At 29.5% G+C, this 71,587-nt stretch overlaps 9 protein-coding genes across 19 annotated transcripts; 4 read left to right on the top strand and 5 right to left on the bottom strand.

Annotated features, from left to right (window-relative positions):
- Positions 1-845: 845 nt before the first annotated feature.
- Positions 846-3,462, bottom strand: SPL3 (squamosa promoter binding protein-like 3). Of its 2 annotated transcripts, XM_068613948.2 has the most exons (3): positions 2,604-3,118; positions 2,481-2,515; positions 846-1,848 (listed from the first exon to the last, which is right to left on the bottom strand). In XM_068613948.2, the coding sequence occupies exons 1-3, from the start codon at positions 2,930-2,932 to the stop codon at positions 1,703-1,705; spliced, it is 510 nt and encodes a 169-aa protein (XP_068470049.1). In that variant the 5' UTR covers positions 2,933-3,118; the 3' UTR covers positions 846-1,702. The 2 variants fall into 2 exon arrangements, with proteins under 2 accessions (XP_068470049.1, XP_068470050.1); XM_068613949.2 differs by lacking the exon at positions 2,481-2,515 and having other exon boundaries at positions 2,604-3,462.
- Positions 3,463-21,992: 18,530 nt separating this feature from the next.
- On the top strand, positions 21,993-24,033 carry LOC137812059 (dof zinc finger protein DOF1.4). Its single transcript, XM_068613947.2, has 2 exons — positions 21,993-22,137; positions 22,299-24,033. The coding sequence occupies exons 1-2, from the start codon at positions 22,093-22,095 to the stop codon at positions 23,295-23,297; spliced, it is 1,044 nt and encodes a 347-aa protein (XP_068470048.1). The 5' UTR covers positions 21,993-22,092; the 3' UTR covers positions 23,298-24,033.
- A 6,906-nt stretch (positions 24,034-30,939) lies between these two features.
- On the bottom strand, positions 30,940-32,053 carry LOC137809770 (dof zinc finger protein DOF5.8). Its single transcript, XM_068610854.2, has one exon. It carries the CDS (start codon positions 31,904-31,906, stop codon positions 31,121-31,123), a length of 786 nt encoding a protein of 261 aa, XP_068466955.1. The 5' UTR covers positions 31,907-32,053; the 3' UTR covers positions 30,940-31,120.
- Positions 32,054-35,286: 3,233 nt separating this feature from the next.
- LOC137812058 (stress response protein) lies at positions 35,287-36,960 on the top strand. Its single transcript, XM_068613946.2, has 2 exons — positions 35,287-35,510; positions 36,244-36,960. The coding sequence occupies exon 2, from the start codon at positions 36,260-36,262 to the stop codon at positions 36,644-36,646; it is 387 nt and encodes a 128-aa protein (XP_068470047.1). The 5' UTR covers positions 35,287-35,510; positions 36,244-36,259; the 3' UTR covers positions 36,647-36,960.
- Positions 36,961-38,985: 2,025 nt separating this feature from the next.
- Positions 38,986-41,412, bottom strand: LOC137812057 (small ribosomal subunit protein eS6). The gene is made up of 6 exons (XM_068613945.2): positions 41,312-41,412; positions 41,161-41,225; positions 40,692-40,749; positions 40,503-40,611; positions 39,899-40,171; positions 38,986-39,452 (listed from the first exon to the last, which is right to left on the bottom strand). The coding sequence occupies exons 1-6, from the start codon at positions 41,315-41,317 to the stop codon at positions 39,214-39,216; spliced, it is 750 nt and encodes a 249-aa protein (XP_068470046.1). The 5' UTR covers positions 41,318-41,412; the 3' UTR covers positions 38,986-39,213.
- Positions 41,413-45,702: 4,290 nt separating this feature from the next.
- Positions 45,703-49,713, top strand: LEC2 (AP2/B3-like transcriptional factor family protein). The gene is made up of 6 exons (XM_068610597.2): positions 45,703-46,385; positions 46,687-46,761; positions 48,306-48,406; positions 48,496-48,542; positions 48,645-48,718; positions 49,080-49,713. The coding sequence occupies exons 1-6, from the start codon at positions 45,894-45,896 to the stop codon at positions 49,452-49,454; spliced, it is 1,164 nt and encodes a 387-aa protein (XP_068466698.2). The 5' UTR covers positions 45,703-45,893; the 3' UTR covers positions 49,455-49,713.
- Positions 49,714-56,118: 6,405 nt separating this feature from the next.
- EMB3113 (Ribosomal protein S5 family protein) lies at positions 56,119-58,080 on the top strand. Its single transcript, XM_068613941.2, has 2 exons — positions 56,119-56,891; positions 57,675-58,080. The coding sequence occupies exons 1-2, from the start codon at positions 56,236-56,238 to the stop codon at positions 57,922-57,924; spliced, it is 906 nt and encodes a 301-aa protein (XP_068470042.1). The 5' UTR covers positions 56,119-56,235; the 3' UTR covers positions 57,925-58,080.
- Positions 58,081-58,771: 691 nt separating this feature from the next.
- On the bottom strand, positions 58,772-60,409 carry LOC137812055 (uncharacterized). Its single transcript, XM_068613942.2, has 3 exons — positions 60,245-60,409; positions 59,986-60,143; positions 58,772-59,410 (listed from the first exon to the last, which is right to left on the bottom strand). The coding sequence occupies exons 1-3, from the start codon at positions 60,329-60,331 to the stop codon at positions 59,314-59,316; spliced, it is 342 nt and encodes a 113-aa protein (XP_068470043.1). The 5' UTR covers positions 60,332-60,409; the 3' UTR covers positions 58,772-59,313.
- A 1,672-nt stretch (positions 60,410-62,081) lies between these two features.
- LOC137812051 (Telomerase activating protein Est1) lies at positions 62,082-67,815 on the bottom strand. 10 transcript variants are annotated; one of them, XM_068613939.1, is made up of 7 exons: positions 67,455-67,686; positions 66,052-66,127; positions 65,819-65,962; positions 65,360-65,736; positions 65,143-65,265; positions 64,838-65,043; positions 62,082-64,237 (listed from the first exon to the last, which is right to left on the bottom strand). In XM_068613939.1, exons 4-7 carry the CDS (start codon positions 65,717-65,719, stop codon positions 62,239-62,241), a joined length of 2,688 nt encoding a protein of 895 aa, XP_068470040.1. In that variant the 5' UTR covers positions 65,720-65,736; positions 65,819-65,962; positions 66,052-66,127; positions 67,455-67,686; the 3' UTR covers positions 62,082-62,238. The 10 variants fall into 10 exon arrangements, with proteins under 10 accessions (XP_068470040.1, XP_068470039.1, XP_068470038.1 ...); XM_068613938.1 differs by having other exon boundaries at positions 66,052-66,176; positions 67,455-67,655; XM_068613937.1 differs by having other exon boundaries at positions 66,052-66,133; positions 67,455-67,655.
- Between the last annotated feature and the right edge of the window lie 3,772 nt (positions 67,816-71,587).

The following is a 71,587-nucleotide window of genomic DNA, read 5'->3' as shown; positions in this document are numbered from 1 at the left end:
ACAGATTCAAATTATTCGCTAGTCTCCAAATATAAACCAAGAACTTGGACAATTTTGAGACTAGAAAAAATGCAATTTATATGTATTAATACCCGTCATTTTAATAAAACAGACAAGTATGATTAATATATTGATTATCGTAAAACAGGATATGGAAATATATTGAATTCAAAATTTATAACTATTTAAGATATGAAATTTTAATTTATTTTTTAATCTCATTATGTTATATTATTTATCATTTTACAACTTTTACTCTAATAAAAAAGTCTTACAAGAAGTTAAAAGAATGGGAAAAAAAGTATTAATTGACATAAACCTAACAATGCCTTTTATCGTTTATGTTCTTCTTTCTTTTCTATGTTTGACAGTAGTGTTATTACTAGTGGAAAATGAGAATTATATGACGTGAATAGAAACCACTCTAAACAAGTCTATAAAAAATACGATGAGAATTTTAAAAATGAGATTAACCTATTAACTATTATTTTATTTGAAAAGAAATCATATATATATATATATATATATATATATATATATATATATATATATATATATATATATATATATATATATATATATATATATATATATATATATATATATATATATATCATCGTTTATAATTCAAAACTATAAATAATATTTGCGTTAATTATGATTCTAAAATGATTGTAGACCTTTAAAAACCAATCTCCAAAGATATTTTTAAAAAAATATTATACATATACAAAATATTCATCTGTACTTCAAGTACACTTAGAAAAAAAATAACAAAAAGAAAAAAAAAATGATAGATTGATGTAGTATATGAGTAATAAGAAAAGAAAAATAAATAAGAGGTGTACGATAAATTTGTTAAAGAAAAGGTATATTTTTTTCAGTGAAATATAGCAAGAATTTTCCTCCCCTCTCTAAAATTCCTCATTTCCCCAATTATTATTTGTAAACCAAACACATGGAACTCAACTAAAATCCCTTTTGTATCGGTCGGCACCGGACGACCGCAGTATACTCATGGTAAAATCATCACAAAACTCTGCGTCTTATACGACTCTTCGTCCTTCCATGACCTCTAGCCGGACGACCGAATGGAATCTAAATTATGTCGATTAAATCTAATTTAATCCAGAACGTGGTTACACGTGTAGAAAAGAGCAGTTATGACAACCATTGACGAAGTAAAAACACGTTCTCTAGACCACTCCCCTGGTTTTCAGGAAACCACCAGGCACGACCCAAAGACCACTAAGCATGTCTCTAACCATCAACTGATTGGCCCACATGGCCAAGGCCCAGGTCAACCTACTAAAGGGACTTCTGAAAAGGGGGAAAAGGTACGTTTTCCATACTATCAGAGAATTCACACTTGAGCACCATCGCTGACTTGAGCGTCGGAGTGCAATCGCAGACCGAAGCACGCGAAGAGAAAGAAGACTTGAAGAATAGGACAACCAAGAGTGAAGAAGACACCTTGTATCGACGTGGATCAACATTACTCAGTCCCCAATATCCATACAGGTACACCTTTATTCCATCTTTCTCAAGCCAAAATATAGTAAAATTTGAAGTGGAAATCATCCATAGTTGTAACTTATAACAACAATCGTAGCATACGAAAATATTGACAGAAGATAGAGAGCAACAGTGATTTGAGTTTCAAGATCTCCATGGGAAACTTTATTTCAATCACATGCTTGCCTCAAGGTTTATTAATGTTCATGGTTACATAGAAGAAATTATTCTCCACGACAATCAACTGCATTTTTGCGACGCCTCTCATTATGGCCAACCAATCGTGTTCTACAACTCCTTTTTGATTCATCAAATTCAGACAGCTCATGGAATCTGAAAAACAGAATTTTGAAGAAAACTTAGTTGACATGGAAAACTTTCTTGACGTTGAAATATTTTCTGCAATCTAGGGCCATATATGTTTTTCAGTTGATTTACTTTAATTACACCATGCAGAAAAGATCAAACACCCCCAAACATCTAGATCATGCATCAAGATTGTCAACCTTTTAGTCAAAACGGTGACTCCAATTCTAAAAATAGCTTATCAACTGTTATTCCCAGTGAAAAATGTTATAGTTGTAGGATTGACTCCTTTGAGCACAGTAATTCCGTCTTTGGTTTTTAACTTTCTCTAATGTTATAAAATTTTACACTCTATAATCAGGGTAATGTGGAGAATCTCTATGGCCAAGTTTTCCTATTTTTGGAGTTGCTAAATCTTTCTTGAAAACAAAGCAATAGAAAGGAACAGTTTATTACATCCAAATTTTCTAAATAATTGAAGGAAGACAAAAGAAGCAGAGGGTGAGGCTTGGCGAAAGACACAACACAAAGCCGAAGCACATGTTTGATTTCCCTTCCAATTCAAATTGAAGGTTTTCTCCCTTCCTCAGACTAACTAGGGCTGCTAAAAAAGCTGCTAAAAAAGAAATACATATAAACTAACAAAGTTCTAATCAAACCTTTTTCCCTCAGGCAGGTCACAGCAAAGATTAACCTTCAATAAAAGATATGCAGACAATAAATATAAGCATAATCAGATTCACAAAATTCGTTTTTCTTTAAAGAGATTAGGGTTTCACAACCTGCTACATTGTTGGCAAAACCTTTGTTGCAGCCCTGCCATGAGTACGGAATGAACCTTGGCATGGTACTCGCAAACCTTGTGCCTTCTGTGATACTGCTTAGCTTCACTTAGATCAGCATCACAGTTATCTACCTGACAAGAAGGTGGCATTGAGCCTCCAGCTTTGGACCCTTTCTTTCCATAGAGATCTGTCATTACTCTCTTATTCCTCCTTCCTTCTTCTCCAAAACCCGTCTCAACCTCTTCCTCTTCTTCTTCTTCTTCATCCTCCTCCTCCTCCTCGTTGTACCTCAAGACCCTCTTTCCCTCAGACCTGCTTGCGTCCATAAATTCCTCAGAGATCCAGAAGAAGGTTGTGAGAAAAAAAGACTCAGGAGTTACATATGGAAGACTTGACCATAAATATTTGATATAAATAGTAAAAACCAGAAGGGTAAATAGGATATGAGAGAAATTGGTAAGGACCACATAGGGTCTTGGTTTTGGTCTCCATTTTTCTGTTGACAACTAGGGGTAACAGTAAAAGGTCGGAAACAAAAAGTAGATAAGCCTTAGGTATGTAGTATGTACGATTGAAAAGAAAACCTAGCCAGGACTACAGACAAAACAAACCCTTGTTCTTCACTCTTCTTAATTTACCCTGGACTTTTCTTATACAATAATTTTGAAAAAGATATCGATAGCTAAGTAATTGGAGGAACACTGATTCTTTTGGTAAAAAAAAACACGTGCCTTGTGAAATAGACTAGTGGTTCTCAATTGTCCAAGCCCTCACATCACCCCTTTGAAGACTCATTAATTTCCTTCCATGGTGGCTATAGCTCTCGTACCACCACCATTAAAGTATCTAAGAAAGCAAAACAAGAACGAAAGACAGCAATAGATTTCCTTTTCCTTACTCTTATAAGTTTCATATTTTTCTAATCTGTTTCAAAGATCTAATTATTAGTTATATTGTTTCTTTCACGAGAAGCAAAAATTGAAGTGAACACCTTCCATTTTTTAACGGAAAACTTTTTGAGGTCTTTCCATCTTTGTAACTTTGTTTCTAGGCGGCTCTTGCTGTCATATTTAGAAAAAATTTCTCAATCTTTAACTGACCAGTCGAATGAAAAGAAAAAAAAAATGAACACATACTATAATAATTATCACACTCCCTTTTCCATTGTAGGGACCAATCATGTATCTTGCAGACAATAAATAAAGAAAACGAAGACGTCACTGTGCATAAAAATTGAAGTCTCCATGTATTATTGAGTCTTTTCCTGAATGTGGACAAAATATTTCTCATCTGGTTACCAAACATGGTTATTAATAAAGTGATTAGTAGGTAGCAGCAGAGAAGTCTTGCTTGATTTCTCTCTCTCTCTCTGTTACGTTAGTCCTTTTTGCTTTTTAGGTCAATGATGACAGTCCTTCACTCCTGGTTGAGAGGAAAATGTGGTGGAATGAGGAGTGGGCACAGATTCCATTCTCAACTATATATTGCAGTTGCATTATTGTAAGGAAATACTGTGATTGGTGAATTGATTTAAAGAGCTTTGATTTGGCCCTATATGCTTACTCCACGTGTTACGTACCAATGTCTAGAAGTAGAACTCAACTATTGGATGCTTTTGGATTGATTATAGTTTGTGTCCATATATTTTACAATAAAATCTAGTACAGGTGGTGGTGTTAGCCATGATCATTTTATTCAACCTGTGACATGTAAAAACAAATTTCTTAATTATAATTATCTTTCTGTACTTAACTAGTTCTCAGTCTGATATTTAATGTTGCCAGCTAGACCTAGCTCTCTATGTACAATTCCCCACTTGGTTGCCATCGTTATAGCTTCTTTCCTTCCTTCAACTGTGTTCATATGGGACAAACCAGTGTTCATATAGGACAAACCAGCGTCTTAATTTTGGTCCCTTTTTGCATCTTAACTAGTGCACTACTTGTGCAACATACTGATTTTGATAAATACAAAATATATTTGCTAAATATTTGGAATGATATATTTATTATAGTGACTAAATTAGAAACCATTTTAGAGACTAACAAAATTATTGGTTTCTAAATTAGTTTCTATTATTGATAAATAGTTTTTAAATTGGTATCTAATTAGCTATCAAGGTTTTTCTATCAAATTTAGAATTTAAATAGTTGGTAGTTAAAATCTTGGTAGCTAATTAGATATTAATTTAGAAACTATTTATCAATAATAGAAATTAATTTAGAAACCAATAATTTTTTTAGTCTCTGAAATGATCTCTAATTTAATCACTATAGCAACTAATTATTTTTAGTATCTAAAATTGGTTTCTATTTAGTGGTTTTCTTGTAGTGAATCAACTACCATCAATTATAATAAATATGCAAATACTTTTGAAATACTTCTTATGGAATATTACTTGTTGAAATACTTATTATCTAAGGTTATTTTGCTGAGTTTTTAAAATAAATTTTTGAAACTTTAGAAAATTTATTTCTAATGTAAAGTTACAACTTTGAAAATTTTAGAGAATTTAGTTATAAAATATATTAAAACTATATAATTTTTAATTATTTATTTATAAATAGATTTAATTGTATTTATTTTTTGAAGTTTGAAAAATCTAAAGTGTTTTATTGAGGTTCTACGATAAATCTTTGAAATTTAACAAAGATTAAAAAAATCTCATATATTTTGCTGAGGTTTTAGATTAAACAAACCTCCGTGATTTTGCTAAGGTTTTAGAATAAACCTTTAGAATTGAACGAAGGTTCTCTGTAATTTTGCTGAGGTTTTAAAATAAACATTTGAAATTTAACTGTTAAAAAAACCTCTATTATTTTGCAGAAGTTTTAAAATAAACCTTTGAAACCTACGTTATTTATTTGATGAAGATTTAAAATAACCTTTGGAACTTAATGAAGGTTAAAAAAATCTCTCTTAATTAAATCAATTCCTATAGTTATATTCACCTATGCTAAATAACCTCTTTTTTCTTTTTTTCTCTTTTTTTTCTTGTTGTAATGTTGTTGAATTAAATACTTAATAACAAAAACAACTCAATTAAACTTAAACATGGTTTTTTTTTTAAATGATAGTTGTATATAAAGACAATATTTCCAGTTATACAACTTTAATCATGTATAAGGAAAAGTTCATTAATTTGCATTTGATTTAATATGCAGTTAGAATAAATGAATATAATAAATAAATTAAAGAAAATAATCAACAAAATATTAGTCAAAGAACAATTTACCTAACATTAATTAATAAACCACGGTAGTATTTCTCTAGTTTTAAAGGTTTACAAAAAAAATTATAAAAAGAAAATATATTTGCTAAATATATCGGGAAGATATAAAGTGTTTTAGGTAATGAGATGGAATTGATTAGCAAAATAAAAATATAAAATAAGTCTATTTTATGCACTATCCAATTCAAAGAAAAGATATCGACAAAATGTCACAATTCACATTAATAAAGTTAGGTAGTATTTCTAATTTAAAAGATTTCAAAAAATTATTGCTAGATTTTTATTTTTCTTTTCAATCCATGTCTACCAAAAACATTCCTTATTAGCGTAAAAGAATATTAGTTAATGTTGACTAAAAGTGTTACAAGTTAACATTAGAAAAATAATTCGAACCAACTATTAACAAAAAATAACACGGGTATCAATGATAAAAACAAATAATCACTACACACATCAACAAAACAATAATCACACATTCGTCTATTCAAAAAATCTACATCACATCCAACAAAAAAAAATAGCATTATCAAGAAAATCCTTATTAATATTAAACACGGACTAACAACTATCTACAATAAAAACACAAAAAATAATTCTAAAAAATTAAATAAATAAAATTATTATTACAATCAATAAAAAACCTTAATCGACATTAATTGAAAAATAATCATCACAACAATGTCTCCACACTAATCAAGTTGATGACATCCAACCAAAATCAAATTAAAATAAACTAGATAAAAAAGATGCATGAATTTGAAAATATAAAATTTTTAAAAATGATGATATTTAATTTACAATTTCACCAATTTCACTTAATCTCATCATCACTCGTAACCAAAATAACAAAAGATGCAATGATACCAATCTATCATTATATATTTCCATTTACAGTCACTTCATCCAAATCCCAACTCCTATATTTAATCTAAAATAAATAGATAAATTAACTCCCATATCTATAATTAACATTCAAAATCTAGGCTCTATTTGGATTGAGGAAGGAATTTGTGAGGAGGAGAGAGAGTGGATTTGTGAGGATATGTGAGGTTGTTTGGATTGAGGAATGATAGAGTGGATCTGTGAGGATGGTTTATGGTAAGTTTACAAATTTATTCTTGTTATTAAAAAATATTTGAATAATGAATTATGATTTTTTTTTAGGTTTAAATTAATTAAATATTTTTAATATATAATATTCATAATTATTTATATTTTTTAATAAAAAAATTAAAAATATAATGAAAATATTTTTTTGTTAAATTGAAATAAATAGATTAAATAGATTAAAATTTATGAAAATAATATTTATTATTATATTCATTTGTTAATATATATTGTTGATATTATAATTTTTTTTATTATTATTATATGTTGTTATTAATAGTATAATTAAATATTTTTAAAATTATAAATAATAAATAAATTTATATAATATTTAATTTTATATATTGTAATAAAATGAATGCAAAAGGATATTTTGGTAAAAATACAATAATCCACATCAATCTCCCAAATCTTTTTATTTTGTGAAAAATGAAAAAAAAACCATCCACCCTCTCTCCCATCTACTCCCCACCCTCAAAACCCTTGAAACAAACACAAAAAATATCTCTTCCCTCCTCCCACTTGGAAGCAAATACACCCATAGAGAGAGATCTAAAAGCTAGAGTTTCTCAGCTTCACACGTTCAAATAATCGAATATATACCATGAAGAGTTCATGCGTTCCATTATGCCTCAATTTTTTAGATAATAATGTAACAAAATAATACTAAGAGAATAATTAATAAAATTGGACCATAAATAAAAAAAATAACAAGAGAATAAATATAATGAATAAATTATACCAACTGAGCCTTTTATTTACACTTTGATCCTTAATTGAAGAAAGGAATGAGAAAGAGAAAAATAGAATATAGTAAGATTACTGGGGATTTAATTCAAAATATGAAAATAAAGTTAATTGAATTGGACATGTTATATATGATGTTGGGCGTTAATAAATAATATAAAAATAGATAGTATAGAAATAGTAACAGTAGGTTCTCACTAGTAAAATAATCCAATGGTATCTTTTATTTGATGTTAGGCTTATTAATAAGAAATAATACTGAATCATTCAAATAGAGTAAAAGGGGAATTTTAGTAATAGGTCCTTTTCAACGTTACATGTTGATTCGTTAATTAAAAACAAAAACTAAAAGATATATTATTTAAACTGGACCGTTTAAATTGAGAGAAAATAGGTCTATGTATATTGGGCCTCTTCTACGGGCCTCAACTATATGATTGGTTTTGAAATTACTATGTATGAAAAATAATTACATATAGTAAAAGTGTTGAAAAAACAAATATTAAATATTTGAAAACGAAAATTGGAGACTAGCATCAAAATAAGTGATAAGTAAATAAAATATAATAATAAAACATAATGCAAATATATTTTCAGAATGAACATTCTAACCAAAACATTGAAAAATCCAATACAATTGATCCACACTATAAATATGAAATTGAAAAATTCAATATTATCAAATGACTACTTACCAATGAGTTAATGGAGGCATTGGTGGAATTTATTTATAATACTATAACCAATACAAATTTTCTTTACTAAAAAATATTGTTAAAAAAATTGAAACTTTGATTAGTTTTAACTCTTACCATGAAAAATCATTATTTTTTCAAAATGTATATTAATATTAACATTTTGAACTTCCACATATAAAAAAATATACGTAAGTCAAGATATTGTCCAAATAAAGTACATTTTAGTCTAAAACTATAGTGAAAATGTAAAATTATATTAAAAATATTCCAAATAATAACTATTTTACATTAACATTAAACTTGATTAAATTGTTGTAAATAAAAATACGGTGATATTTTTTAATTAGTGAAAGGAATATTATATTGGTTTTTTAATAAGTGAAGTGGATATTGGTTGACGAATTAACCAATATAATTTGTGTGAAACTTGGAATTTTATTATTTATTTTAATCGATGTAATTTCCTTTTCATTCATATTTCACATGAGTTGTTGCAAACAAGCAATGTAGTATCCCCTTAAAAAGAATCTTAACTCAGATTTTCTTTTGAGCTGATGAAGTATTGGAATGACAAATCATAGTTCCCACTATCATTGTCATCAAGTGACAGTGTTCATGTTTTTATTAAACTAATGAACAACTAATTATTGTTGTTAATGTAAAATAATTATTAGGGCATAAATTAATAAGAAAATGATAAAGTCGTATATATGTATTATATTAATGTGCACTATCTTTTCAAGAATTTCTTCTATTATATATAAGTTGGTGGCCTGGTGGGTGACTGAGAAGTCAATCCCTACTGTTTTATTTGCACGAGAAAGCATCAAATCTCAACCAAAACACATTAAATAAATCATATTATTCTTTTGCCACATTTTTTAGTTTTATAATCACATTTAGTAAACAAAATTTTGATAACTAGTGTCATATTTTACAACCCTACCTAAAAAGTTTATGATGATGAAGCTTTTACCTCTAGGTGAGCTTGTGACCATGGTGTTGGTTGCTGCAACTCAATACATTTTAAATCTTGAGAAAAGATTACAAAGCGTTCCTCCCATGTATTTATAATATTATAAAATTAAAAACTATTTATATTATTATAAGATCTCGTATTAATTAGAAAAATCATATCATACTTTACAAATTACTTTTGTAAAATTCAACTAAACATAACTTTATTTATTAATATGGTACTATAATCATATAAAAAAAATTATCTTGTCAATATTTGTTGGAACCATTTTGTCACCGACTATTGGATATCGTTAAACCATCCAAAAAAAATCTAATCTAAATTTATATTTATTTATTTCTTATGAAAAAATATATTTGAGATCTCATATTAAATAGGATATAATCAAATTATAAATAAATGACGTACAAAAATTATGTTATAGATTAATTTTGTGAGATTGAGTTTAATCACTAAAAAAAATAATTTTAGAGACAAAAATAATAATTATTTGCTATAGTGAACTAAATTAGAGATCATTTTAGAGATTAAAAAAATTATTGATTTCTAAATTAGTTTTTATTAATGATAAATAGTTTCTAAATTGGTATTTATTTATCTACCAAAGTTTTTGCTACCATTTAAAATCTAAATAATTGATAGTAAAAACTTTGTAGCTAATTAGATACTAATTTAGAAACTATTTATTAACAGTATAAACTAATCTAAAAATCAATAATGTTTTTAGTCTCTAATGTAATCACTATAACAACTAATTATTTTTTTCTCTAAAATTGGTTTCTATTTAATGATTTCTTTTTAGTGAATTAACATTCATAGATACATATTATATATATTTATTTGTGTACATCCTTTTATAAATTTTATAATATTTTTTATTTTAATAATTATTATTAGTAATTGTTTTTTAATTATATTTTTTATTATTATAAAAAAAAATAGACACCTAGTCACATTTTACTATATGTTTTGACTGGTAATAAATAATAATATCTTAATGAACAAGAGACTTTTGTTAAATATGGACACAATCAAGAGATCTATTGATTGAGAGTGATACTTTTATACCCATCAATAAAAATATTACTTACCAATCAATATATTAATTTTTAGTTTTGTCTTTTTTTTTAAACTTCAATACATATGTGTATATATATTATCATATTATTAAAATAAATTGTAAAGTGAGTATTTAATTTTAAGAATCTCAAATTATATTTTTGTTGCTTTGATACCCAACCATGCCCACATCCGTTTTTATTCACGTTGGAGCGAATGTCAACTGAGAGGGGAAAAGTAACTAAAAAACATCATATAGTTAAACACGATTATTTTAAATAACTAAAAAATGCTAGAGTTATTTGAAATTTAACCATCAATTAAAAAACCCAAAATTTGCTGAAATTTTTAAGTTAGGGAGAAATACAGAGAAAACGTTAAAAGAAAAATTCCTAAAATAATGATAAAAGTTGGAAACCAAAAATATATTATAAGATTTTCGTTAGTGTAATAGTAAGATGAATGATGATATCCAATATTCAGTTGTAAAGTTTAGGTACATAATTCCCTGTAACGGATAGAAAAATAAAGTAATAAAATATGATGATTGATTGAATTTGGATAGGGTTAGAAGCCATAATCAAAAGTGGTCGGTTTTCTATGGAAGCTTGAAGTTGAAGTCTTGTGGACCAAATTTGATTCAGTTTCCTAGAAAATCCTAACCAGGGCCCATAGCAAGCTCAGAAAATTGCAATCTGGCCACAAAACCAAATCTATGTTCAGCAGCTACAGCTTATAACGGTAAGAACACTACAAGTAAAAGAATTGTAAGCACATAATTAGGAAGGTATGAGAACAAAAGCAATTATTGGTTAGTTTTATGAAAGAAAAAGAATGAGAAAGTAAATTGATTTGTATAGCTTAGTTAGGGTGGCATAATTGGGAAAGTGGAAAATAATAAAATGGTGGGAACGAGGCATCTGATAGAAGAGTGGTTCCCCAACATTCTGAAGGACCCACAGGGTTGAAGATACTTGAAAGTTCCATAAGGAATGGTCCAAGAGATATATGTATGAATTTGATTTAAATGGTAAATTCTGTTGTTAAAAGACCGTGTATGACCACTTCCTTCCTGGAATTTTCTATGCCTGCGGTTTATGGTCTACTTCCTAGCTCTCACTTCTCACTAAATTTATTTTTCTTTATACCCAACTGCTCAATTATTATATTAAGTAACACACCACCCACACCAATTCTACAATTAAACAATTCCAAAAACATCTAAGACTTTTTATAATAATTAAATTTATGCAATCAAAAACCTGCTTCCGGTTTAAAAATTTTCAGCCCTCTCATACATTTTAAACCCTTATAGAGAGGTTCTTTTAGTCTATTAAGCACAAACATGGAAATAGGACACGACAAAGAAATCCCACGCTTCAACAAGACAGATACTAACACATAATTTTCAAAATGAAAAGGGCAATATATATATATATATATATATATATATATATTAATAATCAAGATTTATATATTTTAAATAGATTTTGTTCTCGAACTAGTTTGGGGACTCGGAGAACTATTGGTTCTGGATGTTATTCGGTCGGTCCTCGCGTGTCCAACCCTCCTTCGGTCTTCTTCACCGAGTGGCTCCTCAAACGGGTGGGGTACCTGCAGATGACATTCCAACGCTCAAGTCAGTAGGGTGTCGTATTCGGCTATCAGAATACTATAGATAATGACGTACATTTTTCCTTGGAATGCGTGATATTTATATTACCTTGATAGACCCTTGTTATTGGGCCGGGTTAAGGAGTTGGTTTGTGATTAGGGTTGGATTATGTCATCTCTTAACCATGGTTTAGTCTTGCTAACCAGGTCAACCTTTGACTTGAGCGTCATATGTCGGTCGACCACATATGCCACGTGGTCGACCTTTTCATTAGGTTGGGGTTTGGATATCTGGGTTGGCCGAGTCAGGTAGACCGGTCGGTCATCCCAATACAAATTTAATTAAATTTAAATATTTTTGAAATTAGATCTTTTTAATTAAGTTTTATTAAAAAAAATTATATTGATTACTCAAAATATATTTTATTTTTATACGAGAATACAATTGTATATTTTTTTCTCGTAAATGGACGTCGTTATCGTTACCTTTGTTTTCGACATGTGGAAGAATTTGCTTCTTCTATCTTTAATATCATCTATTTTTTAGTTAATTTATTTCTTTATTCTACAGGAACAAGTTGGAGGAGATTGGAGGAGAAGAAAGTTAGTTAATTGAGAAGTTAGAGACAGAGAAATTAAAACATAACCAAGAGAGGACTGAAATGGTCTTAAAAATTACCTTTAGATCTGTTTGGATTGGGGTGGGAATTTGTGAGAAGGAGAGGGAGTGGATTAGAGAGGATTAGAAGGGATGTATGAGGTTGTTTGGATTGAGGGATGGTAGAGTGGATTTGTGAGGATTGTTTGAAATTTGTGAGTGATGTGATATAGATGATAATTTAGAAATTATTTTAAAAATATAAAATGTAAATTTACAAATTTATCCTTGTCAATAAAAATATTTTAATAATGAGTTATGATATATTTTTTGTAAGTTTGAGTTAATTATTTTTTCCAATATATAATATTTATAATTACTCTTATTTTGTAAAAAATAATAATTTTGTATTAAATTCAAATAAATTTATAAATATTTAAAGTATAAATATAATAAAAGTATAAATATATTTATAAACATTAAAAACAATAAATACATTAAAAAAAACCAACAGAGTACAAATATAACAAAACAAATGCAAATACAATTATTAAGATTAAAAAATTAAACATATAAAAAAAATTAAACAATATCTTCTAAATGAAAAAGATATAAAAACAATAAAAACATAATATATATATATATACAAATTAAAAACAATAAAACATAGAATGAAAAACTAAACAACAAATACAAAATAATAAAAAATATAAAATATAAAACAGTAAAAAAATACAATAAGAAAATATAAATAAATTTATAAAAATAATGACAATAAACACATCAACAAATGTAAATGTATTTATAAAAATTTAAAATAGTATTAATAAAATTTAAAATAATAAAAACTGTAAACAATAAACATATATAAAATAATATAATTACATTTATTAGAAATAAAAAACAGTAAACATAATAAAAAAAATAGTAACCGCACTTAATAAAAAAAATACTAAATAGAAAAAAATATTAAAAATTTACGTGAAGGATGAAGGCACGGGAGAAGAAGAATAAGAACAAACTGGACAAACTCAGAACAAAAAGAAGAAAGTTTGTGATGAACAAAACCAACCAAAGAACCACAATTACAAGATGCAATCTGAAAAAAAAAACAGAATCTATTCCAACATTTTTCTCACATAGATAGAATTGATTCTCCTTCTACCTTTAAAAGGCATAGAATTGATTCTCGTTTTTTTAAAAACCACAAAATCGATTCTCCTCCTACAGTTAAAAATCACAAAATTGATTCTCTCCTACCTTTAAAAGCAACAGAATCAATTCTCTCCTACCTTTAAAAGCCACAAAATCGATTCTGCACTATTTGGAATAATTGAAAATCGATTATGCGTCATTTTGGAAAAATCGAAAAATCGATTCTGCACCATTTCGAAAAATCGAAAATCGATTTTGCACCAATTTACAAGGATGGGAAAATCGATTCTGCACCATTTGGAAAAATCGAAAATCGATTATGCACCAATTTACAAAGAGATGAAAATCGATTTTGCACTTCCAAAATTCGGGAAGAAGAAGGAAAGTGTTGCACCAGGCACTGTAATAAAGAAGCCTAAAACTCATTGATGCCTACATTGTTTAATATTAGAATTGATGGAAGGGTAGCAACGTAAATGTCTATTTGTGTCTCTACAATCCGCGCAAATCTTCTCAATTTTGCGAGAAGTGAAAAAGCTATTGAACCCGCTCGCTCATCCGCACCTACGCCCTCACATACCCTGATCCAAACAAAAGTTCTTCCCGCTCGTCCCTTCCTCCTCCGTTGTCACACCTAGAAGCAAACAGAGTGTTAAAGTTTTAAAGATTTTTTTAAATGATTGACGATAAGAAAAACTAAATGCAGCATTCAATAAGCATCAAGAACAACAAAAATTGAAGATAATGCGAAAAGGATGAAACATAAAGAGAAACAAAATTTTATATTTCTTCAATTCCTCCTGAATATACATCCAATTAATCCAGACAATGTTAGCTGGATTTTTCATTAACAATCTTAATTTATCAAATTACAAAAATTCTTATGTAACTATAATAAGTATATACCACCTTGAAATACTTTGAGAAGAATTGAAAAGGTAATGAAAACATTCAATTTCTTATAATAATCACATGAAACATTGATTAAAAAAAAAATATTACTTGAAATGTGACATATTTACAATGATCATTATTTTTTTTTAATCTTGAACACTTCTATTTTAAACAAAATGTAATGTGTAACACTCTCAAAATATCTTATCAGAAAATAACAAAACTTTCTTCTTCATTTTCAAAAAGTATGAATGATATCAATGAATGATAGAAAAGTTTCTTTTTCAAAAAGAGTTTTATTATTATTGATTGATATAATTAAACATAATTATTATTATGTTCTTCATGTCACCAAAACAATCTGAATTACACTACAAGAGACATCAAATAATTAGTTACTATACTGACTAAATTAGAGACGAGACTACAAAAAATTTTGGTTTATAAATTAGTTTATATTATTGTTAAATGATTTCTAAATTGGTATCTAATTAGAAACCAATATTTTTGCTACTAAATTTAGAATTTAAATAATTAATAGTTAAAACCTTGGTAGCTAATTAAAACCAATCTCGAAACTATTTAACCATAATTGAAACTAATTTAGAAACTTCTTTTTTTAGTTTCTAAAATGGTCTCTAATTTAGTCACTATAGCAACTAATTACTTTTTTTTTTCTCTAAAATTAATTTCTATTGGATGGTTTTCTTGTAGAGTTAGGATAATTGATTAGTCATTATTCATAATTGATTATATGCGAGAACACATATTTTAGATTTAACTGACATAATCAATCAATTATTTACGATCCATAATTGATTATATGTGAGGAAACATATTTTAAATTTAATTGACATAATAAAGTATTTAATGTTCCTAGTCCATCGTCTGCCAAACTTAGTGAAATCTAGTTTGATCTAACTTAAGATAATCAATTATAAATTTAATATAATCAATTATTATGTTAAAAAAAATAAAAAAAATAAAAATTAAATGTAAAATTTTCCAAGATTATCTTAAAAATTAATTCATGTTTACATTTTGATCCTACTAAGATAATGAGAAAATGAAAAATGGAGAAATCATCAATAAACAATTTGAACATCATCAAATCAACACATATTTTTTTGTCATACTTTGCTAACACAAACAACATGATACGGAGATAAAAATAAAAAAAATAGAACAAACAATTTTACCACATAATGGAATGAAAATACTCAAATTTATAGGAACTTAAAACTTAATTAAGTATATTTAAAATTATTTAAAAAAAATAGTTAAATATAATGATATAAACATATTGTGGTCTAATAAAAAATCTAATTTATTTATTTAAGTCTAAAAAGTAGATTTTTTTTATTCATTTAAAATTTGTTACTCTCCATCTTAATCATCACCATCATGATATTTTAATTGAAAGCTATTTAAGAATAAATTAAATTTTTGTATAATTACACAATATATGATACTGAAATAAATAAATAAATAGTTCATAATAAGATATTTATAATTTAGATATTTTTTTTCTTATTATTAATAATGTCTTTTGAATGTATGTGTGCTCGTTGTGAAAATAATGTATATATCGAAACTGTTAAAAGTTTGTCGCAAATATATAACCTTGTTTTATTTTATAAAACTTCACACTCAAGCAAATATATATATATATATATATATATATATATATATATATATATATGTGTGTGTGTGTGTGTGTGGGGAATGAGAGTCATACACATGTCATGTCACTGCCAGGTACTATCATACACATACATAAAAACATGTGGAAATTTCATAGTATTAATTGATGCCATCTATAGTTAATATGATCCTCCAAATTAATTAACCTTTTAAGGTTTGGAAGGATATGATTGGGAGTGAGGTGAAATTTATTTAGTTGTTGAGTGATGATGAAGAGTGACATGTATGTTTACTCTCGTAGCCTAATATATTTTAGATTATTGCATATTGTTTGACATGTTATCATAACGTTAGTAGTAATATTTCCACCTCTCATAATGAATAATTATTTAAATAAGTTAAATTATATAATTATTATTTAATTGCTTCATTAGTACTAATTCGATGTAGATTATTATGGTTACGTTGTATCTATATTTGTCTATATTAATTGTTTATACACATAAGATATTATAAATAGAACTATGTTCTAAGGTAAATAGGAATGTTTATGAAAACTTATTAAATAACTATTTTCCTTAACTGATTTGAGTGTCGAAATATAATCACATGTATCTTATTTAAAGTTGAGATCGAGAAGAGGATATTGTGTCTAGGATCAAGACCGAAGACCGAGAACAAAGGAAGACAATGAGAAGTTAGAGACTATAGCTTTGGTGATGACCTTGCAAGAACATTGGCGTCGATGGAAAGTCTCAGTTGATGGAAAACTAGTCCCGCATTGGGAGTGACCTTTCAGAATCAAAGAAAATTTGAAGAGTAGGACCTATCAGATTGAGTAGTTATATGAGAAGGATGTTTTGAGAACGACGTGATTTGATCTCTCCCTTTCTTGGTCCTTCTAACTCTTAATGATTTTAGGAGATCATAAAGTAGTGTTGGCAACACTATTTACATTGGCTCAATAGTTTTAGCAAGACATTTCCCCTTCTCGACTTGTTGCTTGAATCACAATTCTTTAAAATAGGTTTGATGCCTTTGACAGACACCATTATCTTTGCAGCAAAAAACACTAAGTCAAGAGAAGATAAAAAATAGCATATCATCAATATCAAGAAGATAATGAGGAGACAAGTATGTCCTCAGAAGTCGTCGGGTAGGGATTTTACGGGGAAGTTGATTCAAAACTTTCAGGGTCTCTGAAACCCTTTCGATCATCAGAGATCTTGATCACACATTATAGAAATAAGGATGACCCTCTTCAACTACCACGACCTTGAAAAGTCCACTCTTGAAGTTCTTGTATGAAGAAGTAAAGGGGGCATGAAGACATGTCTTCGGCTGACTGATCAAGGAAAGTCACCCACTTGGTCCCTGGGCGTAGTGTTATAAAAGTAAAGAAAAACTTGAGATGTCGACCTCAGATTCAAGGTCAAGCATAATAGTTGAAAGACCTGTTTGGAAGCAATTGAGTAGGTGTCACATTCAAAACCCGAAGCACACCCACAAAGAAATCATTCAAAGGAAATCGGAAATGAACATTCGTTATTAGAAAAGAATAAAAATAGAAAAAAGTCATCAAACGAATCTTATCGTCCATGACAAACAATATTGGTGACTTTAACTTATGTAATGAAAAAATGTCATCTGCCACATTATCGTCCAGGATATCTATGCTATCGGCAAAATATTGTAACATCGATAACCACCGGTACTTCAAAAAGTACTCTCGAACTCTCACAACTACCCAATCATAGTCACTTGAGGGTGGAATTTTACTCTCCACCAAGATCATTTGCCATAGAGATTAGCGAAACGCCCTCCTCACTGGTAGGATCCCCACCACCCAAACCTCAGCTAACCCAAGAAGATTCAATAGTGTTCCAAAAAATCACTATGATCCAAACTAGACAAATCTATACATCCCAAATACATTCCCCTACCACTACCCTTAAACTTGCTTAAAAAATAACTATTAGAGGAAAGGGAAGACACGATTTACCTCTCAGGTCATCTCTTAAACTAGTATATTCTTATAAGATATGGGGGACATAGTAGGTTTTTTTTTTATCAGCAAAGGGGTGACATAGTAGGGGTAAGCATGGAACATCTTGGCCTATTTATAGGTTGTGGAACAGAAGGAATGCAAACCGACACGATTCCTCGACTGTTAGATTGTTAATCTCTCATGAATGGTCACGATCAAACAACCTTTCGCATCTCTAACAAGCCCAAAAAACAAAATGTCTTAGACTCTTCATAAGCTACGCCTACTCGAGTCGGATGAGCCAGTATACCGTGCATGCCGAATACATTACAGATAATCGAGTAGACATCAAAAAAATATTTTTTTTCTTTCAAGGACTTGTTATTGCTAGAGTCTAGAGGGGCAGTGTGTTGTTCGACATATCGACATGTCATCATTATAACATCATTTATCAGTATTTCAATCTCTTAATGAATAATCATTCAAGTTAGTCAAATTATAGGATTATGCTTAAATATTTCATTAAAAATAATCAAACATAAATCAACTTAAGTAATAATTAAGAAGACATTGAACTTATACCAACCTAAATTAACTGTCTATAAATTAATTATTCGTACACATAGCAACCTCACTGAAATAATATATTATGAGTATCATATAAAATAAATAAAAATGACTCTAGAAACTTATTAAATTATTATTATTTTTAATTGATTTAAGTGTCGAAATATAATGAGCTGTACTCCTTTAAAATGAAAATGAGAATGAGAATAAGAAAAAATAAGAAACTTAGAACAAGAAAAGAAACGTGGTCGGGAGGAGAAGAAAGATTGAGAATAAAAAAAAAAGGATAAGAGAGACACCATAACTATGATGATGAGATCCGAGCTTATAAAAACATGCAGCAATCAGCATCTGCACATAAGTACAAGAGGTAGATGATTATGAGTCCACTACATGGAAATATGAAGCCCCCCAAAATTCCATTCACATTAATTCTTCTTACCCTTTTACGATGAAATATGTGTGCTCTAAGATAATTATTTAATAGTATGTATGTGTGGAGTGGAGATGGGAGAGAGTTAAGGGTGCAGTGGTGGTGGAATTTTGATGTGTTGGATTTGATGGTTTGGTCCCCCAAAACGTCTACTCTCTGGTTTGAGGCCTGCCTTTAACGTGCGCCTTGTGTTTCTTTCATGCCTTGCTTTGCCAAATTCGAATCCCTTCTCTTTCTGCTCATGCTGTCACCCACCTTCACATCTACCTCTCACCCTCCATCTTTTTTCTCAATAACTTTTTCTAAACATACTTTTCAATTTCTTTTACATTATAAACATCTCGCAAAATAATTTATCAAAATGCCAAACAACGTCTACAGTACCAAAGCAAAAATATATTTAAGAAAGATTATTTATGTAATATAATATTTTATTATTTATGTTTTATTTACTTTGTATTTATCGAATGTATTGTATCAAAATTTAATTTCAATACGTACGTGTGGCAGTGTAAATTTACATTGTCAACAACTAAAAATCATTTTTAATGAATTAAATTGTAGAATTACATATAGGTAGAAAGTGGTTGTTTTAGTATGGCAGCCTGATTGATTATAGTACAAATATGGTAAGTTTAATATGCTTTTCGTCATTTTTGTTTTTATAATTTTTTTAATATCTATAAATTTTTAGCATCTGTCAGTTTTTATCTTAATATTTGTGAAATAATTTTTTTTATTCTTCCAAAATTTTAAATCAATGTTTTTGGTCACTAATATTCATTTTGTGATAGATTAATGGTATTTATTTTTTAGATCTTAAATTTTTTTAATAACACATTTAAAATGATATTATAACACTAGTGTGCTTCTCTTAAAATAGTTATTTAATATTTTGTTTAATATGTAAATAGTTAATTATCGTCTTATAATATTAAAATCAAGAATAACAATTCTCAATCTTAAAGGACCAAAATTGAGAAAATTTAGACAAAAACTAAAATATAAAATCTTATCATTTTTTATAAGAATTAAATACATATTTAATTCTTTCTAATAAAAAAAGTATTGTCATGTTTTATCATTTTGTAAGGATTTAAATATATTATCTTTAAAAAAACTAATAGGAAAATATATTTAAAAATATTATAAAAGTTACGAGATTGCTCTTAAAACCAACACGGCCCCACTTACTTTGAACATTGATAACGATTGTCATAAACTAATGTTTTTCAAACCTAAGTGTAAGCAATTAATTAAAACTCTAACACTGATTTCTCTCATTCTGTATGCATGGTAACCACTGATTAAGTGGGCTAAATTATTCTTCACTCACATGAAAATAGTATCGCTTAAATGATACCGTAGGCCATGGACATAGTGACTGATCTCAATTAGTGAAGATAATGGCGGCTAATTAAGAAGGATTTTTATATAATAGCATTTTTTTCATGATGTTATTTTTTATTTAATTTTTTATTCATATTGGAAAACATAATATTACAAACTATTTCTTCATTTTACTAAACATGTAAAAAAAGAAGGGTTATAAATTAAAAAAAAAAAAATAGAGAGAAGATAGGAAGATTTAAGGTAGAATTAAGTGGTGGAAAAGAATGATGAGAAGGGAGAGGGAGGAAGAAGATCCCTTGGAGAACTACAAAATCTGTTCATTCACACTTATCTCTACCTTTATCTTTCTTTTATTCCTTTTCCCTCCAAGCTTATCTGCCTACCACATGCTTCTGCACATTTAAGCTTCCATGCCTCCATCTCACCCTCCTCAACCCCTCACACACTCACAACCTATTAACGCTTTATTATTGTCTTTCATTCAAAATTAAATAAATAAAAAAAACCACACCAAAATTGTCTCTTGGTCAATATCAACGTAGCATTGCAATTTGTAAAGCATGGTCTTCATTTCGAGTCTTGAGATGTATGTAAATAACCACATGCTACTTTTTTGTCCTTTTCATTTGGAGCTTTTTGCCCCTAACGCAAATTTATTGTTCTCACTTCCCTCCTTTCTACCATATATACTTTCTTTACTCCAAGCAAAAAAAGAGTAAACCATTTATACATACTTTACTACGTATTAGTCTTTAAATAGTTAATGGAAATGTCATTTTTTTTGTTAAAGTTAAGACTTGGGACTAATAAAGTTGGTGATTGAAATGAATTATATTATGATTTGGAATTACTAGAGTGATTAATAATTGGAGCATATAGAAGTGGGATTTGGTCTTACACTACATGCTTTGGGTATTGGGCTCTTAGGGATCCCTCGATGTGGTTATCTATACGATCCTCTCATTCTTTCTGCACAAGGGAATGTAACAAGGGAATATATTTGTCATTCTTTTATTTATTTTTCTTTCTTGAACCACTCAAGATCCATCCCCAATTCTGCTTTACCTCTATGTCCTCTTCTTGGATTTCGAATGTTCTTTTTTATATTCCTTATCATTATTCCAACTCCATTATATATTAATAATCATCCAAATTCATTTTAAAGCAAACCCATCACGTGAAACTAACTATGAACACCTGAGTTTTAATTAACACATATTATTATTATTATTCCAACGGGTCACAAATTAATTAATAGTCAACAACGTTCACCACATCATGTTAGATAACTAAACCTGTCCAGGATTTATACATGGAAGAACACTTAATTTGAAGCGTAATTCTTTGTCCGTTTATCATGGTGGTGATATGAAGGAGTTGATTTTGGAGAAGAAAAAATGTTGAAGAAAGTGTGAGAAAATGGTAGTAGTCACCCCTCCAACAGCGTCTAACAAATGGACACAGGTTCACGTCTCTCTCTTAATTATTAGACAAATACATGTCCACCCCAATTTTGTTGCTTTCCTTTTGGAAGAGAATATCTCCACTGTGTTGTTATTTTACCCTAGAACTCCAACTTAAAACACTTTCTCTTTCATCTTTCTTTCTCTTTCTCTTTCTATCAGTTATCTTCTCTTGCATCTCAGATAGATGATCGCAAGGCCTCTATGGGAAGAGTCATGGAAAAACCAACCCAAGATCTTCTTCAGCAGCAGCAACAAGCCCTCAAGTGCCCTCGCTGCGACTCTTCAAACACCAAGTTCTGCTACTACAACAACTACAGTTTGTCACAGCCTAGGCACTTCTGCAAAGCCTGCAAGCGATACTGGACCAGAGGTGGAACTCTCAGAAACGTTCCCGTTGGTGGTGGTTGCAGAAAAAACAAGCGTGTCAAACGTCCAAACGGTGACGCTTCTGCTAACTCCCCCCCTTCTTCCTCCACTCCTAGCTCCAATTCAAACCCTCCTTCACGGCCCCACATCCCTTCTAGTTCAACCGCAAACCATGTCAATGTAAACCCTTTGTTTTATGGGCTACCCAATAGTAACGGTTGTGATGTCATGGATGTTCCTTTCCCAAGGTTTAATCTTCAGTCTCAGCTGAATGCCCTTGGGTTAGGTTTTTCGTCCGGGGTTAACGTTATCTCAAGTGAACCTAGTGATAATGGGTTTAGTACTACTACTACTACTTCAAATACTAACAACTTTCTTTCGGCTTATAATTCCATATTTGGTTCTTCTTCCTCCTCAACTTGTGCACCCTCAACTCCTGTTATGGCTTCCTTGCTGAGTTCTACTCTCCTGCAGCAGAAGTTTATCGGTGGTGCTGGGGTGAAGGGTCATCATGATGGCAATGGTTTCCAGGGTTTTGCACCGCTTCAAGGGTTGCAAATGGAAGGTAGTAATAATATTAGCTCAAAAGAAGTGAAAGCTGAAGGACCAAACAGGTTGGAGTTGGAGTGGAGTAATAATAACAATAACAATGGTGGTGGTGGTGCTTGTCAAAACCAGATGGAGCATGTGGGCTTGTCTGATCCTAATTCACTTTATTGGAACACTGCAACAGGTTTGAGTGCTTGGAGTGATCAACCTAACTTTGGTCCTTCAGTCACGTCTCTGATCTAGAAAGATGAAGCATCGTTTTCAAAGCTATATATGAAATCTCTCTCCCTCGTTTAATTAAGGGCATGTTTTTGTTCTTTAGGCTTAGTTTTGCTACTTTTCTTTTGGGGTCAAAGTGGGTTGGATTTACTACTTACACCGAAAAGAAAAAAAATAAAAAAAGAAGATACTTGAGATGAGAGGAGTTTGGGATCGGAGTGATCATGTCAGCTGCAAGAATGCTACTACACTTCAGCCTGTTAGTTTTATGTGTCAAGGTTGAGAATTGGTTAATTGCGCTGAGAGGAACCTCGGATCCTCTTCTCTCATCATAGTCTCTGCACACTGTTTTGTTTCCTGTGGAGATCAAAAGAAGATCCTCTGGTGCAAGTTCTCCACAGTTGAGTAAGTTGGTCCTTTTCATGAATGTATATACGATGCAATGACATGTCTTCTTTTTTCCTTTTCTACTTTCTGATGTATTGTGATTAGTTAGACGAGGTGGGGTTTAATTACTTTGTATAATATGATGCTGAGATATTGGTTTCATTTTCGTTAACTTTCTCAACATTTGTTTAGGAATATGGCAAGTGGAGAGAAGTAGGGTAATTATTATTCGGGGTATAATGATGGTATAGGAGAGAGGAAGATTAAGTACTTGGATGGGGTGATTAATGTATGTGGGGTTGGTTTGGGTCATGTACTGTTTGGTTTTGTGGTTCATCTCAATTGGTAATTCAAGATAGTTTGGTCCTCAAAAGAATTTTGGTGTTTTTATTGAAAAAAAAAATGAATTTTAGAGGATAAGTGATGTGAAGTTAAAGACTACCAACCATGCCGAAATGGTGTATAACTGTAAGTGGGCTAAATCTGGCTACAATCTGTAGCGCACAATAGGAATGTAAGCAGGACTTGGTCTCATATGTTGTTGTCCTTTAGTGACAGGGAACATTTCGTCTATCTATCATTTCAGGTGTGTCTAGAACCAACTAAATAGCCATTCAACTTTCAAACTAGACACACTTTATCAACATTTCTGTAGTCTGAATGAAAGAGCCTGGATTTAGATACATTAAACCAGGTAACATTTTAAGTTTTGCAGATGGAAACAATATGATCCTCACACAAAATCATTAAAGATATTAACACGGTTTTTTATGTAAATATTTTGCATTAATGACAAAGTGTGAAAAAGAACAAACCACAAGAATTTGCTTCTGTGTTATTGGCCTGCATTTCTCAAGTTTGGAAGTGTGAATCAAAATCCTCTTATAATACTTTTTATTAACTTTATTTTCTTGCTTAGTGAATAAGAAGGTATTAAACAGCTTTAATCTTCTGAAGATATCAAATATATTGATTTTTATTTCGCGTTTTCTTTAGCTTGACAAAATGAAATAATCAAATTTACAGTATTAGAAACAGAAATTTTGTTTAAATAATTAAAATATTTAATAGACTGTGATTAATGTTCTTCAGTATATTATTTAGCGGGATCCACAGAGTTTTGAGAAAGTTATTTCAATGTTATTTTAAACTTTTGATAAGTTGTGCTTACAACATCACGTTGTTTCAAGTAAGAAACACTGCTAAGCAAAAGTATAAGTAATCATCATGTTAATTTACTCTTGAAGAAGAAACTTTATTATTTATCAGAGGAAAAAAAATCTCATTTTAATTTATAAAAAAGTTAATTTTTTTCCTCTTAAAAAGTTTCACATTTTTATTTAGCAAAAAAGGGTTCCTTTGCTCTTTCTCCACTTTTAATATAAACATGGTGATGTAATGTATAACGTGAGAAAACATTTTTCTTTAAATAAATAATTATATATATAATACTTTTTATCACTAAGCATACCAAAATCTTTTTCTATTGGAGAAGATTGACGTTTATGAATTTATGACTTATTTCTCCGTCTATTTAATTTAAAGCTAAATGTCAGAAGGTGTCTGAAAAGGCTTTAAAGTGAGGAAATAGCTTACTGCTTTCATGTTCTCAGTAGTCGGTATCGAAAATCAGTGTGAATGTCGTATGTAGCTGAGGATGTGTGCCATCAGTAAAATCACATTCATATTACCTCTCTCTTCTTTTTATGCTTTGTTTGTTTTAGAAGAAACCCAGGATTCAGAAAATGATATTACACAAGAAAATTCATATTATTTGGACCAACAGAAAATCAAGAAAATAAAAAGTAATATGTGGATTTCTTCATTCATGAGAAAAACATTGAAAAGAAAAAAGCAAAATTTTATATTGGCTCGGATTTACTATACCTCTATAACTAGATATTATCTCGACTATAATTATAATTAAGAGATAATATCATATTTAAAGCACTAATAATAGGATAAGGCAATCGAGATACTAAATACAAGTTCATTAAGAGTCTAAAGATAATAAAAATAAGATAGGTAATATTTATTAATTAAATAATTATTATTGTATTTGAAGTAAGATGAGAGAGACATCAACCATCTGAATAAATATGGGAGGAAAGTATTTCAATTAAGTGTTGATGAGAAACATTATTATAGGTAAAGTTGACTTCAGAAGGAGATTGAAGAGAGTCTTATATTTTTTCTTAGGGAAGTTAGATTGTGTAGAGCATATTTAGTAGATTGTTTAAAAAAGTGTTTAGAGAAATGTTTTTATATGATCGTTTAATTGATAATTTAGTAATAAGAATCAAAGCATAAGAAAAAAAAAATGAGAGATTCAAAACATAACAATGTATTCTTATTTTCATTATAATCACTTGAATTGTTTGACTTGTCATTTTTTTTATCTTAACCTTTAATCCATTTATATAAATTTTTGGATTTGATACATGAATTGCTTAATTCTAAATTTTGCAACAATATTTTCCCAATTTTCATGTTAGATGCTCAAAATAGAAAGTGTGAATTTGTAATCTTTCAATATGTTTTTGCTACGAATTTGTTTAATAAACTAATTTAAAAAGTATTTGCAATATGAGTTAGTAAAAACAAATCAAAACATAATAAAAAAAATCTTTTAGTTCTAGATAATTTGTGTACTCATGGGATCTGTATTTGATTCCCTCCTCTAACAAAATGTTAATATTTATAAGCAGATAATGTATAAGCTTAATATAAGAAATCTTAACTTTGAAATTGCATTGCATCAGCTAGACCCAACTTTAAGACTAAGGCCCTTCACTAATAACTTGTGCAAGAAACCAACTTTGGATCTTGATGAGTTAAGACAATGAGCAACAAAGTTCATATAACTTGAGAAATAGAAAAACTTTCATAGTTATGTCTAAGCAAATATAAGATAATAAAATAACATTAAATATTGCAGGCAAAAACATCATAACCTTGTGAAACCAAATAATCCTAGAGGGACATGATTCTCTCCTTATACTCCTTTAAACATAAACAAAGTGCATGCTGGAATAAACCTTCAATATTAGGGATGACAACGGAAGCAAGGAGGGTGCATGTTTTACTATCTCATTTTCATCTTCGAAGTAAAAAATCGTTCTCATACCTAGTTGGTGTGAATTTTTTTATCTCATTTCCATTCTTATCAAGGAACCAGTATACTCGTACTCGCGTATGTACTTGTCCCTTTACTATTCCAAATACTAATTAAATGATCTTTATAAATATAAAAAAAAACAGTAAAGAAAACATTATATTATTAAGCATTAAGATCAAAATGATACATATTTACTTTTCTCAAATGTTAAATATAAAAAAAAAATATAGTTATATAAATATCAAATGAAAGTATCAAATAACATAAATGTCAAATAATTATATAAAAGAGTAAAAAAAAATTTATCACTTTTTTTTTTTTCATTCAAAATCACCACAAATCATTCTTAAGAAACCGTTACAATAATTTCCCTTTTTCAGCCTCTAAACCCTCTTCAAAGAGTATCATTATAAATCCAAACAAAGTGGAAAAGAAGAAAGTTAATTACTTGAGATGCTAAGATGTGAAGGTAATTTTTTTTTTTTAGATTTTAAATATTGATAGGTTAAATGAGGATAAGAAATCTTATCTTGTTTATTTTTAATCAAACTACCCCTCCCCAATCAAATACACTGGCAAGTAGGATAGGAAAAACGCATGGTGATAAACTTATCATCATATTGTGATGCTCCAACAATATTAGAAAATAATTGGATTGAAAGTTATCATATCTACTCTTACTTCTCTTGGTTGGTCACCAAACGGATCCTAAATATATAATATTATATTTAAATGTAATAAGTGGTTTTATTGACTTCTTAGTTTTTTTATTTTGTAGCCTGCAAAATGTTAAAAATCAACAAAAAAAATTGTAACCTAAATTGAATTTGTTTATTTTTTCAACTTATTTAACGTACTAGTTAAAGCTTCGGTTTTGTCGGCCTATTTTATAAAAAAAAAAACATTTATAATAAAGTGTTTAAAAAGATATTTATCAATATATATTATATAATTTATATATTAAAACATTATATCTAAAATTAAATTAATGTCAAAGATATTAATGAAAACAGTGACAAGTGGCACGATGACTTGTTATCTACATTTATATGAAATAATGGAAAATAATCACGATAACATAAAAAGAGTGACAAAAAAAGTAAAGATAAAAATGTAAAAAAAACGTGTACACCATCAGTAGTTAATATTGGAATTACTTATACTAATATAGAAATAGAAAATAATTATTTATAAAAGTAGTTACTGAAACAATAAACAATAAAAGATAAAGTTATATAACAAAATTATAAAAAATTTATGAAAAATAGTATCTCTTTATCTATTTGTATAGATTGTTTAAAATTAATTTAAAAACATTTCATTTTTATTTTTATTTTCTTATTATTAAAGCTAATAGGAAAAATGATTGGTCTGAGTTAAGTGGCATTTAAAAATAATAGTCCATTTAAAATATGCATATGCTCAAATAATTGTTATCTGACTCTACCCATAGATCTAACATTTGGAGAGCACGGTCACAATTGAGCTTATGTAGACTTCAAGCTTATAAGAAAGGTAAAGTGTTCACAAAACTTTATTTATTATTTTTTGTAATTTTAGTTCTATATTCAGAATATTTACAATTTTAATTCAATATTCAATTTTATAAATGTAATATTTTTTCATTTTTTATATTTTTAATTAATTCATTTTATATACTTTAAATGAACATGTTAAATTTAGAGTTTAATTTATGTAAATAAAATAAATAAATATATTAAAATTAAATATTAAATTTTCAAATCATGAATTTCTTATTTTATTTACTAACTTTTATATATGAAAAATATTATTTTAACAAACTGTATAATCAAATAAATACACTGTTGTAGTAGTATATTATGTTAGTTATTTAAATTTTGTCTAACTATTATTTAGAACATATATTTTTTTATTCAATAAGGTAAGCTTAAATAATAAGGTGGTGTTATTATATATCACACATTATTGTCTATTTAACATAGAAGACTATATTAACCCAATTTTAGAAGAAGTGAAATCAAATTAAAAATATTTAAAATAGTTTAACAACATTTAAAAAATATCATAATAATGAAACAATTATTATTAAAGTTATTTTTCTTTTTCACTCCTTTGTAAGTAACTTTACAAAACTAAAACTATTTAATTAAATTTTAAAATAATTTAACTGTTATATTATTTATTTAACTGTTATATTACTTATAATAATTATTTTATTAATTTAGTATTGTACTTAAAAAGATGATAAATTTATTTTATTTTCTTCTGTTACATTTTTTAATAATATTATGTTTAACTATTTATTTTAACCAAAAAAACTAATTAATATAAAAAGAATAATATCCAATTAAGTATAGCTTTTTAATATTTAAAACGTTAAAAAATTTAATATTTAATATAAGATTAATCTTAGAATATATAATATGGAGAATATAATAATTGAAACTAAAAAATTTGTAATTAAAAGAATTTATTTACGGACAAAAAAATTCAATAGTTAAAGAACAATTTTTTATAAACAAAAATTATAAACACCTTTAGTAATAACATAAAAATGGAATTTATATATATAAAAAAAACATAGTATAAATATGTACGTATTTATCATTTTTTTCAGCTAGTGATATATATAACTTTATCGAAGTTTATGATTTAACAAACTACGTAAAACGAAGAAATACAAGAATGAATTAAATTGTGTTTTTAAACATTTTAAAATCTTATGTAAGAAGAAAAACACAAGAATGAATTAAATTGTGTTTTTATACATGTTAAAATATTACGCAAAAAGGTATGATCTCTAGTTTTCAATAACAAAAGGAAGAATTAGATTATATATATTGTTTAAAAAATAAAAGAATAAAAAATATTTGTATATTAATTTATCTTAAGATTATGTACTCACCAATAAGTGGTCTTCATTTTTTTCCATTACCGGAGGATACATAGAATAAAGTTATTCTTTTTGTAGGAAACATAGGACTTATTCTTATTTTGTAGTTTTTCTATTTGATTAAAAATTAAATTATTCCCAAAAAAATTAATATACTATAATTGAATAAACCAAATCCTCATAAATCTTTTCTATACCTTATAAGGTAATCAGTAACTCAATCAAATCATTCTAAAAATTTGACAGCAACAATACCACTTTTGTTTATCATTCCTTGTGAGTGTTGTTTTTGTCTTATATATGTTTATATATATATATTATTTTTAATTTTCTTGTAAGTATTTAATACAAGTTTATTTAACTAACGTCAGTTTTGTCAAATCCAAACCTTTTTTACCCACACAAAAAATGTTCAGATTTAAAACTATTTTTTATCCACGCAAAACAAATGTTAGCATATTATTGTTCAATATGTTAATTTTAAAAAAAAAGTTAATATTAGTTGAAAAAGAAATTAAAGAAAAACTTACTTTTTATAACTATACTATTGACAATTTATAAGTATTATTGATACGTCTACTACTACTATGCAGTGATGATATATAAAACTAGAAATAAAGGTCAAATGTATATATTTTTTACTTTACAAGAAGTAAATACTACAAGTAATTTAGATAAATTTATCATTGAGAACATATACATGCAAACAGAAAATGGTTAAATTATCGTATAATACTCAAAACAAATTACGGTTTAAATGAAAAAAATGTTTTAACTAATATGAAGTGGACTATAGGATTTGTAAAATTAGGTTTATCACTTCTTTTAATAATCTAAATATTATAATAAATTATAAATATTAAATGAGTGTAATATTAACAAGTTTCTTAGAATTAAATTAACAAATCCTTAGCACAGAATTATATATTGGCATCCAGAAGACAAAAAAAAAAAAAGGCAGAATTATATTGCGTAAAAGAAGAAGTAAAGTTAAGCATTTAGATTCTGGATCTACCTATAAAGCCGAAGTGATTTAGTCACCCCACATGCAGAATTAATGGGGAACAACCTTTTCCATCAACTTTTGAAACCAAGATTTAACCTCTTTCATGCAAAGCTTCACCACATAAGTAGCCTTAATCCTGGTTAATTATCAATCTACTTTCCTCATCCTCGTCACACTTCCCTTCAAAGCTAGTTTGCTTTAAACAAAACAGAGGATCGTAAAAAGTGAAAAAGAAAAATGGCTATGGTTGCTATTGCTAATGCTAATGCTCCGTTCACATCATAATAAAACCCTCTTCCATTAATCAATCAACAACATAATTTAATTAAATAATATAAATACACATCCCGCAACCTTATTATGATACTAGAAGGAAAAATCAAAATCAAACACATGAAGTTGGTAACAGGACAGGACAATGTTTCTCCATCTCTGCACTTTTAGCTTGTTCCATAGGATTATTATTGAGGAGGACGATACCCTGAGAGATGAAGCCAATGATTTGGGATCAAAGAGGAAGGACCACCTTTGACATTGTTCTGATCAGAGTTTCCACCGATGGAAGTGGCGTTGATAGTAGCACTCCACAAAGAGGCATCAGAACCAGCCGTAAGGTTTGTACTTGAAACATTATTAATCAAGCTTTGTGGGCAATGAGCAGAGGGAGAAGCAGCAGTGCCACTAGCCATGTTTGATGCAAGCAAACGCTGTGGTGCAGGATAGAGAGATTCCACCCTCTCTCTGGTTCCCATGTGATGGAACCGCAGAGGAAAAGAAGAAGCAGCGTTGAAGCCAGAGAGAAGAGGCAAACTAGAAGGAGAACCCGCAACATTGAGGCTCTGAGAATGAAGCGTTGCAAGAGATGACAAATACCCTCTTCCACCACCACCACCACCACCAAGTTGATGATAGTAAGGGCTAGTGGAGTGAAGCATAGTGAGTGGTGAAGGCTTCATCAAATTTGACAGTGGTTGTGTGAGTGAATGGGAAGGTGAAGAAGAATCTGTTTTGCCACGTTTGGCTTTACGGGAAGCACCACCAACAGGTATGTTCCTGAAGGTTCCGCCATGCGTCCAGTACCTTTTACACGTTTTGCAGAAGTGACGAGGCTGTGAGAGACTGTAGTTGTTGAAGTAGCAGAACTTGGTGTTGGTGGAATCGCAGCGAGGACATTTGTGCTGCGGTTTTGGTGCTGCAACTGCAAGCTGAATTTTTGTATTTTCCTCTCTCCCTTCTTCTTGTTCCATAGCTTAGTGTTTGCGTGTGGATGGGGTTAATTTGCTATGTATTTATATTTGTGTGTACTATGAAATGGTTGGTGGCATGGATTCTAAATAAAAGCGTGTCCTGTTCCAGATATCGGGGGCTGTGTAGAGGCGCCACGTGTCCAATGTGTTTGAGATTCCTCTATAGTTGCCAAAAACCAATGCCATGATTACATGATGGTGCATGGTTTTTACTGCCTCCCCACAATGAACCCATAAAAGAACCAAGCATATCTATAAAATTTAATCTGAATGTTATGAGGGTATCTGAAACAAGGTGTTGGAATTAATTGAGTAGGATCTTGTTAAATCTGAGTGGGTTCTGGGGATCTATGTTTAATAAATTTGAGAGTTGTGAAGTATTATTGAAATACCAAATGAGAAAAGATGAGAGAAGGGAAAAATGGTGTTTATGCAAAATTGGGTGAAGGGGATTGATGTGAAACGTTTAGAAAGTCCAAAAATGAAGGGTCCCAATCTGGGGTGTTTGAAATGGGAAATTGGATTGGGGGTGTGGTGAGAGAGGTGTCAGATTATGATAAAAGTATAAACAAAATAAATGGGGTAGAGTGTGGAGTCCCTTCTATGGCCAACTAAGATGACATGAAAATGGAATTGAAATAATGCACTGAAAAAGTGGTGAGGTTTACCAGCAGAAACCTTCGAAACAAGGGGGAACACAAACCACCTGAAACTTATTTCACACCCTTGATCCTTCCCTATCACCTCTGACTCCGAATCAACTAACATTTTTTTATTTATTTTTAAAACATTAAATATACTGATTTGTACTTAATAATAAGAAAATTCTTTAAAAGAACTTTATAACTTTTCTAGAGTATCTTTTATATATAAAAGAAGAAAGTTTTGGATAAAAGATTTCCTTCCAAAATTATGCTACTTTTGTAAATATACATTGAGTTAACTGAATAAATATATTTACAATACCAAAATTGAAAACAATAAACACAGTTAATAATGCAAAATGGAAACGCATATTTAAAATTTAATTTTCTACCTTAAAATTTAGCGTATATTAATTTGAAAAATTATTATATTTTTAGAAATTTTATAATAACTAAATATATATTTTAGAAATTATCATATTATAATATAAATTATTAATTTAAACTTCAATTGGAAACAAATTTGAATTAAATTAACAATAAATTAGCGGGTATTCATTTATTAAATTTAAACTAATTTTATAGTAGCAAAATATAATAAGCTTGTCAATTTCAGACTATTATGGTTGTTGAGTTTTGTAGAGTTATACATGTTATGAAGGTAACTCAAAAGATGGGGCTTACTAATGTCTGACTTGAATGTAATTTTGTCTTGTTTTGTGTCGCGTTTACTGTTAGGACTAATGTTCCGTGGATGTTTCGTAGTCGATGGAATACTTGTCTTAATTACGATGGAAAAATTAAGGTTAGGGTTACTCATATTTTTCGTAAAGGGAATGTATGTGTTGATAAGTTGAGTAATTTAAGATTTATTCATAGTTAATCATTTCATTGGTATAATAAGCTTCATCTAGTTTGTTCTTAGAATTCTCTATGAATAGGTATCGTCTACCTATGTATCGTTTTTGTTAACATATGGGTTTTGGTCTAGTCCCTCCATAATTTTGTCTTTTTTTTAATAATATTTTTTTTGTGATGACAAATGATTGAGGTATTAGCTTAGCTGAGATGTCAAATTACATAGTGATACCTAACATGAAAGCTTTTATATATATAAAAAAAAACGTCACATGATTATGTCTTTAAATTTGAAAAACTTAATGGAACTCAACTTAGGGAGACGAAATAAAAAAAAAATAATAATAAGATAAAAAAAAATAATTAAACCGTAAATTGAAAGAAAAATAAAATACTAATATCATTTATAGTTAAACTTTTTAGCTTATTATTATTTTATTTACATATAATTTTAATATAACTATAAATATAATAAAATAGAGAATATAATTATTACTTTAATAGTAATATATAAGGAGTTACTCGACCATTGGTGCAGAAAAGCTAAATCATGGCAGTCATTTTAGTATTAAAATAGCAGTTCTTTGATCGTTGTCTTTCAGCACGTAGTCTATTTTCTTCAAGCAAAAACAGTGGTTATTTAATCGTCGTGTTATATTAACTCTAAAACAACTGTAATGGTAAAAGTCATTGTTTTAGACCCTCCCTAACTCAGCACACATGGTGCCCTAAAATGATGATGAAGAGAAGTGGTCGGCTCATTGCAACGGCAACGAGCAGCGACGAATGGTGGCACAAGAATACCTACAGTGAAAACAATGATGGTGGAAGGCAATGAACATCTGCACCAACAATGGATAAACGAATAAGAGAAAAAAAATAAGTAAGGGAGGATTCGGATAGAGTGAATTAAATAAACTTACAAAGACAAAGAGCTCGAAGATGAAGAAGAAGGAGAGAGAGCACGAAGACAAAGAAAGGACAAGCGCGAGAAGACTACGAAAGCCTAAGTAGCACGTTACAAATTAAGATAATAAAATGTGTGTAAAACGGTGACTATTGAAGTAATCGCCTATGTAGACCAAGCGTTTTGGTCTACAAAGGCCGCTATTTTAATAGTCGCGATTGTAGACCAAAGCGCTTGGTCTACAAAGACGATCAAACCACCGCTTTAAACTTATTTTAATTTAAAAAACGTTACCATGTTTTGATGAACAACTTTTGGTAGTAAGCGCTGTGAATTTATTATGGACCTTTTTCCACTAGTAGAGATGAATGTGTATCTCTATTTAAAAATAAAATAAAATTGGTGTATAATATTATTTATTTTAGAAGAAATCTCTCTAATTCATTGTTAGTCTCAATAATCTATCCATTATAAAGTACTTATATGTATTATTTTTTACGCATTTTGCTAGATACTAAGGACGTGTACAGAGAGATAATATAAGTTAAGGCAATTATTTCTTGCAGCATATCATTCCATCCCATGGGTAAAATAATCAAAATTTCCTTAAATAAAATAGAGATATCGATATTAAAATATATTTTTATATTTTTTTTACATATGTTTTTAGATTTTTTTTTTAAATAAATTTTTTTATTGTGGAATTCTTTTTTTGAATTTTTTTTTTGTTATGGAATTATTTTTATAAAGTGAGATTTTGATTTTTGAATTTTATTTTTAAAACACAATAATCTCTTCAAAATCTACTTTTTCAGATGTATTATTTTTAAAATGAAGAACATTTTCAAAAATTTAAAAGTATTTACGGTGCACGTTCAAAAACGTTGGATCTAGGAAGAATTTGCCTATAACATAAACCCAATTTTGAAACATATTTTTGCAACCATAAAAAAAAATTGAGAAAGGATTGATGGACATATTGGCCCATTAATGTTTGCCCTAATTTCCTAACCCTAACCCAACTCTTCTCACTCTCATATCATCCTTCTCAATCCCACACCACACGCATCCACGCGCCGCTGCCGTTTGTTCTGCCGCCACCATTACCGCTAAGACGCAGTTACGCAGCTCTACTCATCGCCGGCGTGAACGACGCCCTTCCCGCATTCTCAAGTCGTGTTCGTCGTGGCAATAGGTTGGTCCTCCACTTTCCTTCGCAACCCACTGAGTTATTCTGATTGCTATGTATGATGTTGTTTGTTTAACTTTAATCGCGTTCCCCTTGATCGCGCACTGGTATAATCGTTACCCCTCTTTTTTTTTTTCTCTGAAATTTTATGTGCACTTTCTGATTTCGTATAAATACAGCGTTTCTTTGTTTTATCACATTTGTGCAAATTTATCTGTAGGTAGTGATCATTGGTTTTTAGTTACATGGTAGTTTTGTGTTATGGTAAGAATAAAATACCGGTTTTAGTTCGCCAATGGATGCAGGGATTCAGTCTAATTATACTGCCTCTGACAGCAATTGAACTCAGAGAGTTCATTCTAATTTTGAAATTCATTTGATTCTTGACGACACATTATTAGAAGGAAACTACTGGGAATATTATACACTCCCAATGTGAGATACCGGTTTAAAACCCTGGTTCTCTGTTTGAATGGAATATCTGCTGCTTTTAGTTGGATCTGTATTTTTACTCTTTTGTATTACATTTTTCCTTCTGATGATATAAAATGTACTTATTCATCCTTTTCAATTTTATGAATATCGAACCTGAGAATCTAATCTTGAATGAAAAAATGCTGGCCCTAGCAACTGTGGTTCAAAATTTTGGCCTAGCTGGTCTCAATCTTCTTTCTTCAAGTGTTTTTCTTAATGTTTGTTGAATATTTCAGTCTCACTAAGATTGTAACGTGATGTGCAGCTTTCTTTTCATTTCAATGACGAAGAAGAGTTCTAAAACAACACCAATTCAGTTACAGGAGAATACTGTTGCGACAGAGGAGAAACCCTCTTCTACACCAAAAAAAGCATGTAATGAAATTGATGAAATATTTGCTGGAAAAAAGAGGAAGAAATCTGATATGAAAAAGACTGGAAAATCTGACGAAGTAAAGAAGAGTACTGATAAAACAAAGAAGAAGAGGAAGAATGTGAAGAGAAAAACTGATAGATCAGACCATGGTGAGTTTGCAGACCGACCTTCTCAACCAAAAAGGAAAACCGAGGACGGTTTTACCATCTACACTGAAGATGACTTAGGTATTAATAATGCAGATGCTGGAAATACCCCTCTCTGCCCATTTGACTGCTCTTGTTGCTTTTGATGGTAATTGTATAATGTTATATGCACTCAATTCCTTTCTCTGATGATTGACAGTGTTGGGGTTGTCACTCACAGTCTTGGATTTGTAATCTAGGGCCATAACTTTTTACTTAATTATATTTATAGTTGGGCAAAAAGTGGCCTGACTTATCATGCGGTAAGCTTGAATTCCTTAGATCTAGATACGATTCCTTGGGTGATTTCAGGTGTGGAATTTTGCAGCAGTTATATCCTCCCATGTAACACAGATGTTCATCATGCATGGCACTTATTAGGTTTGAGAATGTTTTAAAAGCGGGTTGTGTTCTGGGCGTATAATTTTGTCTCATTTTTTCATGTTCACAAAACCCAACTTATTTATGAGTTCTATATTTATTTTCTTTTTAATTGCTTGTATGATTCACACCACAAGAACTGGAAATCATCAGAGAAACCTTGATAATCGATGTTATTAGTACGTTTTCTCGTAACCACATAAGTTGAACAGGAATGTTTGCACAAATGGGTGTTTTGTTTATACTTATTTCAAACCACAAATGCGTGTGCCTGTAACAGGGAATGTAATTGTGAATTTACATGCAAAAGACAACATGGAATTCGTACACGAGCACTACCTTTGGCAAGAGCAAAACCTATCGATTGACTCCACGCCTGGAGGTGTGTTTTGTACAATGAGTAATTTGTTTTATAACAAAAGTCAAAGTCAATTACAAAATTATTTGTGGACTTTATTTTATTTATAACTTGTTTTAATGTAAAAAAATTGTGAAATGTACATTTTGATAATCTTCTATTTATTGGTAGAAAAAATGTTTTTATAATAGAGAAGTATATTTTTTACTTTTGTAATCTATAATCGTGTTTCAATAGAAAGGTTTTATAGAACACAGATTTTAAAGTCATGGAACTATAAAGCATGGGAGATGCTCTTATAGTAGACCCTCCCTCTGAATAATTGGTCCATCCTCATCATCTAACGTTATGTTAAGTTCTCAGTTTGCTATTGTGCCATTGATCAAACTGTGTCAACGAACTGCTAATATAAAACTACAATCTTCAACCTCAAATTATGTGTTTTTCAATCTCAAGAATAATTTGTCACAGCTTCCACTGCTGCAAAAGTTATAAGGACTTTCAAATTACTATCATCCTTTCCATGAGCTGAGTCGTAGTCCCACTATAAACACTGCTCTTAAAATCCATTCAATCTTATTAGATTTACATGCCTAAAACCAGATATTTATCTTCTCCAACATTAGACTTTTGCTTACTTCTTATAACGATTACTGATCATAATGTTGGAATTACTCCATAGTTCTTCACTATAGTTTAAATACTTGTACAAATCACTTCCAACTCCTTAAATCAATCTAAAGATTGTTTTCTCAATCCTATAAGATTTGAGTAAGTATAAAATGCAGCCCTTCCTAAACTCCATGGGATGATTGTGCTCCCACCCAGGCGGGGGTTTTCCGTCTCATCGTCAGTATTTTCTACCACTACCCTTTTGTTAGCAAGAACTAAAATTTGTTAAATAGTCCTAATACATTGTGGGTCCAGATACAGAATATTTTAAAAAAATACATGGCCCTATGTTAAAAATTTTACACCACTAAATTCAAAAAAATTAATTTCCATTTTTTTCATCAACCAAACACTTTTTTATCAACATTTTTTTTTCTATCAACAACTCTTCCTAAATCATTTTATGGACCGTATCAAATGAAAAAGTACAGGAACAACGCCGAATAAGTTCTTTTACGATTAAAAGATCATTAGTTCTCCTTTACGTTTTGATATAGATTTTTTACTGCATATACTATATATGTATTCCACAAATGAGTTATGGAGCTAATGCCAAGTTCAACTTCAGTTACATTATAACCCTACTTTAGTTCGACTTTAGTTTGATCAATGTCATAAATAATAGTATTGAATATAATAATTTTAACCAAGCCATTATTTTCTATAAAACATGAAAAATTACAAATTAAATTTAAAAACATATTAACGTATAGGTTAAGTTGACTTCATACAGTTCAGCACCAACTTAAAGAACAATAAACTTAGATTAAATTTAACCTAAACATTAAAAATATCTCACTTGAAATATTAGAATTTTGTTAAATCATTTTAAATTCATTAATACGCCCATGTGCTGCTAGAACCAATCCAAAATAAAGCTACCGTAATGAGCACAGTAAAATTGCCTTGTTCAAAAGATTTTACTGGGACAATGCTACTTTTCGATTTATGCAATTTTGGATGAAACAAATAAATTTTGCAAAAAGCATATAAAACACTTGTTCGTGTTAATCGTAATCCCGACGTAGCATAAAATGAAATGTAATATGAAGTTTTTATAGATGCCAACACATGAAATATATAAAAGTTCCAACTAGGCAAAAATCATTCCATTCGATTGAACTCTAACAAAAATCATTGAAAATTACTCAAATAAACTCAATGTGTTTAAATTGCAAAACCATAAATGTTTATCATAAACACCCGCCGCCGAGACTCCCAAAAACTAAAGTGAAGTTTAAACCTCACCAGATCTCACTGAGTCTATGCAGTAACGGTGGGTTTGGAAGCACTAGAAATTTTGGACCTACGCTTGGCCAAGCTTTCACTCCGGCGTTCTCTCTGCTCCTTCAATCTGGAAGCAAGCAGTTTCTGATACTCTGCTGCTTCTGACTTTGCCTTAGAAATTCTTTTCTTCTTGTCAGCAATTCTTGCTCGCTTCCTTTGGAGAGTCAAAGGAGTGACCAAACGTTGAATCTTTGGAGCTTTGCTCACTTTTTTCCCTGTAACCAATCATCCATTACATATTAAATCACAATCACAAATCCTGTTCAATAAATTGGATATCAAAGCTGAGTAGAAGAGTGTAAGAACTCTTTATTTCAAATATCACATCCCATCATAAACATTCATTACTTGGTTTCATATTCGAAAATGTACAGGGAAATCGTTTTTCAGTAAATTGTTTGATGTTTTCTAAATGTAGAGGTTATTACTGAAAGTTAAATTATGGTTTCACTGTAAAAAAAACGTTAGTTGTCCACAAGAGAAAATACTAGATATTTGATCAGAATATCCATAGATTAGGTGAATAAATCCAAACTTGGAACTGTAGAGTTCCTGCTGTATACACAGCTTAATAGGTTGCTTAACATTATTATTCATTAACATTTTTTCTCAGTCTACCAAGCATACAGAAACTCAGAATTTGTGGATGTCAAAAACTTACCAGCTTTATTAGTGAATGTTCGACGGTATGTGTTTACATACTTTCTCACATCATCATCCTTGGACAGGTTGAACAGCTTTCGAATTTTTGATGCTCTCTTTGGACCCCTCATCCTTGGCTTTTCAACATCAGTGAGACCTGGCAAATCATTGTCGCCCTTCTTCACAATAACCAAGTTCAAAACAGAGAGGTCAGGGCTAACAATGCATCCTCGAACAGACTTCCTTCTACGCTCTCCATTGCGCCTTCCGTATCCACGGAAACATGGAGTTCCTGTCAAATGCAAACAAAATTATCAAGTCTGCAAATAAACATGGCTATGAGAATACTGATAATAACAACTTTATGGTAAAAACTAAAAGTCATTGTATGAAGACACAAGGGTCCTCAGTCAACAACAACACATAATAAGACCCACCATAAAAAAAAAAGAAAAAAAGAATAAGCAGGTAGAGAAAAAGAAGAATCCATTTTAAAGTTTTCAAGACAACATCCAAATGTTTAACATGGCAGCCATACTAATGCATCCACCATCTATCAACTATAATTATGATTTGTTTATAAACCAAAACAACAACGGACTGAAGCAGTAGAAGAATCTTACCTCTATGGAGCAAGAGACGCACACGACCAGGGGTCAGCACTCCCTGCTTCATTGGGAAGCCTTGTTTGTCACACCCACCAGTGATTTTAAAAACATAGCCTTTAAACTCCTTCGGTAACAAAATTATGGAGGTTAATTGATAACTTTTTAACACTCAAAAAACAAGAAAAACAAGCAGAATGAACATACCTCGCCCAGGGCATCACCAAGGACCTCTTGGGAGATCCTCTTGTCCCAAAATGCTCGACTGCAATAAAAAACAGAAGAACACATGAACAAGTGACATAAAAGGTCCCCAAACGAAACTAACATACAAATGAACTCCCATATCAACTTACAAAGAACATAATCAACTTCAAATCCCAACGAATATCAAGTTAACTAAGCTATCCATGTTCATTATGAATGGATATTGAGATGCAATGCAAGTAACAAATACTAGAACAACAATCGTGACAGTGGTTAATTATAAAGCTAAAAAAGGCAGCCTAAAGAAAGAAACGATTAACCTACAACAAAAGACCTTAAGCGAATTCAAAATAATAATCAATATTAGTCGGAAACGCATAGCACAAAGCAACATTATTCTAAGCAGAAGATGCAAAACGGAATAAAAGAGTAAGATAACTGAAACATCAAAAGAAAGCAGAAAGATTACAGCTTGAGGTCGTCATCGATTTCGAGCTTCTTCTGACATCCAGTAGTGGGATTTGCAATGTTAAACTGTAGAAGAATGGACCATGTTAGAGAGAGGAGAAGAGACGAAAAAAAATCGAAAACGGAAGCAATTAGGGTTTGGGAGAGAAGACCTTCATTCTGCAAGCTGCTTCTGATCCCGCCGCGCCTAACTCTCTGCGTGCTTTTGGAAACTATAAATACATAAGGGCAAACTCGGTAACGACGAATAAAGATAGGGTTTTGCAAGTTTGGGCTTTTATACTCTCTACTTCACTGTTTTGGGCCCCCTTCCTCGGAGCAAACGTAATCTATATCATTTTTGCTTCCTGCTACCTCGTTATTTCTAATTGCACTCCCATAAATTTAAAATATCCACTCTACCTTTTCACATTTTATTTGAAAGTTAGTTGCTTTTGACCCTAAACCCTAAATTATTTTATTTATTATTTTAATTTTTTATTATATTATAATATAAAAAAATACATTAATAAAAGCTGTATCTTAATAAATGTAATTGATAATTAATTATATTGTAAATATTTATTATTATTATTATTATTATTATTGTGTATAATTAATTATGTTAATAAGTACATTAAATTATATTTATAATTTCTTTACAAATCCTGGCTTCATAATGTGATAGATTTAACTTAAAAGATTAAAATTCTTTTGGTTTAGAACATTGTTTTATCAACGTGACTGGTGATGCTCCCAGCTTTGATGACTTTTGGGTTTTTTTCTTGTCTCACCCTCACACATGTCTATACTCCAAGTTTCATGTTCATTTTGACATCTTAAGAGTAAATGATTGAAATTTATTTATTTATTTATTTATTTTCAGCATAAACGTTGCAGCAACAATGAATGAGTGGTTATTGATTGCTAGTTAACACAAGTAATGGATAATTTTTTTATAACAATATTTTGATTAAATAATTAACTGTTAACTAGTTATATAATATTGATAATTAATAATAATAGATTATATAAAGACAAAAAAAGATACGTGAGAAGTAACAAAATATCAACCAGTCAAACATAAAATATATTCTATAAACCGCTTATATATAATTTCATCTAATAAAATATAATATGTGTTTGATAAATTTCATTGTATAGTTATCAAAAGTACCATTCTTATTTTTTATAACCTTTCACATCATTTTTTTTATGAAAATAATTTTGTATGCATCCTGATATGATATATTCAATGTGATTTCTTAGAAAATTATATATTTTTCTTAGTCAATAGAATACTGAAAATCTTAATTCATATAAAAAAATACTGAAGTTTTTAATTAAGAAGATATGTATTTATCACCAAATGGTTGAATTGAATGTCTTTTGCAACAGGTTACTTATTCATTATTTGTATTAAAATGGGTTATTATTTTTAAAAAAACTTTTACCTAACGAAATCTGCAACTTTTATCTAAGCAATTTTTTTTGTACCCGTAGATTATCTAATTGATCCATCTTTGATATGATATTTACATATTTAGATGCTACTAATATATTAATATTTAAAATAAAAGTATTAATTTTTTAATATTTTTTATATGACAGACGCTACAAGAAAGTCATGAAATATAAACCAATTTTTAAATACCAAAATAATTAGTTACAATAGTAACTAAATTAAAGATATTTTAGAAACTAAAACAAATAGTTTCTAAATTAGTATCTAATTAGCAACCAAGGTTTTAGAGACCAAATTTAGAAACTAAATAATTGGTAGTTAAAACCTTGGTTGCTAATTAGATACTAATTTAGAAACTATTTAACAATAATAGAAACTAATTTATAAACTAATTTTTGTTTTAGTTTCTAAAATATCTCTAATTTAGTTACTATTGCAATTAATTATTTTAATATCTAAAAATTGGTTTTATTTCATGATTTTCTTGTAGTAAGAGTACTTTATTTTATAATTTGTAACAATATAAAAATGCAAATTTCACTAAATAAATCGTTTAATTTTAATTGAATAGTTTTAAGTGACAATATAAAATTCTTAATAAGGATACAAATGTAAAAGGGAAAAACAAAAGTAATAAAAAAAATAATAGGAAGAAACTCTACATATATTAAAGATCACAATATATAATTAAAAAATAAAAATTAAATAAAAAATTATTTTAGAAATATAAAAATAATTAATTATTATATTAGCTAAATTAAATATTATGTTAGAAATTTTAAAAATTATTATTATCTAAATTAATTTTTATTATTGACAAATATTTTTAAATTAATATTTAATTAGATTTAGTGATTTCTTTTATTAGTAATAGTCTAGCAAGTATACTTAAACCGTAAATTCAAATTTTTTATTCTATATAATTAAAATTTTATTGTAATAATCCAATATACAATAAATAATATATTTTATTATTTTATTTTATATAATAAATAATAAATTATATATATATATATGTTTATAAAATTAATTATAAAACAATGTGATAACAAAATGAGGAGAGAACATGAAAACCTGAATTATACTTTTTAATTTAACTTTCAATTTGTTTTCTTTTAAAAAAAACAAATTTAATTATTCATATCTTAAAAACCAAACAAAAACGTTAGTTAAATTAAAGTTTTTTTATTTCCAATAATTGTAATCAAATAGTAAATTGTGAGTTAAAGTGCCTAGAAAAAAAAAGGAGGAAGGATGAAAAAAATGAGTATGGTGGAAGGAGAAGAAGGAGAGGAAGAGTGGGGAAATGGAAAATAACATATTATAATGTTAGAAATTTTACGACAAAAATGTCTTATGGTAATAAGTGGTTATAAAAATTTAACCTTATAAGTTAGCTTTATAAGGTTAAACTAGATCTTATGATATCAGAGACATTTAAAATTTATCATGACGAGATTTTGTTTGACTTATCATGTCACTTGCTATTGAGTCGTTATTAAACTATTCATAAACATATAATATCATACATAAATTGACAGATCTCAACTTGGATGAGTGTGTTAGAGATCTTATATCGAGTGCAAACTTTACCTTATAAGTCAGTATTCTAAAATTGAGTTAAACTTAGAGTTCGCATTACCTAATTTGAATTTATTGATTGGATCATGGAAGAAAAAAAGAGAGGAAAATGAATGATATAACATAATATAAGATATGATTTATTGGACATATTATATCATTACATTTAATATGTTTAACTTTTTACAATAAAATATATTAAAAATCTAAATATATAATTAAGTTATAATATATAATAAGTACAAATATAATTTTAAAACTATGAGATAGACTTAAAGTATATTTATTAAAATAATATAAAAAATTATCTAATTTTTTAATATTAATCAAATAATAAATGCTACTGAAATAATTAAATAATATTTTTATTTATAACTGGTCTAATAAATTATTTCATTTATTTATAACTACTGTAACGGTTAAAAGAGATGTTGCTTTAAATCACCAATATATTTAAATTAGTAACAAAGTTAATTCTAAACTAAAATTAAATGAATATCTTTTATTCATTTTGAAAACACAAATAATTAAATTGAACATTAAAAAGATAAGAGAAAAATTAAATATCAGTAAATAATAAAATATTTAAATTATAATCCAGCTTGAATATAATAAATAATACTATATATTAATTTGGATAATTATATTTTAAAAAGTAATGATATATGTATATTCATTATTTTCAAACCCCTAATTACAACTCCTTCTTATCTTTTTTTTATCTCTCTTTGTGTATCACCTATTCTTCTTTTTATTTGAGAATAGGTTTCAAAAGTTTTAGAAAAACCCCACAGGCCTTAATTTTATGCCTCATACTTAAAACAGGAAATGTTTTGAGAATATTTTTTCCCATGTGATCTAATGAAAGTTATAATTAAAGTATATATTTCTGTAGTTTACTGAATTAATTTTTATCGATTTTTTAGGTAGCTAAAATTTGTCTGTTTTTGAAGTTTGTTTCTCTCTTTATGGTCTGAGAAGCTATTCTTAGTTGGCAAACAACATAAGCTGAGTTGTTTCATGAAACTCCAAGCCCCACGCTCCAACCATAGCCAAATCAAAAAAATTTCAGACCTTCCTACTTGACCACACCAATTCCTATTATTAACATCTCTTTCTATAACTGAAATTCATCAAAGTTTCTCAAGAAACAAAGGGCGCACACTGTTTGTTTTTAAAAATTTTGTCATTTTATGAAGAAAACAAGGGTATTTTTTTATACACAATTGTAAGTTTGCAAGGTGATGAGAACCATAACGCTCGCTTGAACTGCAATGGGTGCTCTAGCACAATTTTCAATTCTTGTTTTCTTCTGCTGCATCTCTCTCAGCACATCCACTTTTTGAGTTTTAACATACGTTTATATGTGGTTTTGCTTACTACATTTCGCTAAATTTACAACAAGGATGGGCATTCCAATGCCACAACGTTTCATCCACCTGTCACCTATTTCACCCCATTTTGGGCGAATTTCTCTTTCCTTTTTTGTTACCATGTGCTTCATTTTTTCCTTCATTCACTGCCATCGTCTGTTTCTTTTCCTCCTGCTTTTTCTACATTCTTTTTTGTTTGCTTCACTGGCACTACTACCACTGCATCCCTACCCCTTCTTATAAAAGCCCTACACTCCACACTCTCATTTCACTCACTCACACACACCACACTCCACACAACACAAAAGCCTCAAATTAAGCCTCTTTGTTTCAAGAATGGACAACTTTCCTGACCCAGTTTCAGCAACCACCACCAACCCATTAATCCTTGAACAACGAAGCATGGGAGAACTAAATAATGTTAACTTCCCTGTTGACAACAGTGGACATGTTGGCTTTCCTGACCCTTATTACGCTCCATTTGACCAGAACATGCAGTTCCAACAAGTGAACCAATATCCTTTGCATACCCTTCAAACAGGACAACCTAATGCAATTTATGGGGCACCAAATTCTGAAGTTCAAGGGTGGTCACAACAACAACCAGAGGAAGAAGAATATAGAAAGAGTGTGGGAACATTGACTAGCAAAGTTGCTAGGGACAAAAGGAAACAAGTAAGACAGAAGAGTAAGAGTGTTCCTGTGGCTCCTTTGGTACCAACAAAAGGGATAATAAAGGAACAACCTGTTCCTGGAGGAGGATCAGATGGAAAGCTCACTATCAACCAAGATAGAATTTTCGCTGTTTTTTGCAGCCCAGATGGGAAGGTAATCAGAATTCCTTTTTTGTGTGCATTAAGGTCTTGTTCATTGATTTCAAAGTTTTCTAAAATTACCATTCAATAATTTTCTAACCTTTTTAAGAGTTTGTCTTTTAAAGAAAATGATGAGATGATGAATCATCTTAATTGTGTTTATTTTGGAAACATTTATCAACGTTTAGTCAGTTTTAAGCAGAAAATTAATTATTAAAGATGCAGTAATTATTGTCATTAAACATTCCTAGTGTGGGGTTTTCTCTTTTTGGTATTTTCATTTATATTTTTTAATTATTTCCACATGAATGTAGAAGTTAGAGGAAGTTTTCACAAAGCAGTTGAAGAATAGTGACGTTAGTGTCCTAGGTCGCATTGTGCTCCCAAAGGTAAGATTTCGATTTTCTTTGTATATCATTTTGGTTTTCTTTCTCTTTGTTTTATTCTAATAAAGATGAAACATTGACCTAAAGAAACCTTATTCATGCTCCAAGCTGCCCAATAACTATTTCTTTCCGAACATCGATTTTAGCACAAAAATAAAGGAAAAGAAAAGAAACTATGCTTATCTCACTAATCATAAATGTATTTGGACTACTAATTTGAAAAAAAACCTAAATACTCTTCAAGTGAAAAATTATTTTCAATATACACTAAAAAAAACCATTAAATAGAAAATAAAAAATAATTAGTTATTATATTAACTAAATTATATGTTATTTATAGACTAAAAAAATATTATCTAAAATAGATTTTATTATTAATAAAAATTTATAAACAATTTAGAAATTAGATTATAAGTTTTTATTAATAATAGAAACTAGTTTATATACTATTTTTTTAGTTTATAAAATAGTATTAGTCAATATAATAACTAATTATTTTTTGTCTCTAAAATTAGTTTGTATTTAATAATTTTCTAGTAGTGATATATAATTAATTTTGTTTATGAATATAACATCTTCTAATTAATTCTCTAACTTTTCATTAATTGTTTTATATATTCTCTACTACTATTATAAACATTACAAGAAAATCATTAAATAACAATTAATACTAAAATAAAATCATTAAATATTAATTAATACTATAAGAAAATCATTAAATAGAAACTAATTTTATAGACAAAATATAACTAGTTAGTATATTAACTAAATTATATACTATTTTATAGACTATAAAATTATTAACATCTAAAGTAATTTTTATTATTAATAGATAGTTTATAAATTGATATTTAATTAACTACCAACTACTTTATATTATAAAGTTGACAGCTAAAATCTTGATAGCTAATTAGATACCAATCCATAAACTATTTATTGATAATATAAATTACTTTATATATCAATAATTTTGTAATCTCTAAAATAATATGTAATTTAGTCAATATGGTAATTAATTATTTTTTGTCTATAAAATTAGTTTTTATTTGATGAGTTTCTTGTGGTGTAATTTAGAGATAAAAAATAATTAGTCATTATATTGATTATGCTAGATATTATTTTATAAACTAAAAAATTATTGATATGTAAATTAATTTTCATTATTAATAATATTTATAAAATAATTTTTAAATTAATATTTAATATTAAGTACACAAATTTTAGTTACTAATTACTTTAAATACTAGTTTATAATTTAAAATAATTAGACTAATATTAAATATCAATTTAGCCACTACTTTGTAAACTTTAATTACTAATAAAAACGATTATAGATATTAAAAAATAATATCTATCTTAGTTTATATAGTGATTGATCAATTACTATTTAATGCATTTCTTTTTTTAGTAAAAAACTTGAAAATTTAATATAATTAAAAAACAATTTTAATGTCTAACAATGCCTTCAACTTTTTCCTTCTGATTATAAAAAAAGTGATATACTTTTTCCCTTAACCAAGATGATATATGTTCATATGTTAAAATAGAGGGAGGTTGAGGCGAAGCTTCCACCATTGACAGACAAGGAAGGAAAGGATATTATGGTCAAGGATGTTTATTCTGGGATGATATGGACCTTGAAATACAAGTAAATATTTTTTGTAATTTTTTATATTTCTTTATTGGATATCTTTTTCCATTTTAAAAGATATTAAATATAACTTGTTGATTGAACAGGTATTGGTCCAATAACAGAAGTAGAATGTATGTTCTCGAAAATGCAGGTAAATTTCCATTTATTTTTTCTTTCTAACTTCTGTTATATTCACAGCAGTATTGATTTTGGCATCATAAATAAATAATTATTTGTGAATCCAATGTAACAGGGGATTTAGTGAACCATTATGAACTACAAATGGGAGATTTGATAACCATTTACGAGGACGAAAGGAAAAATCTGGTTAGATTTGCATCCTTTACACATTATTTATTGAACAATTATTGTTTGCCATATATTGGGGGATGAGAGTTCACGCAATATCTTTGCACACTTTTAAACACTTTTAGATTGCATGATTCTTTGATTATATTGGATTCGACATAAGTAAATATGTTCCCATATATATTCTAACTTGTGTGAATATCTCAAACACTTGGGTTGTAATATCTGCACTTTAACCTTTCTTCCCTTCACCAAAATTCCAAACTTGTTTTTGTACAGAAATAAAATAAAAAAGGGCATGAGTGACAAGTAATTTGCAGATTTGCACAATGTTTTATGTATCTGTCTCATATGAACCATTTGTTTTGAGAGGAAGCAGTATGTGTGGGCTAGAAAAAAGAGAAATCCAGAAGGCGCGGTGTCTTTGTCAAAGAAAGAAGTTGAAGATGCTAACAACCTTTTGACTTCGATCAATGGTGGTGGAAGTTCTCCAAGTGGAGCAAAATTAGGTATGAATATAGCAGAACGTGATCAATTGTCGAACATTGCTGGAAACGGGGCACCAAGCCAAACAACCATCGAAGCCACACCACCAGCACTACCAGCACCACCTGCACTACCAGCACCTTTTGGTGGCAATAACCAGTGGATAAGTGATGAAGATGTCTACGGGGGCCTTGACAATATCTTCGAAATTGAGAATAGTTTTCATAGTTTTGATCACTTGAAAGATTACAAGACGTGGCCCTATTGAAACCATGATCGTAATATTTAAGATATATATGATAGATATGTTTCGTTGTATGCAAACCTTTGTGTTCTTGCTGGTCGTTTCTTGTTATGTTTAATGGTGTCTGTGGGTTATTAGAGACAAATGTTAGATATATGTTTTATGACATGCAACCTTGTATTCTTGTATGTCATTATGTGTTATGTTTATTTATGTGTATGAGAGGTGGAGAGAAACTGTGTGCGGAGACAAATTTGAAATTTCAGTTGTGATTTTCCTTGTTATATTCAAACTGTGACGTTCCTTGTTCCTTGTTCCTTGTTGTGTTCAATTGTACGTGGGGTGCAGGAAAGAAAATGAGAATACTATTGGTAACACTGTGTATAGAGGAGGAACAATAACTGACATTGAAATGGTTACAAGAAATAACTCTTTGACCATTTATGAACTCCTTAAATTAATTGAACAACTCATGCTTTTGTCCCATCATGAGATAGTAATTAAAACTGAATATAAAAGATTTACTATATATAGAATAAATTAAGTCCTTTGGACAACCAACCTAATAATTAAGAAGACATATTCTAGATTTGTAAAGTCTCTCTTATAGCCCCACATGAGGTCAAGTGATGTTAATCATATTGATATGGTTAAAGATACCCACTTTTCGTCCAATCATGATAGAGGGGTCCATATTTATTTAAAAATAATTATATATATAGATATATTTCAATTTCTGGTAATATTTTATTGGCTTCGTTAGGAATATTTGTAACATTACCATATATTGTCACTGTTAGTGAGGACATTAGGTACAAAAGATACACTTAAATAAGTAATTTCTAATTTACTTCAGCTGAACTATGTAAATCAAGCTTTTAATTATATTATTTTGGAAATAACTGTGATAATTACTTAATTTATCATATCACATTCATAACTTATTTATATTTATACAATGAATATTTTTTAATTTTGTGAATTTGGAAGACAATACAACCATTTCATTAAAGATAATATTAATTTAAAGGAGATATCATTAATTTTTTCTTATTTGTTGCATAAAATTATAAGAAAAACATTTATCACTGGCTTAATGTATGACACAAAAAGAAATAGGAGAAACTATTTGAAGCCCCTCAATGTAAAGAAGCATTATTAGGTGAGATATATCTAACACTACAAGAAAATCATGAAATAGAAATCAATTTTAGAAACTAAAAATAATTAGTTGTTATAGTGACTAAATTAGAGACCATTTTAGAGACTAAATAATTTTTTGGTTTATAAATTAGTTTTTAATATTGTTAAATGAATTCTAAATTGGTATCTAATTAGCAACCAAGGTTTTTGCTACCAAATTTATAATCTAAATAATTGATAGTTAAAACCTTAGATTTTAATTAGATACCAGTATAAAAACTATTTAACAATAATAAAAACTAATTTAGAAACTCTTTTTTTTAGTTTTTACTATGATCTTTAATTTAGTTACTATTGCAACTAATTATTTTAGTCTCTAAAAATTGATTTCTATTTGATGTTTTTCTTGTTGTGTAAATCTATACCGTTGGCCATATCTTTTTCTTTCAAAAAGATATTGTGTCCTTGAGTGAAAATTCACTTAATGGAATTTAGAGCTTATACCTCCTTGGGTCTAAAGTCATTGACTACACAAATCATGTCATCATTAAATATATTTTCACCAAGCCAAATTTTAAGCCAAGACTCATGAATTTAATTTGGAAGTGAAAGACAAGAAGGGGAATGAGAATGTGATAGTTGATTTTCTTTCCCACGTGTGGAATGACAAAGTAACTTGCAAGGAAGGATAAATTAGGAAGGAATCCTCATATGAAGCCCTTATGTTGGTAAAAGTGATGAACTCTAGTAACATAAAACAAATAATAAAAAAATAAGGGTTTAGAATTCCTATTTAAAAACTAAGGCAAAGCGATTTTATTTACCATCCCTATTTATAACACTTGTTCCTCCTACAAATCTCATGTAAAAATAACTAAGGGTTTATAATTTCTATATCAAGATATTTGTCTTTTTTTTTTTCACAAAGGAGTTATGGTTTTAGTATGATAAGAGTATGAATGAAAGAGTTATATATTTAAAGCTTGGAAGTTATTGTGTCAAGTTCATGAAATTTAATTCCGGTGATTTCAAGTCTTTTATAAAAATTATAAAAAAAGTTACCGCTGCTTTAATATTGATTTAATGTTTTAAGTCGTAATTAATGTGAAGTTCTAAATTATCCAACTAGTACAAGTTCATATCATTTGATTTATCAATATACTACTTCAATAGGTGCATTGATTTGTTAGGAATTAAGAATTGGTTGGTAGTAGTCAATAAGGGAAGAAAGATAATAAATAAAGTATATATGAAATTTTGGTAATAATAATTTCAAGATAGATGTGGGGAAATCCTAAAAAGTTGTAGACAAATGAAATTATGTTCCAAGTGCTCAATAATGATTGTATGGGCGAGGTTTATATGGATAAAATGAAACAAGTCCAAGAAATAGTGGTGCTCATACATAGAGTGAAAATCCAAACGTAACAAGAAGTCATTTATAAGACTCTTAGGCAAACTGAAAAATTAACTTGACTAGTTATGGGTACTCATTGGTGATTTTAACAACAAATTAACTTCTAAGTAAGGAGTATGTTGTTCTTCCAAGTGAAAGTGAATACATTTGGGAGGGGGTTTGGTTGTACTGGATCCTAATCTTTAGCAACACATTTACTTACCATGTCAATGCATCGAGACAATATGATTATAAAGATTGGACATGCTTGTTTATGACTATAAATAACATTTGCATTACCTTATAGCTAAGATGGAGCATATGATATACATAGCATAACTATAACCTTCTTTATTATTGTCCATAAAAAAATAACATTTTTTATTAAGGTATAGTGTCTTTATGTCTCTTAAAAAAAGAGAGACTTTTATGTATTAATTTAATTGTGTCATCAAGACTATATAATCTTAGTTCGTTTTACTTTAAAAAAAAATTAAATCATAAATGCATCTCTTAATATTATTATTTTTATCAGCAAAAGAATGAATAAATAAATATAGAGTGTTTAAGAGATGTTTCAATTCTATTATACCCGATGCATTATTATGTTAGATAAAAAAAAAATATAAATAGATTATTTTAAATCAAATTCAAATTTCAAGTGGAGGAAGAATTTCAAGAGATTGAATATAATAACTTTTTTTTTCAAAAATCTTAGAACTTTGTAGAGTTATTTTGCCTTCAAAAAATTAAAATTGTTATTTAAAACAATGATTATTTTCTTTATTCGTAAATAGTTTATTCAACATATAGTTTTACTCTTTATTGATATCATATTATAGTCAAATTGGCTTATTATACAAGTAAATTATAAGGATATTTTGTTAATGCAAGTGATGAGAAAGAATATTTAAATTGAGATTTTATTGGCATATCATTAAACTCCTGAATTTTTAAGTTTCCAAAAAATACAAGTATTCTTAACAATAAGATCACTATTTTTGGACATTGATTATTGGTTTTAAACAAATGAGAAAAAAACTTTTTAAATCAGTTAAAATTATAAACTATGTAGAAAACTACCACTTTTGACATTAGAGTGTATTATACTCAATGCGTATTTATGTAAAATATTTGAACTTGATCCCATATAACTAGACTTAATTATTTGTGAAGAAAATATTTTGATATTTTAAGGATATCTAACTTTAGAACAAATCTAACAAGTACAATTTAATTATATAAAAAATTATTCTATAAAGAATTATATTAAAGAAGAGAAATATTCAATTTGTTAACATTAAAAATGAATAAACATATATATTTAGAAAACCTCTTATTAAAGATAAGCTCATCCATCTAAAAGAAATCTTGGAATAGATTTGAGTGATTTCCACATCTATGCGCCTCGAGAAGATGCAAGCATAGCCTGAAACATCCATAAGCATTCTGTTGTATGTTTGAGAACAATTTAAGCTCTTGTGGTAAATGATTTTAATTATTATTATAGCACCTTAATTGTTGTTTATCCATCACAGAAAATATTATTTTAAATCAACACGTATATCAATGAAAGAGTTAAATTCTAAAATGTAATATGGCAAATATTTAAAAAGAAAGCAAGTCACTTATTAATATTAATTAATGTATTACATCTATACCATTATATAATTAGAATACACTATTTTGGTATAATCTTTTAATTGATTTTTTTTCCTTTAATAAATTAAAAATATTTTACTTATTTAATAAAATAAATAATTGAATAAGTTTTCTTTATTTGAAAATCATTAAATAATTTTTATTTTCAAAGATAACGGTTACATAATTTTTTAATAATATTCTTATAAAATTATATATATTAGTTTATTTTATTTTCGATTTTTAATTAATTATTCAAAAAAAGAAATACAATTACGTATATATATATTAATTAAAAAATGTAAATACACCTATAATATACATGTATTTTTGTTGATATTAAATAAATATTATAAATAATGGACTAGACAAAATAAATTACACAATATTAGCCGAGAGACTATCGTGTTGTGTATCCATATTTTTTTTAATTTTATCGTAAATATATGTCTATGTTTTAAATATTATTACAAATTTATAATATAATATTCTTATGTATGTTAAAAATAGAATGCATGTAAAGAAAATGGAAAGATTGAAACAAAATTAGAAAAAAAGTGAATTTAAATATTTTTTGCAGAAAGATTAATTAAAATTTATGTAGCACAGACACTGACATGGATACGGAGATACGTAAAATCTCTAAAATGTAGGACACAAATCTATATATTATATAATTACGAATTACATAAATTGACAATAAAGATTTATGTGCACAAGTATGTTCCAGATTATTTTTTGGAGCAAAAAGATGTTTTTCATGACTGGTTCACAAGGATTTGTTTCTTATTTTTATAATCATAATAACAATTTATACAATAAAGTTTGAATTTTTAGAAAATTAATGTATTTTTCCTTTTTAAAATTGTGTTAGACCCATACTAAAATTGTCAGAAATCTAACAAATACTTTTTGAATTTGACACTTTACGAATACGTGTCCTATAGGTGTCATACGAGTGTCGGTGTCCGATATTCATCGGACACCGGCACGCCATTTAAGAGGAGTGTCCGAGCTTCATAGATTAAAATATAAAAGGAAAAAAATAGAACAAAAAGATGAGAATGAGAGTATGGAAAAAAGTGAAAAGAAAAGAGTGAGAATGAGAATGTGTGTCTCTCCAAAAAGAAAAAAAAAGGGATAAAAAAAATGAAATTTGAAATAAATTATTTTAAAAAAAATATGTTGTAACTAATTATTATAAGTAAGAGATTTTATTAGACGGATAAAATAATTTATTAATTTGATAATTATTATTTTTTAAAACATAAATTTGGAAAAAGTTATTAAATTGATCTATTAAATTAATTGTCATTTGTTTAGAAATAAAATTGGAAAAAAAAATTGTGTAAAAAAAAAATTATTACAAGAAAATCCTTATGGATAAAAGTAATTAAATAGTACTAGTGATAAACGTTTATGGAAAAAATAATAAGAAATTTATTTTCTATCATTCTCAATACGTTATTTAATAAAATATTAAAAATAATAAATTTGTACATTATGTTAGAAAAGTAAAAATAGTAAAGACTAAAACCACACTTTATATAAAAAAACTAAAAAAACTAAAGAAGCTTAATAAGGATTAAAAGCTAGAACTTACCATTTTAAAAATCACTACTTCCGGTAGCATTTCAAACACACTATAAATTACCAAAAAGAAGTTTAGTTACCAAACATTAAGAAGAATAGGGTCATAAAATATTTCATCCAGTAAAAATACATTTTTTTTTTAATTTGAATGGTATGGAATATTTTTTCTTTTTTTTTGGGGGCTTACAAAGGTTTAAATATGATTTTATTATTGGTAAAATAAACAATTTTTTAATTTTACAAAATTCAAAATTACTATTTATTTATTTATAATATTATTTGTTGAATAAAAAGTCAAATAACTATTCTAAACGACACTATTGGTGTCTATAATATAATGTTAACATGTAATACGAATAAAACAAATTAGGATTTCCACATAAATATTATTTATATATCTTAATATTAATTTCAAATTTTTACAGGATAAAAAATAGTTATTTATTTACACAGTGTTGAACTTGGATTTACTTTTACTCTCCTTAGTTTCGTTGACGAATAACTTTGGTCCTTTAAAATTGTCTTGCTCTTCTAAATTTCCAAAATTAACCAATTTTGCTCGAACACAATATATAATTCCAATATTAATATAATTATTAAACTAACAACGTTAAAACTTATTATTAAACATTTCTATTCATATTTTATGTAAATAAGTAATTTTAACATTGTCATAATTTACACACATGTCAATATTTTTGTTATAAAAAATCGAAAAAAATATTCACGACGCAAAAAAAATACTTAATTGAAATGCTTAAGACAAAAAGGAACATATTCATGAAATTATCAGAACTAAATTTAATTATAGTAATTTGAAATTGAATAAAATATATTTTCACTTTATAAAATTATTATTTGTCTCATCTAAAATTAAGAGAAGAAAAAAAGAGAATATTTTAGAAGAAGAAGAAGGAAATGCATATTTTAATGTTTTGAAATTTATTGATCTTAATTTGTTCACAAACATATAAGTTTTTGCTTTGAGTGTTGGTGAGGATCAGAGGATCAGGATAAGCTTTCCCTGTTTCCATGGCCGCACCTTCGCTTTCCTCTGCTCTCAGTTCCCTCTCCCTCTCCGCCTCTTCCCGCTTCTCTCTCCTCCCCTCGCCACCGCACACCGTCTCCCTCCTCTTCGCCAAACCCCAACACCACCCCTCCCTCCTCTGCGCCAAATGCAAACCCTCCGACGACATCGACACCTCCTTCTTCGACAACCTCAACCCGCAGGATGACATTGACTTCAATCCCCCGGAGCCCCCGGAGGGCTTCGTCGCCCCTCCCTCCTTCGACGATTCCCCCCTCGAGACGGAGGATGAGATCGCCGCCGCCTACGAGGAGCTTTACGGCCCCGCATTCAGCGGCGTCACCGTGCTCGGGAACGACGTCTTTGAAACGGACGCCCTGGTGAAGAAGGACACGGGGTTCGGGTCCGGCGGGAAGAAGGAGAAGATCCGCGACGGGTTCGAAGAGAGGGTGGTTCAGGTGAGGAGGGTGACGAAGGTTGTTAAGGGAGGGAAGCAGTTGCGCTTCAGGGCTGTCGTCATTGTCGGCGACAGGAAGGGCCAAGTCGGAGTCGGAGTCGGCAAGGCCAAGGAAGTCGTCGCCGCCGTTCAGAAGTCCGCCGCCAATGCCAGGAGGAACATCATAAAGGTGCCTATGACTAAGTACTCCACTTTTCCCCACAGGTACTTTCTCAACCTTACCTTACTCTGTATTTCTAAACTGTTTCTTTGTTTTGGTCACACTCTTATGCCATTATGATAATCTGCAAGTGTCTTTTGAATCCAACCCAAGATTGAATCGACGAGCTTTTTTATAATTAAATGTGAAAAAAATGAAATTGACTTTGTATATGTATGAGTTAAAAGTATAAATTTGGAAAAGTCGTTATTTTTTCTTCATGACTTTTTCTATTAAAAGTCTTAGGGAGAAGTTAGTCTCAGGTGTGGACATGGATATTGGCCTCTACTTCAGCTTTTGATCAAGTGTTAACTTTTCAATTGCGGTCGCAGTTTTGATGAGATTCATAGTATTTTGCATTTTAGTTCCCAAGATGCCAAAAATCTTGATGTTGTGTCCAAAATCAAGGACACGGGCGATTTTCTAAAGCCTTTGAAATGTCTGTGTTTTGCTTCTAGTGCTGCCTCTTGGATTGGATTGGAGTCCCACGTTATGCAGAATTAGACAAGCTGACTAACATATAAGTGAGAATTGTTTCGACGGTTGTTTTGGCAAGCAATTGTATAATTATTTTGGAAGTTCCTTATTACAAATAGTAATTGAAAAGCTTAGTTTCTTCCTGATAAGAGTTGGAACCTTTACTTGGAGTAGAAGTATGTGAATGACTCTGATATCTGCGAATCTGGATTGATTGACTTCAGGGCTCTTTATGAAAGAATGATGATTAGTTAAAACTATTGATGCTTCTAGATGGCTGCTACTTATTTTTCTGTTGTTTGTTTTTTTAGATCTGATGGAGATTATGGAGCAGCGAAGGTGATGCTTAGACCTGCTTCTCCCGGTACTGGAGTTATTGCAGGTGGAGCTGTGAGAATAGTTCTTGAAATGGCAGGAGTTGAGAATGCTTTGGGAAAGCAAATAGGGAGTAACAACGCACTCAACAATGCCAGAGCAACCGTTATTGCTGTGCAGAAAATGAAGCAGTTTCGTGAGGTTGCTCTGGAGCGTGGTATTCCAATGGAAGAATTATGGAAGTAATGGAATTTGGGAAGCCGATGTAACTTTTAGATTTCAATCGTTGTGATATAGAGCTGGTCATAATTCTCGTCAAGGAAGTGAAACAGTGTTCAATTTTTTTAATGTTTTCTGAAAATGAATAGTTTCTTCAAAGAGCTACTTGTTCTGATTGATTAACATATTCTTTACCTGCCTGTTTGAGTTGTATTTATGGTCGTTCAATTTATGCCTACCTTCACCGTATTTGAGGAATCAATCATGCTTATGTTCTTCATATCAACTTATGCGATTGAATTGATGTGAAAATCCAAGTAAAGAAAAATTATTATTTCTGGAGGGGAAATAAACGTCTATATATGATTGATGATAAACACAGGCCCCCTCATCTGCAAAATTACTTTTGTGGAGATGTTTTAGATTGTGTCAATTTCATAAGATATTTAATACGTTTTGCTTACACGTCTTAAACATGTATGTATATACTATGATTTTTCAAGTAAACTATAGTTCTTTGCTTCTGAATTGACGTAGATGGTCATTACACTAAACCGAAACGGCTAAAAAAAATACAATTGTTCATAGATAGAACATAATATGCTGAAATTTTCTTTTCATATTAGAAGACTTGGCTCTTAAAGGTACAGTCGATGTAGCGGTATTAGAAGATAAAAGTTAGATACTTGCCAATATTTCGGTCATTTATTATTGGATTGGATTGGGATGTCATCCCCATCAAGTTATTGCCTTCGAATGGGAACGAAGTTCCAGTCATCCATTCATTTCATAATATAAGATATCCTAAAACCTTATATATTATGAAGACTAGAAATAAAAATTTGATATATTATAAGGACTAAAACAAAATAGATTTGGAAAGACCAAGACATAAACCTTGGTTGATTTTGATGATAATACTTTGAGTTCAGTGTGTGGAGAGAGATAAACAAGCACACAAATATATCTGTGAGAGCTTGCATAAAAAACTACCAGAAGTCTAATTTGGCAAGAAATAATAAAAGCAAAAAAAGGGAATCTATACAACTTGCAACGTACAAGCTACAAGGTATCACTATAAAAAAAATGGAACAAAATTAAGTTATCCCCACATCACAACATAAACGGTGTCTTCATTAGATCACTACAGCATATCGAAAGAAACTAAATTCTTGTGGAAGTTTCCCCTGCAGATGCATCTGTTTCATCACACCATTAAAAAGATATATAGGGAGAGGGAAACAAGAGTAGCTGACAGAAGATAAACCTTTCGGCTGGTTCGTTTCCCTTAAGCAATCTGGAACATTTGGTTGCTGATCAATTCACCATGAAAGATTTCAACCGAAGTTTCCCTACACAATTCAAGAAAATGTCCCCGGAAATAATCTAAGTCTCGAGCAATATTCTAAGAAACAGTCATTTGCTCTTTTGGTTCTCCGAATGATCCTTATGCTCTAAGCCCATCTCACGCATTTGATGTTCAACAGAAACTAAACCAGTTTCTGCAAGAAACCTGCAGAGAAAATGTATTCAGTACTGCATAAAAAATTCATCAGAGAAAATTGTAAACAACTGAAATGGTGTCTCTATCGGACACACTATCAGACACCCAACATTAACACACCGATGCTTTTCACGACTTTACTTAAACATATGCTATTATGATACAACATGCATTTTCTTTTTATTTTCATTTTTGAAATCTTCCCTAAGAATGGAACACAACCACCTACAGAATCACAGTACACTAACTAATCATAAACACACACACGTCCTATCGATGCTATAGCACTGTGAAGAAAACTAAATTTGATTCATGAATTATAACATCATCAACCCATCACAATATTTTGCACTGCCATGTGATGTGGAGTACCAGCGCCAGACAAGGTTGACTCATACATAAAGCACAAAACTTGGCCTCACCTACTACAATAACAACACTACCAAGTTATGGACCTAGTTGATAAATGTTTAATTTGGAGTCCATTGGGATGCAAACTGTATAGGAAGCATGATGATGGACGAAATCTCAATTTCAACTTGAAAGCAATACAATTAACAGATAGGGAAGAATGATGAAAGTACCAGCTGAGAAGCAAGAATAGGGTGACGCAAATTAGAACAAAGAATGCAACATGGAACATCAACCATGAATCACTGGAAGAGAATGCCAAGGCCAGCATAACAGCAAGACAGACACCCAACATTAAAAAAGCCGACTTTAAAGTAATCCATGTAGGAGCCTGAATTAAAAAAGCAGCAGCAACAACAAAAATCACGCAAATCTAGTGAAAAAAAGGTATACAATTAAAAATAGAAGTGATCGCAGAGTGAAAATACGAACATTAACACCAGGGGCTAAAGCTCCAAGCAGAACTGCTTGGGCTGATGATACATCTCCAGTATCTGCTTCTGCATGCTGATGTTCCATCTTGAAACGCAAATCGTAATGCGTTGCTTAGGGTTTTTTGCTGTTGAATCAAATCCCAATTTCCCGTTAAACTCTCGTTCTACCATTTTTAGCCTTTTAGGTATAAAAAGAAAAGGAAAAAAAATTATGTGTAAAATTCATTGGGCTTTCAACAATGATCCAAATATTTGGGCTTCTCACTTTGGTATTTTGAGTTCAGCTTCTTCTTCCTGCACCCCTACGTTTTTCTTTCTGCATTCACACAATTTTCTAAATTCCAAAACTGACCTTGACCTTTTATTTGAAAAGGAACCGTGGGTTATCAGAAATTGGGATATGGGAGTGTGCTACGGATTCATCAATCCAGAACTGAATATTTTTTTTTTCTTGATGAGGGGGTGTTCCAAAAGTAATTTTTGCATAAATTATTGATTTCTGGATTGCTGAATCCAGAAGCTTAATTTTGTTACGGATTGGTGAATCCGAAATATTTTGTTTTTGAATTATGGATTTCTGAATCTGGAATTCATATTTCCGTTATGGATTGGAGAATCCATAATGCGTTTTTTTGAATAATGGATCTTTGAATGTGAAATACATATTTTGAATTACGGATTGGTGGATCCCAAATTTTACCGGAAGTACCAATCCAAATTTTTTTCAGATTTCATAATCTAGAATGAAAATAAATAAATACAGTTCAAGTGCATTTTAGGATTTTTAAAAAATAATAGGGACAGTTTGATTTTTGCATAACATTGTGGGGGTGCAGGAAGAAAAATGTAGCGGTGCAAGAAGAAACTGTCTTACAGAAAGGTTGGAAACAGAAAGAAAAAAGAGCTTATTTCTATCATGGATTCATTTCACAGTTCAAGGTTATGTTATGTTAGCTTTTGTTACTACCGTAGTTTTATTGTGTATTTGGAAACAGCTGAAATGATGACTGTTTTTCTTTCAATTGTTTTTGTAAACATGTTCTAAAATAAATTAAAGTAAACTTCAATTTTAGTATTTACTTTAATCTTAATTCTTTAAAGTCTAGTGCTTTTTCCGGGTTATTTTTAGGAAAAGTTACATGCATCTTTTTCCAAATAGTTTTTACAGTTCTTCAAACTAAATTTAGGGAAAAAGATAGACATTAACAATATAAAATATTTTTACATGATCATTCAATTACAAATGATCAAGTATGGTAATTTTATTGGTTTTAAATAATTATCTGAAAGTTATTCTAAAAAATTAAAACTAAAATTTCGTATCCATAGTTAGTGCTAACTTTTAATACGAAGCTTTATTATCTAAATTATTGAAATTAAACTCTGATCATGAATAAAAAATCTAAATAATTATATTAACTTTTGTCTTTTTTATTAATATATTTTGGGAGGGAAGTAAGGTGACAAATCATACACATACACAATTACAACATTTTCCGAGAGTGTTTGTTTTCTTAGGGACAAAATTCTTTTTATTGTTATGGTAGGATCACAGTCATAATGTTTTTGAATGAAACTGGTTTTGAATGTACTATTGTCTGTTAGTTTCAACAACCATTATCTTTTAACTTGAAACCTTTACAATTGTTTTTAGTTTTAAGAACCCATGAGTTGGTTACCGTCACTGCATACACTTTCTTACTAATTATGATATTAGCCACCACAATAAGAAGGCTTATTTTCACTAGTCGCATATTTTGTACTCCCCATGATCATGCACTATGAAAATTTATGCTTAACCAATTAAAGGCTGAATAAAGGATTCTTCATCCACATTCTTTGAAATTCGTCTTTCATTGAAGAAAGGAAACTTGAAATACTACGCATTATAGATATATACATAGTGTTTGATACCTTTGTATTGTATGGAATCAAAGTCCCAGCAAGGTGTACAATTTTGAAATGATGTAAACGAGTTTCAGATGAGAAGTTTTAATTTCCCATGAATCTAGGCCCATTGAGATTGAGGGTAGGATCCTGCTGAAGTCTCCATTCCTTTTCCTTAAGGTGCTCTAGCAGAGGCAATGGCTCGTTTCTTTGTTCTGTCACATAACCACACCCATAAGGTCTTGGTCTTTGAAAATTGTGGAAGAGGTCGGTTAAGTGCTCACCAGCACCAAAAGCATAGGGATAACTTGGCTGCAATGGAAGGGGACCTAGTGGCTTCATATATGTGTACTGGTTAGAAGAGAGGGGATTACCCAATTGATCAAATTGGTTTAACTTGTGGGTATCATGATGGAGGAAGTTTTCATGATTTCCAAGAACATTCAAATAAGCAGGTTGCATCTGACTGTTGACCCTCTCAAGTGAGGGATTCTCTCTGTACCTACGCAGCCATTCAGAAGTGATTCTACCTGGTGGCGGCAGATATCCATTGGAATAATATGGAAAGCTACTGTCATATCCAATGGATCCATAAGTAGAACTCCAAGCTGAATAACCATTTACTGGTGATGCGTTGCCTGGCAATAATGGAGCAGACACACTAGATTGTACAATAACATCAGTGTACCAAGGAGCATTATCTGGTAACAATGGAGCAGAAGGAATTGGAGCAGTGTACGTAGCAGAAGAGGAGGGGAAGTTTGGAAACTCTTCCACTGAACTCATCACTGAATTTTGAGTTCCGTTGATAGAAAGATCAGTCAAGTATGTAGAAGCTAGTTCTTCAATGGGGTCCAGCCTATTGGTGCCCAACCCTCCTCTATCAAGGACCCATGCATTGAGTGAAGGATGACCAGCAGAGATTGGACCTTCAGAAAATGTGGGTGAATTTGATCCCTTCACTGAAGGTTCTTGTAATTGAATTAACTCGTTCATCCTTGAATTCAAAATGTCACCTTGAAATGGATTTTGTGCCAAGGGCAGAGATGCAGTACGATGCAGACAATCATCAGAAGGTAACACTCTATCCTCCTTTGCTTTTCTAGATGACATCTGCTCATCAGGGGAAAAAAGTATGTATGGTGGTACTGAATTATACCTAGCTAGAGGCCTGAATAGAATAACTTCTTCCTCTTCTTCTTCTACGACATAAGGTTTTTCGTTAGTGCTGGAACTACTTGGATTATCCCTTGTATCACATTTTCCACCTTCCCCAGTGTCTTTGCCAATTTTTTGATTCAGGTCATCCCTACTTGTCTTTTTGTTGGTGGACTCCAAATCTGTTTCCTTCTTCTGACATTCACCAGATCTCGCAGAACAAAATTTTCTTCCTAATTCATCACATATAATCCACTTATGCAAATTACTGGATTTCTTAGCAATCTTCATTGCTGCTTCACTCATGCGTTGAGTACGCAATTCAGTCCCACTCTCAAAGTTGTCAATGTGTTCCCATCCACTAGAGAAATCTAATGAGACATGTGAAAAAGCTACTAACACAAAGCCCCTCAATTCATAGTCTTCCCAAAGAGGGCTATTATCTACAAGCTTCTTGGTTTCCTTTCTATTCTCATTTACTTGATTTAGAAGTTCAACAAGCGCATCAAAAAAGTAAGATATACTTGTTTCACTCTTTCGATCAGTTGCATACAATACAATTGCATCAAGCATGCTTGCACACCACTCCACGAAAACAAGTACAGAAGGCAACAAGGGGCAGTGATTCAAAGGACTAGACTTCAAGCATCTTTCAACAAAACGACCCACCACAATAAAGGCAGCAGCTAATGCCAACTGAATCAGTACAAGCTGCTGACTATCACTAGAGTCTTTTGATTCATTTTTCTCATGTTTATCAATAAGATTCTGTAGTGTAAATATGAGCATGGAAACCATTTGCAAGGCTCGGAAAGGACCCTTTCTAGCTAAATCCATTTGTCCATAGGATTCTAACATGGTCTTTAGTTTTATATCTTCTAGCTCCATCATTTCATCTAACACTCCAATAGTAGATGCCAATGCAATGGGGAATTCCTCCAAACAGCTTCAAGAAATAAGGGGAAAATAACATCATTTCACATGTTGCAGAAATTGAAATAATGTTAATATTCATATATCAAGATATTTTATGTTTCACATGTTTTGGTTGGCAAAATGTAACAATAATTATCTATCTTTACTTGATATTTACTCCCAAAGTTATCAATGTATAATATGCAAGCAAATGTCTATTTCTTATCGTTGGAAAATTATTTGTTCAGTGAATACGTTTCCAGCAACTTCCTGGGACTAACAAATGTATAGATAGTAGTATACATGCAGATCAATTAAAATTTTACGGAAGTGTAAATTCATCACGGTGGTAAAGATTGGTATATTGCCTATTCCAAAAGAATTGAAGATAAAAACATTCAAAAAATAATACATTAATTTCAAAGATGCATTATGTCCTATGAAACACATGAAGGAATGATACGTTATCAAGGGCTAACTCAAAATTAAAAGAATGTAAAAATGAAATACTATTTAAAGATACATAACATGCATGATTCAATTTGACACCAAGGGAGGGAATTCAAACTTAAAATGACAAGATAAAATAGCAAGACAATTCAAGAAAAAAATAATTGAAACCAAGATGTACCTCGTCGTTATGAAGAGATAACTAATTGTTCTGACTGTTAGAGACCATAACTTTGTGTTAGTAAAATTATTAGTTCCTTCAGACATGTTGCAATTTGAGTTATCATCACTTGACCTCGCTCCAGTCTCTTTAATGATCCTTTGAGAAGGTTTCAAGAAATCAAAGCAGACTTCATTGGAATCATCTGGCAAATGAGATGACCTGTTCTGCAAGATCATTAGAGATGACACCTTCCCAAGTTCAGAAACATTAAGCATGGATAAAAACCAATTTAAGTTAATTCAAGAACTTAAATATCATCTTACTTTTTCCAATAGTAGGATAAGATTATCCCAGGCATCGGGAAAGGGTTCTTTAACAGCTAAACTTCTCACACAGTGATACAAAGCAAGAAAGTCATCTCCAATATATGTTGCTAATACAGCCAACTGCAAAATGAACGCCAAGGAAGAGAATAGATGAAAAAACTTTTTTCTTGAGCAAAAGATCTAGAGCTAATTTTAAACTAATATTAAAGTTTACCTGGTTTTGAGGGTTTCCACTATCTGGCCAAATCCTTGTTGCTTCCAAGTAATGTGTGGCAGCAATTGACCAATTTTGCTTTTGAGAATCAAGGTTTTCATATTGTTGTATATACCTGGCCAGATCCCCCATACAAACTAAGCAGCGGTGACATAAATATTGACATTTCAACATGGATTCTGGTTCAAAAGAAGTTGAAACACAACCTTTCTTATGAAACAAAGCCTCTTCTGGGACTCCATAATGTTTTCTGACTTTTACAATCAGAGTTTGGTAAAACTCAGTAACTTTTGAAAGAAATGACCTAAATTCTTGTACATAACTGTCATTGTTTATCTGCACAACACCATCTTGCAACATTCCTGATTTCTTGTTCTCTGCATTACCAGAGCATTTCTTAATTATTTTTCGAAATTCATCAATATGCTTATAGTGAAGCTTCCACAAGCAATATTCAACCTCTTGAAGTTCCGAATGAGTGTGGTTACTGAGAATTTCTCTCTCATAACTTGACCTGATGTTACTATACAAGGCTAGAACATCAGAGTGTAATGGACCTTTAAAATGGATCAATGCCCACAACTGCCTTTCAGAATTCCCAATCTGAGCATGACACAAGTTCAAAATTAAGGATATTGAAGGAAATTTTTCCTAAGCTTTTATAGCTAGGAATGATAGTTTCAGAATGTTACCTCAAAGAGAATTTGCTTTTCTTTATGACCTCCAGAAAGAGAAGAATTAGTTGCCATGGTCGAAATTAAAGGTCTCCTTCAGCTTGTCACAAAATGAAGTACCTAGCCCATTAGTATTCTGGTATCTTTCCAAGTGCAAGGACAGAAAAATAAATAGAAATGCACACATCAAAAGATAGGAATATAAACTTCTGCTCAATTTCAACAAAGTACAAAAGTTCTAGATATAAGGACTTCAGCATCACAAGTATGAAGTTTTAACTCCATTGTAAACTAAAAGTACATTGAGTTGGGAAAAACAAAAATGAGTCTGAATTGGTTACCCCGTCTGTAAAAGTTTATAATATGCCACCAGCAAACAGAAAGTAACACTATCAAAATATTGTTTGAATAAACTTCTCCATAAACACTTAAAAAGAAATGAAAATAAAAAGATAAAACGAAATAAGTTTCTTCCTAGGATAAAATTAGTTAGGGCATGAATTAAAAAAATTAATATGAGAGAATTCCTATTAAGTAACTTATGTACAAGTTAATTTTTTGTGTACTTCTTTTCTTATTTTTTTCATAAAAGTGTTTATGCCCTAATTATAATAATTAAGATATTTCACTTTAAGTAAAAGCAATTAGACAGCAGCACTCTTTGGTGATTTGCATTGAAATTTGAAATTAGTGCAGTTTTAATTCTTCAAATGAAGTGTGCAGGAAGAAAGGGCATAAACTCAATACCACTTAATAGCATCATCACCTTGTAATGGTAAAGTTATACTCGCTAACAAGGAATAAAAAGAATGACACAAAGACTTTCCAATTACGACCTTCTTTCTACCAAATTCCTCTCATTCTAAACTTAAAATCTGATGCTAGTAGTCTGAGAGTTCCAATCGGAGACAAAATTAGCAAAAAGACTAAAATTTGAAGGGAAAGAGTAAAACAATAAAGCACACGGTACCAAGGGCATGATTACCAAAAATCAACCAAAACACAATTAATAATCAATCCAACTAAGTATAAGCCAAGATCTCCCTGATTCCAACATGAAGGGGAATAATGATCATATTTGAGTCCTCAGATGAGTACCCTAATCATCTTTACGGACAAGCAAACAGAATGGAAACTAGCTGAATATGACCCTTCTAAAAATTAAGGTATCAGTCGGAGACAGAGTAAAAAACCAGTTTTGTCTGTGCAACATACGGTAAAACACAATTTGGAGAACAAAAGGGAAAGAAAGAATTGAGGGGGTTAGAAGTTTGATTACAACACCGAGACCCAGATAGCAGAGGGTGAAATTGTTAATTGGTAGATCAAGATTGAAGAAATTTTGTTGAGTGAAAGTGAAAGAGAAAAAAGAAGGAGATTAAGAAAGTGGAAGAGAAAAAGAATCTTAGATAAAGAATTACCTTATTAAGAAGAAAAAGCTGATTAAACATAAAGTGGTGGAATGGTAGTGCAGTGAGGGAGGGGGAGCTAATGTTGGAAGCGGAAAGGAGTCCCAATCATGGAAACCTAACCAACGAATAAAATTGACCTTTGGAGGAAAGGAAGTAGAAAGGAAAATGGAGGCAAGTGTGGTGCTGTTTCAGTTTGTCAAATGGAAAAAAGGAACAACCTGCTTCATCATCAAACTATCTTAATCATTTTTTGTCTTTTAATATTGTTTTAGATATTTATGCCTCATCATCATCACTCACTAAATATGCAAGATCACTTCTAAATCAATCCAACGTTATTACTCTACCTTCCAATTATCCTCTGCTTCACGCTGCACCGCGTCAAATTCTATACTCTCATAAAATTCTATGAATCCAGTACCATCTAAATTTTAAATAATAGCTTTAAGATTTCATGTCGGGTCGACACCTGTCCAGTTTAAGAAAAAAGATTAAATATAAACAATTTTTTAAAAATTAATTTTTTAGATTAAAAGCTTTGTTATATAAATTATGTACATATATTTTATTTGACTCCACCTGTTTTAACACCTTTAACGTAATTAATACTAGCCTGACTCATCAAGTCTACCCATTTTTTTCTACTTGTGTTTACACATTACATTTTCCTTTATTTTGGCAATGACTTAGTTTAGTGTCTTCTTTATTGTGTTTACTAATAATAATAATTTTACTCTTATTAATTTTATAGTAATAAATAATAATAAATATTATTAATAAAATAATAAATGTTAATTATGCAGATATAATAATAAATAATAATAATAAATAGTTTTATTTTATTTTTTCACTTAATTTTCATTCTTTCTTTATTCTTTGTTTTTTTTCTTCTTCCAACCAAACGAAACATTATGATGGGTTTGAAAGTGACAAAGAAAGAAGTGGAAATCATTGATCTAGAAGATGGAAGAAGAATAGAAAATTATGAAAAAAATCTTACATTATTACATTTTTCAAGTAAAACAAGAGAGAAAAGAGTGAAAAAGGATGTTATGACAACATATTAATTATATCACTTTAAAAAGGAAGTAATGTTATTGATTTTCATGATCAAATGACTCCTTAAATTTGTATTTTTTTATAAAATAATAAATATATTAATGAATACGATTATTAAAAATAAATTAAACAATTTATTAGAAAATTAAACTTCACATAACTTCTCTTCTATTTTTTTCAATCAAACAAAAAATTTCTAATTATGTTTGTTTCTTCTCTCTTCCATTATCTTCTATCTCTATTAATTATTTTGTTTATGTTTGACCAAATTGCCCACAGAAGCATGCATGAATTGGAGAAGAGAGTGATGGGTAGTTAAAGAGTTGGAGGGTTGGCCAATGTTTTAAATTTCCATGTTTGCTTATGTTTGAAGATGTCTTTTTCTGACCAGTGCTGAGTCACATAGAATGAAGTCATCTTATTTGAATCCCTATTATTTTTCTTTTATTTCAAATCAATTTATTATTATTATTATTATTATTATTTATTATTTATTATTTCTTGTAGAGTGGTACTAGACGAGAAAACATACATGACTTGTACTTGTATGTATAGAACTGCTTACCATAAATTTCGGTAAAATTCGTGATATATTGAGAACTTTTATAAGTTATATAATTATTTGACATTTTTTGTTATATTGTGTTTGATAATTATTTTTTTGATTGAGATATTAATATTTTTTATTATAAATAGGTTGTTAACAAATTATATATTTGAATTTGGGTTGTTAAGACGTGTTCTTCAAGTTGAAATATTATGCGATGTCTGTGGAAGACTTCTTGACATGTAACGTAATTTTATAAGTAATAACGATTAGAGATAATACTTACTTCACTTTCATTAACGATAAAATTAAAGAATAAAAATGAATTAAAAATATAAAACTTTTAAATAGTAAATGGAATAAAAAAAAGTCAAAAAATGTTCAAAATTTATGAAAATTTTAAAATTTAATTAAATTTGTGTTATGTATGAATTTTTTTATAAAATTTTATTAAAATATAATTAAATGTTTTTTATTTAATTTGATGTGATAAGATTGGTGAGTATGGATTGTGTGAGAAGGGAAAGGTGGACACATGTTTACGTAGTTGTTGTTAGGTTAGTGATTGACGTTGATTTCGTGCCAAAATTCAAACCTCATTATTGTTACTAAATCTGTTGCCAGTTTCCCATGTATCCCCTAATTTTCCATGTTACACTGTGCCTAACCTTGTAAATATAACTATTTTGATTCAATGGGGTTCTTCTAAAAGATTAAGAGAATCTTATTACACAATTCACTTTATAAGGTTTTAATTTAATTTTTTAAGTTTTATTGAATTATATCATTTTTAAAGTTTTTTCCAATTTTTATTTTAATAAATTTTATGCATTTATGTTCTCATCAATATTTTATTTAATTATTAATAGAAAAATAAATTTTTAATTATAAAAAATTATTAAATAGAAATCAATTTTAGAAACTAAAAATAATTAGTAAATTAAATTTGGTAGAAAAATCTTGGTAACTAATTAGATACCAATTTAAAAATTATTTATCAATAATAGAAATTAATTTAGAAATCAATATTTTATTTAGTTTTTAAAATTATCTAAGTTAATATAATAATTAATTATTATTTTTTTCTAAATCTGGTTTCTATTTAATGATTTTCTTATAGTGATGATTCAAAATTTCATTTAAGATTTGAATTTTATTTTTTTATGCACTACAAGAAAATCATGAAATAAAAATTAATTTTAGAAATAAAAATAATTAGTTGTTATACTGACTAAATTAGATACAATTATTTAGATTCTAAATTTGATAGCTAATTAAATACAAATTTATAAACCATTTAACAATAATACAAACTAATTTAGAATATTTTTTTTAAGTTTCTAAAATATATCTAATTTAGTCAGTATAACAACTAATTATTTTTTGTCTCTAAGATTGGTTTCTATTTCATGATTTTCTTGTAGTGATGTAATATAAAATAAAATATTTTATAAAATCAATTTAATATATACAATTTGTAATGTAAAAACTTTAATTATTTAATTATATAAAATAAAATACAACACCATGTTTGCATTTGGATTAACATTATTTACCCATATGGAAAAGTGGCTATGATACATGTTTGGATCCATGAATTTATGAGAAAATGAGAGAGAAAAATATAAGATTCTTTGTATTAGTTTGAAGAAATAAAAGCAAAACAGAAAGATAGGTAACTAAAGTGAGAGACGAAATTACTCTGGTTTTTTATTCTATTCTGCATGCAAAACATTTTGCAGATATTCTTGCATGTATGCGAGATTCCTAAAAGTTGTAGATCAATCGTTTCACGGTCTTGTGTTTGAATTTGTCATTTAAAACACTTTTAATCCATTACCTTGGCTCACCTTGGTATTTGGTAGAGTTCTTCATTATCGCTTGAACTTTGGTGTTGTAGAGCTTATATCTTCAATCTGCTGTCGTTTTTTCTCTGCATGAATATTAATCATGTGGAAACCTCAAGAAGGTTTAGAAACAATTTTGTGGTAATTAGTAGTTGCATCTCTGTCAAATGCATAGTCTTTCCAGTCATTTGGTTATCGTCTGTGACTTTGCTTAACGAGTCTGGAGTCTTTGCTTTACATGGTTTGGAGTGCCGTTTGTATTTCTCCAGGATTCTAAGACAAACTTTTTTCAATTCATGAGATATCAGGCTTCTACTTCGGAGGACGTTGTTTGAGGTACAATTTGGGTCGGTGTAGTGAGCGAAATTTGGAAGCATAGGAATTCTGTCATTTTCAATAGGGGAGTGACAAATGCGGTAGAAGTGTTTGTTTTGACGCAAGTAAAAGTTTGGTCTTGGAGTTACACAAAGTCTAGTTGTGATCTCTTTCCTTACTCAAATTGGGTTCTGAATCCTTTGTACGGTATGAAGATGATCCGTTAATGTTTGTTGCATTCTGGTAGACAGTTCTAGATAGAAAAATGGTAGTGTTATTTATGTATAAGGGTTGGACTACACCTTAAGTGATTCCATTTATTGATTTTTTTATTGCTATAAAAAAAACAATATGAGGAATACTCCTTTAACAAT

Source organism: Phaseolus vulgaris, chromosome 2 (assembly GCF_051622355.1).
Source record: "Phaseolus vulgaris cultivar YP4 chromosome 2, ASM5162235v1, whole genome shotgun sequence".
Taxonomy (NCBI): domain Eukaryota; kingdom Viridiplantae; phylum Streptophyta; class Magnoliopsida; order Fabales; family Fabaceae; genus Phaseolus; species Phaseolus vulgaris.
The sequence above is the reverse complement of the archived record's forward strand: the minus strand, read 5'-3'. Positions and strand labels throughout refer to the sequence as shown.

Bases quoted from the DNA above. Each gene is read 5' to 3' on its own strand.
- LOC137809770 (XM_068610854.2), bottom strand. From the start codon at position 31,906: ATGGAACAAGAAGAAGGGAGAGAGGAAAATACAAAAATTCAGCTTGCA.
- LOC137812059 (XM_068613947.2), top strand. From the start codon at position 22,093: ATGGTAGTAGTCACCCCTCCAACAGCGTCTAACAAATGGACACAG. The intron at 22,138-22,298 runs GTTCACGTCTCT...TCTTTCTATCAG, and splicing joins CGTCTAACAAATGGACACAG to TTATCTTCTCTTGCATCTCA.
- LOC137812055 (XM_068613942.2), bottom strand. From the start codon at position 60,331: ATGGAACATCAGCATGCAGAAGCAGATACTGGAGATGTATCATCAGCC. The intron at 60,144-60,244 runs GTTCGTATTTTC...TTTTTAATTCAG, and splicing joins CTTTAGCCCCTGGTGTTAAT to GCTCCTACATGGATTACTTT. The intron at 59,411-59,985 runs GTACTTTCATCA...TTTTCTCTGCAG, and splicing joins CTATTCTTGCTTCTCAGCTG to GTTTCTTGCAGAAACTGGTT.
- LEC2 (XM_068610597.2), top strand. From the start codon at position 45,894: ATGGACAACTTTCCTGACCCAGTTTCAGCAACCACCACCAACCCATTA. The intron at 48,543-48,644 runs GTAAATTTCCAT...CCAATGTAACAG, and splicing joins GTATGTTCTCGAAAATGCAG to GGGATTTAGTGAACCATTAT. The intron at 48,719-49,079 runs GTTAGATTTGCA...GAGAGGAAGCAG, and splicing joins AGGACGAAAGGAAAAATCTG to TATGTGTGGGCTAGAAAAAA.
- LOC137812051 (XM_068613933.1), bottom strand. From the start codon at position 66,108: ATGGCAACTAATTCTTCTCTTTCTGGAGGTCATAAAGAAAAGCAAATT. The intron at 65,266-65,359 runs GTAAACTTTAAT...TTCATTTTGCAG, and splicing joins GTGGAAACCCTCAAAACCAG to TTGGCTGTATTAGCAACATA. The intron at 65,044-65,142 runs GTAAGATGATAT...ATGATCTTGCAG, and splicing joins TTATCCTACTATTGGAAAAA to AACAGGTCATCTCATTTGCC.
- SPL3 (XM_068613948.2), bottom strand. From the start codon at position 2,932: ATGGACGCAAGCAGGTCTGAGGGAAAGAGGGTCTTGAGGTACAACGAG. The intron at 2,516-2,603 runs GTTGTGAAACCC...CTTTTATTGAAG, and splicing joins TTTTGCCAACAATGTAGCAG to GTTAATCTTTGCTGTGACCT. The intron at 1,849-2,480 runs GTTTGATTAGAA...TCTGTTTTTCAG, and splicing joins GACCTGCCTGAGGGAAAAAG to ATTCCATGAGCTGTCTGAAT.
- LOC137812058 (XM_068613946.2), top strand. From the start codon at position 36,260: ATGACGAAGAAGAGTTCTAAAACAACACCAATTCAGTTACAGGAGAAT.
- LOC137812057 (XM_068613945.2), bottom strand. The intron at 40,612-40,691 runs GTATGTTCATTC...TTGTTACCGAAG, and splicing joins TTGGTGATGCCCTGGGCGAG to GAGTTTAAAGGCTATGTTTT. The intron at 40,172-40,502 runs GTAAGATTCTTC...TGCATTTGACAG, and splicing joins GCGTCTCTTGCTCCATAGAG to GAACTCCATGTTTCCGTGGA.
- EMB3113 (XM_068613941.2), top strand. From the start codon at position 56,236: ATGGCCGCACCTTCGCTTTCCTCTGCTCTCAGTTCCCTCTCCCTCTCC. The intron at 56,892-57,674 runs GTACTTTCTCAA...TTGTTTTTTTAG, and splicing joins TACTCCACTTTTCCCCACAG to ATCTGATGGAGATTATGGAG.